Source organism: Cottoperca gobio, chromosome 23, assembly GCF_900634415.1.
Source record: "Cottoperca gobio chromosome 23, fCotGob3.1, whole genome shotgun sequence".
Lineage (NCBI taxonomy): Eukaryota > Metazoa > Chordata > Actinopteri > Perciformes > Bovichtidae > Cottoperca > Cottoperca gobio.
This window is the reverse complement of record NC_041377.1, coordinates 13,033,740-13,105,828: the sequence shown is the minus strand read 5'-3', so window position 1 is coordinate 13,105,828 and position 72,089 is coordinate 13,033,740. Positions and strand designations below refer to the sequence as shown.

The following is a 72,089-nucleotide window of genomic DNA, read 5'->3' as shown; positions in this document are numbered from 1 at the left end:
CAGAATCAGACATTTGTGTGTGTGTGTGTGTGTGTGTGTGTGTGTGTGTGGAGGAGTCCGTGTTAAGGTAGTTTGATCGTGGTTTTCATGCTGCATTTTTATGAAGGTGGTGCCTCAGTCGTTGTCAAGGTTGAGGCCAAAGGGTATAAAGGTCGGACACGGAGACAAAGGCTGGCAACATGGCTGCCAGCTCTCCCATCATTTGTCATTACATGTGATCATCGTCTTTCTGATGGAACATGTGGTAGGAAAAGCAACAGGATCAGAACAAAATAATCCACTGCACGTCTGCAGCAAGTCATCAGCAAACTATACGAATATTTCTCAATAACTTTATTGAATGATATGGGAAAATAATCTAATTTAGTCTTTTAGACCAACATTGTGATTCAGTATGTCGTATTTATTCATAGACAAACTGAAACGTGCTCTGTACAATTACTACCTTTACATTTTCTCTCTCTTCTCTCTCTCTGTCTCTCTCTTCTCTGTCTCTCTCTCTCTCTCTCTCTCTGTCTCTCTCTCTTCTCTCTCTTCTCTGTCTCTGTCTCTCTCTCTCTGTCCTCTGTCTCTCTCTCTCTGTCTCTCTCTCTCTCTCTCTCTGTCTCTGTCTCTCTGTCTCTGTCTCTGTGCTCTCTCTCTCTCTCTCTGTCTCTCTCTCTCTCTCTCTCCTCTCTCTCTCTCTCTCTCTCTCTCTCTCTCTCTCTCTCTCTCTCTCTCTCATTTTAGTTCTATTATCATTTCACAATGTTGATTTTAATGAGATACATTTTTCAGCCCTATTACATCCTTTCCCTCAGTGTACCTTTACTGTAAATGTGCATATCTACCGTTGGTAAAGAAGTGCAATATGTACAGTGTTAAGTCACACCAATATAGACATTTGAATTTGTTTTTACTGTTGGTCACGTGACTCGCTGTTAACGGTAAACAACGTTCGACCTGGTGCTGCATTTTTTTTGCCTGGATTACAGTTCAGAAAGTCAGTATTTCAACTCTTTGGATGTCTTCTTGACCTCTTTCCACAGCACTTACAGGTAGTCAACGCACAGTCTCTCTTCATAGCACAGCGGGTCAAAAGACTCCACAGAGACCATTATAAAAACTACATATTATATCGGAGGACGCAGTGAGAAGCAGACGGAGAGCTTACAAGAGTTGAGAGGGAGTACCTTGTTCACCTCACACATGTAAAATCCTTCATTAGTGAGTGATTGTCTCATCCTGCGCCAGCATCTGACAGCAACGTGGGCTTGATCCCCTATAATTACCCTTCCCATGGAAATGATTGCATCTTGAGTTTCCAAACTGACAACTCTATTTGGACACAAGTAATCCGCTTTCTTGGCTGCGGCTGATACCTGAGCATAATCTGCCCAGTCAAGCGGCAAAGGAATGGCAGCACGCTCTCTCGCAGCCGCGGCATGAAACACAAACGATGAAGCCTCTCCCCCTGTTGCACTCTGGTAATTTAGCCCATCCTGGGTTTGTGGCTTTTGAAGCATGCGTTTTTTTTCTTCTTCCCTTTGCTTCATAATTGTGGGAGTTTGCATGGACGGTAGGAAATGGAGATGTAAATGGGCACAGGTTGCCAGCCTGTGTCGAGTGTGATGTGATCCGCAGATTAGCGGTATGGCGCAATCCAGAATCCAGATTAAGGCATTTTCTTCCACTAAAAAGTGATGGGTATTAATTGGATTGCAGACTTTCTACAGGGGATAAATTGCACCTTATATTATTATACTAAAGCCCTCCGCCATCTCTCATAAGTGCATGATATGATGTTCACGAGCCGGTGTATCAAGTACAGATTTTTTGTTGACAATATGTATAAATCAGTGAGACTTGTCTATTCATAGCAGTCATTTAACACAGATCGCAACACATACAAAGGTGTTAAAGATGAAGCAGATTGTGGAAATAAATTGTGGCTGTGATGTATCTGTGAAGAAAAGACAAAGACCAGGGAGCAAAAAGAAAAATCAACAGAGCCTAGCAAAGAGCAAATTAATAGAAATGGCGCTTTAAAACAGACTTAACAACTTGGTGCTTTCCAATCATTAGTGTGCCCTGCCGTTAATACATCATTGTGTGAGAGGCATGAAGGACAGGCAGTGACGGGATTACACCCCCGTCTAATAGCACGTTGCTGAAATTAAAATTCACAGGGAGACAATGCATCAGGGGAAAGTGAACGGAGGCAGTTGCATTATGGAGTTGAGGAAGAAAGAAAAAAAGAGAGCTGAGGATGTTTGGGCGGGGGATAAATAACAGAGGATGAAATGACTCCCATAAATAGAGCTGGAGTCTAGAAGGCCATTAGACGCGATGCAGCCAACATGACAAGGCAATGATGCTGGGTAAATACTCGCTATTTATTCATTTAAATATCGTTCAGCTAGCTGAAATAATCATGATGAACAACCGCAGCCATGGCAGAAGATTAAGGGGCCAAATAACATGCAATGCTATGAAAAACAATTTTGTGTTGCTCATTTACAGCGGGGGAAATACCATTTGACACAGACTATTGTAGCTGCACTTGCCGACAAAAGCATAACTGATTACATTTCCGTCTGCCGATTCCTCGAAATCAGGAGGGACTAACACGATCAGCCTTTCACAGCCTGTTTATGTATTTATGTATTTATCTATTTACATTACCAAGGGAGTTGTGGTGAATGTGTAGTTGTCATGTTTGCAGAATCCACACTTGCTAATAAGGCTAAGCCTCTTCTTATGAGCCTGGAGCCACAGAACTAAGCTCTCCCACTCTGGTTGAATATCTGGAGTCAAAAGGAAATCAATTGACTAAAAAGAGAAGGCGTCACAGTGTCAATAACGGCTTTTTTTTTGCGGATGAAAACAGGTTGTTGCGGCGAGGTGAATGTGCTTGAAAAGCCATAAGTCAACACAAAGTATGACGCCGATCATCGCCATCCATTGGAGTCCATCGGCATTCGACAAACCACAATTCACGAGGTGAAAGGTGAAAGATAACGCTGATATGAGATCAGGTTGTGCAGCTGTTCACAGAGAGACACGACAAGAGGGTCTAAGCCCCTTCAGCTCGGCTCTCAGAGGGACGAGTCCCCAGAAGTTCTTGTGCTGAGGCCAGGGCTGGAAGAAAAACAGAGGAGCTGATTCCATGTGCAGCTGTGGCTTTGTGTACACTGATGTGTTGAGCAGAGAGAGAAGAGAGAGACACACACACAGACAACGTCTGGTGAGAGTTGTGCGTTCTTACTTTATGATTTGATGTCTCAGGGCATCTGAGGTCACTAATAAGAATGTGTTTATGCAGAGAGTGCGAGTATCTTTGACTTTATCCCTCCACCCTCTTCTCTCTGTTTTTAATTATTTACAGTTTCTGAGGAAAAAGAGAGAAATAAGTAGTCAAGCTTTTGGACATTCCTGATGCTGTGCTGCACTTTCCCTCAGAAACTTCATGCATATTTAAAGTTAATAAAGCATATTCCTTACCTTTTATCCAGGGCTTTTTAATGCAGGCCATAATGCGAGTGGAAAGTGTGTGTGTGTGTGTGTGTGTGTGTGTGTGTGTGTGTGTGTGTGTGTGTGTGTCCAATCAGTTATCTACTCTCCTCAGTAAGCCAACTCTTAGAAAGACAAATCATATCCATGATCAGCGCCGCCACAAATTACAGAGAATTCCTCAATCCTTTCATGACCTCGGAGCTAAACTCTTGGACAGTTACTTCACGTAATGCTGCAAAATACCGACAAGAGTCAAGTGTCAAGAGTCAAAGTAATGATCCAGTGAAGATTCATGAATAAATGAAGCAGTGGGGCAGTTGTGCCATGGGGCGGCATTGTGATTAACATCTGGATGGTGTATTTAATGGCAGCTATGAGAAACTAAAAATAACTTTTCTCATTATGTTTCATTGTTTTTGAAGGCCTGGTGTAAGACTATATAATTTATTTATTTAATTATTATCTTACAGGGACAGTGCACATTAATAAACAAAGCCATAAACGCGCCAGAGGTAGCCAAGAAGCTATTTTTCATCCGTAGTCCCTGGACAGATGTTACAAAAGTCACCCTAAAAACAGAATGTAAGACTATAAGATAAAAACGTTATCGAGATCATTAAAAGCATGTAGAGCAATAATAAAAAAGAGGAGTAGAAGACACTGTAGGTAACACATGCAACACAGACGCACATAATAAAAGACATGCAAAGCAATGAAATGGGGGAATATTGATGTCAATAGAAATATGACACTGATTGAAACACGGCAAGTAGAAGCACAAATCATGTGCAGCTGCGAACGTAGATCGGACACAATAATCCATAAGCCGATTAGTAGGAGTGTCAGAAAAATATCAATACACTTGAGTATCACAATATTGTGTTTGTGATGCGTTTCGATTTTTATATAAATGGTTTACATGTAAGATTTGTGGCTCGGATTGCACAAAAAGTAGTGCTGTGATGTTGGACGTTACAGGGACTGGGTTAAATGAAAACTCTTTCTGACTCAGATTCTATGTTTACATGTTCACGATTAGTCAATCTACAGAAAATGAATTGCCATCAAGTTTGATAATTCATTATTTCTTTAACTCAGTTATGTGTCCAGCTTCTTAAATATGAGGATTTGCTTACAACTGGTTGAACAAACAAGCAATTTGAATATGTTAATAATCAAATAATTTACATAAATATGTTGCATGTCGAACTGCTCACGTTTTCAGAGTTCTTCGCGCAGCCTGACCGATGCGGGCATGACCAATATTATCAGTTCAACACAATTTCCCAATAACCAAACTTAAGCGAAAGACAATTGGTCGGTACATTTTAAGATTTTTTTTTTATTCTCAAAAGATCGATATCAGTCTATGATCAAAAAAGCCCCAGTATCAGTCCGACTCTGGAGCTTTGTGTGCGTGTGAGTGCGTGAGCAGGTACACGTGCATGTCTGAGTGCTCTGGTCAAAGCGAGGTGTGTGTGTGCACGTGTAGGAGGGGACGTCTCTGCTGTGAACAAAAGGCTGCCGGATGGAGGATTTGGAGGGAAGTCTTGACTGGGGATCCTCATAAATCACTGGACTAGCTGCTGGATCCTGACAAGCCTGTACAGCTTTATCTGCTGCTGCTGTTCACACTCGTGCCCGCCTGCCTGTTCATCTCCTGTTTATGCATATCCAGTGGATATCCCACCTCTTCTCTCCTCTCCTCTCCTCACTTTGGATAGCCCTCCTCCCTCTTCCTCTCTCTCCTCCCTCCCTGCTCTCCACGTATTTGTATACCCTTCTCTGATTCCCCTCCAGTAGGCCTGGTCTTCTCAAGGCCTGGCCAAGCCAACAGCTAAAAGACCCTCTTTTCCTACTCTGCCCGCTTAATTGATTCTGCTGGGGCAAAAAGAAGAAGAAGAAGAAGAAGAAGAGATATATACCTCATAACTTATTTATGCTGCCCTTTGATATGTGTGATATTTAAGAAGGGTTAATATGTATAGGGTTTAATCCTTGAGGAGTGAGATGTGTGAAATTTTCATGAAGAACTGACCGATACGATGAGATAAAATGAAATAAAATGAAAGTTGGAAGTTGCGGCACAAGCCTCTCTCTGTGGGGCGTCGCTACGTTCGCATACCAAAAAAGAAATCGGGGAATGAAATCAACTTTTGAAGAATTTAGTTTCGCTTTAAAAAATCTTAAATCCAACTTTCCACAGACCACCTGGGAGAGCACATTTATCTGCTGTTAAAAAAAAAAGGAAAATAGAAACTTAGGCAAAAGTAGTGTTGGTAAGGTTTCCAATTATGGCAATTCTAAAACCAAAAATGCATTTCATATACATATGCCATTTACCTTCTGGTGCATGTGGAGGCACTATATGTGTGCTAACGCCCACGCACATGTATGTATAGTCTGTGGGTGCTGACAGAGGAGCGGAGAGCATGCTCAGAGGCTGGTGAGCGCGGACGCTTGTGGGGCTGCGGCCCCAGCATATTCATAAATCAGGCCTTTCAGGGAGCTGTCAGAGGCTCCATAATGAGGGTCATTACTCAGGCAGGGTGTCAAAGCTACTATCACAGGGACCCGTCCCTGGAAATCACACTCACTCTGCTCCTTGTTAAATAAACAGTGCAGTATACAAAATGGCAAACAAGCTGAGGGTCAATCTGATGCAGTGCGGGGCCAGGCAGGCCTCCAGAGTAATTTACCCTCAGGGAATACCTCTCGGCTGGGGAGATGGATTATAGAAGGCCCTCGAAAAAGATTAATGGAAATAAAAACACAGAAAAGAAACAAGAGGAAAAGAAAAATGAAAGAAAGTGAGAGGAAGGAGAGACGAGGAATTCGGAGAGCGAAGACAAAGATGGAGGAAACAAATTCTGCTGTCGAGAAATGAGTTAACAAAATGTTCCCATTATCTGCATGTGATCTTACATGCACGCCATGCTTCTTCACACAAAGAAGAAATCTGACTATAATTCAAGTTTGAACAAAAATCCAATATTGTCAGAGCCTGTTTTTGCTGACATGAGGAAGTGGCACCTATCGCTGGTCTGAGCTCACAGGGCTGATGTAATGGCCTAGTAATAACAGCGTCTGAATCTCTGTTATCAAATATTAATCCTTTTATTGCCTTGCTAATATCTAACACACAGCTTTATTAATTTGGGGTGGTGGAGGTGGTGTGGCTGGGCGGGTAATGGCAGATCAGAGAGTTAAGATAAAGAAGACGGACGTCTGAATTGTCTCCATAGTGTGGAAGTCGACTCCCTGTGGAACACAACTACTCCTGTATCATCTTTCAAACCTCGTCTCTTTTTTTAAGTTAATTATTGTTAATTATTCACATTTTACTCCAGATGTCATGTTGGCACCGATCTTCTTACTCAGAGTAACCATTATGCTTAATACACCAGCTAAATAGCAGGCGTTAATATTTATATCTTTAATCTTGGTTGTAATATACTATATGATATCTCTGTGTGAGAGGGCATGCCCTGCGCACACACACACACACACACACACACACACACACACACACACACACAATGGGGGCTGTCAATGAATATTCTTAATTCAAATATATATTAATATGTAAAAATAGATATTCAAATAGTTCAAAACTGTGTTTTATTGTAATTAATATATTCAAACACGCACTGTGCGGCGCAATATTCAAGTATGCAATATTTAAACCCGGTTTTATCTGATATTACCATTTACAGACTAAACTTCCTTAATCTTCTTCACTCAAGAAGATGTGAATTATCGATAATGTTTAATATTCTAGCCACTTCCTTGTTCCGCTTTATAAAAACAGTGCAACCGTCACATGGGGTCTGTTCAAGGACAAAATATTGAATGCTTCCTACAGTAGCGCGGGCGGATGTGCCCTCTTCTCTGTTCTCCCCGCTAACCAAACAGCCAGCAGTGCTTTTTTTTTTTTCACCCACTGATTTTCAGCTCACCTACCTGAAGGCAAAAAGATTAATCTTTTACATCTGTGAGTTTTAGACAGGCGCTCATGCTGTGCGAGACACTGCTAAAGCAGCCAGCCCTTACGCAATGCCAATTAATGATTTTGTCATTTCGGTGACGGGGGTTGCTGCTGTGAGTTTGTCAGTGTACTTTTAAAAGGCACAACTGCCATTGTAATTTGCGGCCATCTGTTTCAGTGCTGGAGTTGAGAGAGGGGGGGGGGGGGAGAAAGAGAAGAGAGAGAGGGAAGTGAAGCTGTGAGGAAGACAGTAGCCGTGTGATGATGCGTTTGTGCGACTAGCTAGCGTAGAGTGCACGCTGGCTGCCATGTCTTGGGGACATGCAGGGAACATATGTTGTCTTGGAGCCCCAGGGCTGACATTGAAGATGAGGAAAGACGGTACTTCAAGGCAATGGCTTTCCCTGAAGAGAGGCTGCCACAGCCTATACAGCTAACGGAGTATTGACAAGTCTCCCGTAGACCACCAAATATTGAGATTTAAACACAAACGTAAAAAAGGACAACAAACAAAGTGCTCGCGACCGACTGAGATTCCCCAGACTGTGAGCAGAACGGGACATTCTCCTCCTCCCCGCGAAAAAAAACTGGATAATTTCATCAGATTAGCCTGGAGGAGATGCATAATCACACACAGCACTCTACACGCACCTGCGGCTGCGCTCGTAGCCCTAAGTGTACTCTGTGGTACCACAGCTGAGCTGAGGCGAGGGAACACTAAACACTATACATTTCAGTGCAAATAACACGCTGCGATCGCTGCACTTGCTACTGTGTAATTACTGCAAAGGAAACCTGGATAATCCGAGATAATGTTGTGCAGCACATATGCACTTCTACCATTTAAAACACTTCTTCTTCACTGTCTTCCACTTTCCTAACAGCCGTAAATGTACCCCATAATGACCCTATCTTGAGAATAAATCTGCTGGCCACATGGCTCATTATGTTTAATAAAACTTAGTATCCATGTTTTATATACTACTTTGAGTGCATATGCTGTGCACTTCAATGGAACTAATCAAAGCTACTACCCTGTACTGTAAGAGCAACGTGAGTATGCACAATTAGTAAGCACAATTTGAGACCAAATCTAGCTAATCTTTAGATATAACCTGATGCAATGTACGGCTGAATGCAACGGAAAAGTTTCAGCGCTGACTTTTAAAAAGCACTGGAGGAACTTATTCAAAGCAGCCAGTGTTTAAGTTCCGTCTAATGCGTATCCTATTCCTCGGTGAGACTTAAAACACTTCACACTCAAATGTAGGGCCCGCACCTTGATGGCTGGCTGAGGGCGACACCATAATTGACCCAGCTTAATATCGCTGAGGTGTTTGTATGAGAGCAGAGCGAGGGCCTTCATTAGGGCCTCGGTAGCGGAGGGCCTAAGTGTCTCGCTCCTTTCTCCCTCTCAGCTGCATTCAGGCCCATGATGAATGGCTGTAGAGATGGACTGCTGCCGAGGGAGAGTGCCTGACGGGCCCGGGCAAAGCCTTGGATGATGAATAATGACTCTGTAGCCATTTCCCCACAGGAAGCCCTCCGAATCCAGTCTGCTCTTCTACAAAGGAATTCCTCGTTGACACGCTCCCCTTAACCAGCGACCGAACCCTATCACGGCTAGGTGTGGCTGGGGAGTGCTCGGAGAAAGCCTGAGACATCACCTGCTTGAGACAGGATTCATCATCTCATCAAAGCTTGTGAACCGGGCACCTTCGCTTTGTCGACGGAAGCTGTAAAAAAAAGTCCTTTCTTTGTGAATGAGGAAGAAGAAGAACTCTCAGCAATAAAAGGCAAACGCTCTGTGAGGACTTCTGAGAAGTGGAAAGGCAGAAGAAGAAGAAGAAGAAGAAGAAGAAGAAGAAGAAGAAGAAGAAGAAGAAGAAGAAGGAGGGGGGGAAAGAAGAAGAAAAAGGGGGGAAAGAAGAAGAGGCAGAGGAAGACACAGACAAAAGGAGGAAGGAAATCAAAGAGCACGTTTGTAAATTAACTTTGACTGCTCAACAAGGAGCGCGTGTTGACAGGGGAGAGAGATGATCTGATTTACTGACACAGGCGAAGGATAGAAAGAGAGCAAGCGGAGAGGCACGTGAGACAAAACAAATTCAATCATCTTTCCCATCAAGAAGAAAACCTTAGCCTTTCCTGCGCAAAAAGACCCCCCCCCCCCCCTGGCTTAAATCAATTGCAAACAAACCTGATTCTGCGACGAGACACAGGGGGAATAAACAGTAGCTTTCAATTTAATTCAGCCCCGCGCCCTGGGAGAGGAAAACTTTCATCCATCACTTTCATGTGCCTCACAAGGCAGTCGTAAGTCTGAGTGCGTGGTGGAATTGGTGACAGCGACAAACGGTAAATATGTCTCAACAAGCCTCTCCGCTGACACAGTCAACGTGTTTACAGCTGGTTACTCTTGACAGACAGCGGCGCCGAATGGCAACGCATACACGTTATGATCAAGCCTCTCTCTGCTTCTTTGTCAAGGTAGAGCGGAGAGGTGCCCTGTAGGAGGTTAAGGATGTACAGCAACCCTCTTTTAAGTCTTTCACATTGTTGTGTAAGGAAGCCGCGCACTGTATTTCTGACACTGTAGGTAAAGTGAGCATGACGGTGCATATTTACTGATGATGTTTACGGATGCTGCAGGGCTTTAATGGTGCATGAAAACACAAGCATAAACAGCAATAAGTGCTTCTGTGATGCATGCTTGTGTGTTTGATCACATAAATTACATGTTTGAATGACTGCAGCATGTGCTATTAGAATTTCAACGATTAATTTTTTAGCATCCCAAAAACTTTTGCCAGCTTGTATATATAATCAATGCTTTCTTCTCATGTCTTTTCCTCTGTCCAACTTTTTAGCTGCTATCTCTGCGGTCTTAAAACTTTTAGCTTTCCCCTTTGTTAAAAAAATCAATAAATATTTGTTTTTTACCCTCCCTGTCTAGAGTAAACCATGTGACAAACTCTAGGGGTTGTTGTGGATTTCACTCCCACTCTCTCCACCTGCCCTGCTGTTCCTGGATAGAACTTAAAACTATTTTGTGAAAGCTCCTGAGCTGGAGAGGCACCTCTGCAGCCGCACATCCAGACTCCTGTCTCCATGCATTGTGTCTGAAAGGGTCGGTGGTCTATGTAGCTGCCTAGAATGCATTAAAAAAAAATAGTGTGTGTAAGTGCTGCATGTGTGTGTGAGAGAAAAAGGTAAAAGTGAGTGTGTTGAAGTGCAAGTTTGCGTGCGGACGTTTGCACAGGCAAGTTGTGTCTGTGTGTGCATGCCACTTCCCCTCTACTTCCTGTCATTAAGACACACTCTTCCCTTCCTTCCTTCAAAAATATTCTCAGCAGTTTTTTGTCAATCCAGTAATAATTCAATTGAGCAGGACTGGCCGGGTTGGGACTGCCATTAGTTTGGAGGAGGTGATTTAAGATTGATGACTTGTGTCCCTTGGGAGTCGATTCCACATCTTTTTGGGGGAAGGGGGGGCTGGCGGAGGGAGGGGGGGAGTTTGAGAGCCCACCGGTGGCCGCGGCTCTTTGGCTGCACCGGGCGTGGGAGTCGTCGAGCGAATTAAGGTTCCGAATTGATTTCCTCCAAATTTGAGCTGACTAATGTGACAAGTGGCAGCTGTGAGCGCCTCACCGCCGCGGCCTCGGCTGTCTCCTCCGGGCTCCTCACTGTGACACTCTGCCGATGCAGGCAACGGAGGGAAAGAGCTGCACCGCTGTTCATGCAGGTACACACACACACACACACACACACACACACACACACACACACACACACACACACACACACACACACACACACACACACACACACACACACACACACACACTGTAACATGTTCACATGGCCACATCTCAGGATGGAGACAGACAAAGACATGCAGAGGCACACACACACAGAGCAAGTGCGGTACACATTTACACACTGACACACACCGCCGTCACTCCGCCCCTGTGACACAGTGTTGTGCGGCGCTGCTCACCCATCAAACTCACGTCAGTGACACAAATTACAGCCGAGGACTGGATGAGGAGAGCGTTGCTTGGCCTTGACACAGACACACACAGATGCACCCACACAGCTGCAGCGCTGACGTACGTACACACACACACACACACACACACACACACACACACACACACACACACACACACACACACACACACACACACAGCTACAGCACTGACAAGGAACAGGTCAACATGACGACACTGGTGAATAATTCAAGAGTGATAGAGAGAGCGGAGTGAACAGAAAGAATTGAGAGAGAAGGTTGATATATACAGTAAATAAAAAGAGTGGAGGGAAGGTATGACTGAATGCATACTGTACATACTATATTCCTTTATAAATCATACTCCTTGTGGCAGCCCTGTATACCATCATGAGGATGTTTTATTCAGAAGGTTGCTAAAGAAGGTAAAGAGCCATTAATCCGTGACTGTAGTTATTTTCCCGCTGCATTAGGACAACCTTTGTATTACAAATGTGCCTTCTTCAAAAAGCTCGGAGAAATTTACTCGAGGCAAACCGCATTCTCTTCCCCCGCGACAAACTAACGGACAGCTGACGTATTTGTTTTCAACAGCTCCTCGTCTCACCGCTCCGAAAGTCACCACCTCGGCCCGTGTGACAGGTTATAGACGGCTTCGAGGAACAGTAAGCAAACACTGTCTTTTTTTTTTTAAGAAACAAAAAAATGTGCAGCCCTTGAAGAGTCAACGTTGGAATTGGTTTCACGCATGAATGCAGCCTTTAAGACAAAAGCACCTCAGGAGATAATTACAGTGTCAAGCATACCCTGCCAAGTGCCTGACGATTGCCCAATATTTAGCTTTAATTAAATCAAAGCAGAAATGTAATTTCTCCTGAGTGAACTCCACACAGAGTGGATTGCCAGAAACACACAACATGGCTGAGTAATGCATTTTCTTTGTCCCTGTCACATTGCCTATCGCTTGTTATGGCCCCAAACCCTCCGTGTCCTGGAGGGAAACGTACTCACTGCTTCCTCACAGGAAGAAAGAGGAGGGGGAAAAAAAAGAAGCTTCTTTGCCGTGGTGGCATACCGCCTAGTGTGTTTACATGTGTGGGAAAACAGCCGCAAATGAGCAGTAAACAATTGGAAATTGTGTCCGGGAGCCTTTCAGCGTGATTCTGAGGGGAATCGTGTCGAGAGGCCGCGCACTGGGATGTGTCTGTTGCTTGTTTTTCAAGCAAAGTAATTTGCTTTGTTCAAAGTCTTAAAGCTTCCAACACCTGCTTTGTAAAGTGTGCTTCAACATATTTGAGCAATTTTCTTTGAACTTATCATAACAGTAGCTGCTTTGTTACTTTCAACGCCAGTACAAAGTGCCTTCACGCGGAAGTAGGGACAATTATCACTTAATATCTGTTAATAACACTTTATACAAAGTATAGTTTTTTTTATGCACTCATGTCATATATGCTTAATGAAGTGAGAGTGTATGTCAGTTGTTATGATCAATGTTAGCCATAAAGTTAAGGAGCTAGAGAGAAAACAAATGTTTTGATCGCGTTTGAATTGTGCAACACGTAAGATGTTTGTACATTTTTAAGATAATCTTGCAAGTCAGGTCAAGGAAGTCGCAGTTTGTTGTTAAAACTGTTGAAGACATTTGAAAATACATAATTACAAAGATTGCACAGCCAAAAGTAGCACAAGTGACGTCGTAACTTTCTCCATCGCTGAAGCTACAACGCCTGTGTTTGTTAGTACCGGGTTGTATTCACGAGCGAATGGACTTTCTTGTTCTTCTGCTTCCTGGTCGAAAAGAAAGTCGCTGAATAAAACACATCGGGTTACATACATAACGTTACATTTGTGCGCGGAACTTAGCTAAGGTACTTAGCTAGCTAAAGTTGGTGACGTACCAAGACGAGAGATGTAGTTCACTGAGCGGTTTCACACAAATCCAAAATTGCACTGCGACAAACTGCGACTTTCTTGACTTGCAAATGTATCTTTTGGATTGACAATCATCATTCGTGTACTTCGTGGCACAATTCAGACTGGATCCTAGCAGGGCTTGTCTCTCGCAGCTAACTATTATTAAATACCTCTGACTTGTGTTTTTATAATATTTCAATAATGTGTGCGTAGAAGAGTATGTGTTTCTCTCCCCTACACCTGGGAATTAAAAATGGCTTCCGCCTGTTTGGACTGCGGTGTGCAGCCCGTGGATGGCAAAAGGTCAACACAAAATTATTATGGGCATTAATATTCCTAATGCAAACTCACAGCGCTCTGTGTGTCAAAGTTTCGACTGAGGTCTGCACAAAGTTTAATAAGACTTCTCTGTGTGTGATCTGTGCTCAGCACCTGGCAAAGTTCAATACACAAATGCACGACACGCGCCGGTGTAAGGGTGAGCATACAAACAGTGACACACATGCGCACACACACACACACACACACACACACGTACACATTGTGAAATATGCTGTATAAGTGAATATTATGAATATCTCTGAAGCTACTGATCAGCACAGAGTGTAGCAGTGCAGAGGGGGCTGTGGGGGTCTAATTGATTGTAAAACAGTTTAAAAAGTGCCTGAAGTGCAAAAAGACTGAAAGGTTGTGTCGAGTGCTATGGGATGTAATTACTGTTATGATGTGAGGAGGGATTTGACTGTCGAACACTGTATGTAAACACTGCGGCACTGCAGCCGAAATACCGAAAGCAAAGAGAGTCGAGTAAAAGTGGTACAGCAAAAGACAATAATTTCAGATGTCAGAGGAGCTATAGAACAGAAAGGATTTAATTCAACAGCATTAAGTGCCAGAAAGAATAGAAAGACAGAATTTTAGGTTACAAGAAGAGAGGGAGAAGGATAGACTTCTTCTATGGCTGAAAAGAAAGCCACTTTGCGATGAACCTACGCAGGAGGCTTGACTATTCCCCATCTGTTGGGCTCTACCTGGTGTTATTCATGCGGGTCCTGGTTTAAGAATGCACAGCCACATGTGCCTAATTAATCCAGCCGACAATTAGATGTTGTTTCAATTGCAGCTGAGCGCAATTAGCACATGGCGGTCTGCATATGCCAGCGACGGCACAGATTAGGCAGAGATGCAGGCGCTTGTTAAAATCTTGTACCTAAGGCCAATTGTGCAGAACTCCTTCCTAATGATCCTCTAAATGTTGTTGATGGAGAAATAATACATTTTATGTTTGTTAAGCAGTGACTTTGGAGTTTGGAAACCTGGTTGACTCGATAATAAACCACTTCATTAGCATTCCCTGATTACCTGGTGCACTAAAAAACAGACATAAAAATCAAATGGCTTCTAAATTGAAGATTTAGACTTTACTTTTTTCCCCGCAATATTCAAAGTTACACTTGCAGCGTTTGTGTGATCTAAAAAAATAAAGAAAGTCGTATGCTTCTCATGATATTCTATGAGCAAAAAAAGAAAAAGAAATCCCATTATTTTCTCCTCACTAAGAGGTTTCTAGTATTGTCCTGTGACACATGTTGGAGGCCCCATTTGTGAGGCCTCAAGAAGAAATAGAGAAAAAGTAAAGCAAGAAATGAGAAAAAAAAGGAAAGAGCTAAGCAGCGAAGCCTCACGCCCTGATCAGGCTTCGCTGGACTGTGTTTTTTTTTTTGCCACAGCAGTTGCCTGGGTGACGCTTCACAGACCGCGCTGACCTTCCACAATTTCCAACCGTCAATCTAAATGGGAGCCCCTTATCTCATCTTCTCCCCCACTCACACCCCCTTCTTTGTAGATGTGCACATCTTTTTATTCTAAATCCAGTCATTATTGTTCCTCTCCACTGGCCAGCAGGAAAAGCCCTGCTGAAGTTGGAGAGTTAATTGAGCATGTCTCTCTCACTGCTGGCTCTGAGGGCTGTAGCGACTGGCTCCACTGTCTGGCTGCTTGGCTTGGCCGGCAAGCCTCTTTCTGCTCGATGTATTTGCCTAGATTGCCAATGCAGGGCCTGGCCGAGGATGTCTTGTCTACCGGACTTCACTTGAGCATTCATGTCTCGGCTGCGGCAGCATCCGCTCATTACGGAGAGAGAAGTGTCAGAACCGGAGAAACCAGACGGCTAAGACTCCTCTAATGTAATCTGGACATAGAACTTTTCCCTCCTTAATGATATGATAGCCTGACTTTATTTCAACTGGTGCCTTGTCAGGCCTAACAGCTTGAAGTTACAGGACCACGGAGCTCCCAGTGTCTCAGGGTGGAAGACAGAACTTAGCCTAAACTGCTTTACTATGCAAGTCTTTTGTACTTTTTATGCTATAAATATACTTTTATCTCATAATCTAAGTACAGACTATTTTAGAAGTGGTACAATGTTACCAAGGCAACAATTAAACACACACTGAACAGAGTGATACGTATCGCAGAAAGATTTGAAGCCTAATCTGAAATGTTTTTCCCTCCTTCGGGGAACTAAAGGTGAAGTCAGTTATCTTCCATTATTTGGTTTAAAACATTCCCAGCAGTATCCAACATCTCAGCCTATTTGATTCACTTTGAGCATGTCTCTCTCCTGGATGCATTCATCCTCCCTAAACTCCTGAGTTGGAGTGGTTCGCCTCAGGCAGAGGAAGCAATAATGTGAACCCTGGAGAGCTATTCAGAGTGAAGAGGAGAGTGGAGAGGAGCCTCCTCCACTGTTCTCCTCCAGCGGGCCGTTTGGGAGGCTAAACGGCGCCGATATCCCTTATTAAACCATCTGGCTGATGCTAATTAGATTATCAGAGATAAAGAGAAGGAGTTTTCTTTGTACATTTTAATGAGATAATGTGTCAGGCCATTGCGAGGAGAAGCGTTATTTTCAGAGTGCAAAGACTTTTCAGGTGAAAGTGTATAAGAATGAACAGATGCAGGGGGATGATTAATAGTGCTTATCCAGAAACATCTTGCCTACATAAGAGGGAGAAAAAAAGATTAGGGGAGTAAAAGTGTAGGTCTTTAGTGTAAGAAGAAAAAAAAAAAAAAAGTGCCTCCCTTGGCTTCAAAGAACATTTGGACAATTACAAAACTTGCTCTTTGGAAGTTGCTTGATGGCATTTGACCAAAAGAAATCAGAAATAATTATTTGCGAATTCTTACAGTGCGTTGCTGAAGTCGACCACCAAAGTGGTCCTGGGGTTGTCCAGGCACATGGGCAGATAGACTTCCAGGCTAACGATAGTCTTGCCCCTAATGAGAGTGAAGAGGCGGACTATGGATTAGACTTGTCACTAGAGAAGAACATAAAAGTACACATTCAATAAAAGGACTTCATATCCCGTTCGGCTAGTGTAAAGGTTAAGTGCTGGAGAATATCGCCAGGATCAATAATTGTCCTCAACTTCACGTATGGTCCACTATCACTGCCCTGCTGCTGTTCAGCCTTCACAACACTAACTGAAGTCACATAGGAGATGACACGGGAGGCTTATGGGACTTTGTAGCTTCTGTTTGACGGACCTATTTAAAAAAAAAAAAAAAAAAAAAAAAAAGAAACACACAAATTCTGCCTGCTATAGTCTCCTTACTGTATGTGACTAACACTCTGAGAAACTGGAATTAAGACAACGTCGTTGCAAGTCATCAACACACTTTAACAGCCGAAATTGGAGCTTATTAAGATTTAATAGCCTACGTACATAACTGCTGCTTATTCTCCTCGTACAATAAATAACAAACTCAATTTCCCTATGGTAATGGAAAGAGAGAAGCTCCTTAAGCAAGACAAATGAAGGGTTTGCAGCACCGAGTAACAACATTAGCTGGCTAATTAAACAACAATAGAGGATGCCGCTGACTCCCGCCATAATTATGCAATGTGGTTTAATGAAAAAGGTTAACTGCGCAGAAGAAAAAAGAACCTCAGAGTCTCCTTGTGCCAGGCGAGGGATGGCTCCCAACAAACACAATTCCTCCTATTTGTCTCCCTCTTATCAAGGCAGAGTGATATGCATTTCTGCAACTGCATTGTCTCTTCCTGATGGCAACTCTATCCACTTCACAGATGAATGCACGGTGAAATGGAGAGAGCAGCAGTATTATGTGGCCCACAGTATCGCTGGGGTGACTGCAGTGCTCACAGAGGCACAGCTAACTGTCAGTCTGAAAGAGCAGAGGAGAGAAAACGTACATATACAAGGAACTTGTTCAGCGATCGAGATCAGTGTTCAGTGAGTATGTGATGTGTTTTGCGGCAGACGCCAATAGCATCGCGTTGCAGAGCTCCGGGCTCGTGCCCACCATCTCCATCGCCAGGACCCATGGTGGAAAATCACACTTCATTGTCAGCTAATGGCGTTGACATGCCACTGTATTACATTCCACAGAGTATTGTCTTACACTGCTTATCGTTGATAAATAAAGTAGTCTATTGAGCAGTTAACGTTAGTTTGCATAAGGTTAGTTATTTGCTGCGTAAAGGTTCAATGTGTAAGATGTGCCAGAATTTAAACCTAAAACATTAAAACAATTAAGTAACATCATCAACAGAATGTGAAGAGGTAACAGTGTTGACGTTATGTCAAAGACGTCTGTGTGTTGTGTTGCAGAGATATCTCCTGACGAGTTCCGCTCCGTCCAGTCTTGTAATATCACTTGTTCCTCTAGAGGCGATAGTGAGTCACTGTAGCTCCAGTCTGCCCTCAGTACAGAGGGAGAAGAAGCACAGCGGCCTGACTCGCTTGTAAATATTACAGCCATGTTTCGTGTCAGTATAGGGTTCGATGGAGGAGGTGGGTTGGAGCCTGGAGCTCTGCAGCTCGACTCTTCTCGCAGACGATGCGTGTTCTTTCTTTTAAATGTGTTTTTTTTAGGGACTGTAAAAGATTGGCTGGGAAAGTGGAAAAGGAACAATCCAAAACTACAGCCTATTAGTCATCTCCACCAATCTCACCTTAACAGAATGTTTTTCAATATGATTTCAAATGTCATTTCAAGCAGATGTGATCTGACTGTTTGCGGTAATAGGATGTGAAGGGCATAGTTTGTTCGAAGCAGAGGCCTCTCCTGCTTCCTCTCAAAATGCAATTAATTGTGGTTCCATGCTGTGAGGTGTTCATGGCTATTCCATGTGGACTCATTTTCATGCAGACACTTAAATATTCTATTAATTGGTAATGTAAATACCCTTTGGGTTTAGGAGATCTCTGATGCGTTGCCACAGAGCAATGCTGGAGACTCCTGCATGTGGTGGTATATACAGAAACACTGTTAGAGGCCCCTAAACAAAAAACACCTGCTTTACTCCTCTTTTCTGAACCCCGTGACCTCCAGAAATGTGGGTGTGAGCTTATTTTAGATCATACGAAGACTGTTTTCTACATTGCGGGCCATGTGCCCATTAGACATGCTTGTGAATGTGTTTTTATTGCGATAGAGGTTGCACTTCCAACTGTTGGGTTATGTGCTCACCGTGAAACCTTTCCCCAATAAAAGCTGGGGAATGTTGGGAACGAGACGCAGGTGGGCGCAGCGATGGACGGAAAAACAGAGAGAGGGGTAAGAGAAGTGATGCGGAGATGTCGGACGCTTCAGTAAGAAGAGCTGACCATGTACTATCACCGTCTGCTAACACGTGTTTATCCTCTGTGATAAATAAGAAACTAATGACTGCAATATGTCCACAAGAAATCATGCTTCGATTTTCTGATCCGTTTATCACAACTCTAATAAATGCATTAATTACTCCTCGGTTGTTTATCATCACTTAGTGAAAGCATTAATGAGGTTATCGCTCCCACAGTTTGTACTTCCTTTAAAGATCATTTGTTAAACTGACATTGAATTCACTTTAAGAAACCACAACAGTTGCCAAAATCCACAGGAGACATCTAAATGTTTTCAAAGGTGCTTGTGAAAACGATGACTTGCTCACAGACGATCCCTTTTATACATTAGAGCACATTCTCTGAGCAACGTCTGACCTTCAAGCTCCAAAAAGTGACATTGATTACATCAACAACCGTCTTGCATGTGCACACAGTTCTATGGATTATGTCTCGCTGGCCTTCTTTCTTTCTTTTTTTGTATTTAATTCACACCGAGCGCAAAACATTTGAACAAATGTACAAAAACAAGAACAGGAAGATACTCTATGGGGACAACAACAAGGCCAGGGCTGTGTATTATTGCTATTTTCATTAAAGAATTACTTAGTTTGACATGGGAACAATAAGTGTTTGGCTTTGTTTTTTTGTTGGATCACATGCTTAAAAGCAAATAGTCATCTCATGCATCAGATGAAGTAAGTAGTTGCTTATTGTGAGCGTCGGCAGCTCTAAAAGCACTCGCTAAACAGAGCCAGCGTACTGCATGCAATCTCATGCCCAGGCAGCGCGTTATTTATTCACAGCAAGCCGAGGAAGACTAGAAAAACAACTGTAATGATCAATTATACACTTCTGCGATTGTACATATTGTATAAGTGTTAATTATTCACTAAACAAAGTGACATTAAAGTCCATTAGCGTTGCTCTTCCACAAAAACAAGAAATCACTCCCAGCAAAAGCCCAATCTTAGGAATTATGTTTTATTGGTGTGGTGTTTAAAAAATGCATGATACAAAATATTTATATTTATTTTTCAAAGGCTCGGGATGCAAATCTCTGATGATGAGCTCTAAATGGATGCTGTCTTTTCAAAAATGTATGCACTGCACAAAGCCCCCTCCCAGCATGCAGTGAGAGAGGCCTTTTTCATGAATTTGTTATGAAATGTGGGTTGACAAATACGAAAACATGAATATTGAAAGCATTTACAGGCATTTCACTTTATGAGTTGACACATTTAATATGCTGATTAAAAGCCTACAGTTCCAAATTACTGTGCGCGACTGCGTGTGTGTGTGTGTGTGTGTGCATGTGTTTGTGTGTACGCGTTTGTATGTCTTAGGCACTTAAAATGCATTCTGCGGAGAGGAGCTCACTTAGAAAACATTCTTGTACCTCAAGGCTTCATAAACACACTTGCATTACATAGATAAGATGCTGCTGTGCATATTGTACAACTTCAAAATATGCACTCATTGCATTCATCAAAACCCCCATGTCTTATTAGAATGGAAGTGCATTAAGCTTTAATACAGACGCCTGAGAAGCCTAAACACAAGCGAACAGCTACCGCACACATCAGCAACGCGGACACAAAAGGCAGTCAAATATTACCATTTAAGTGCTTTAATAAAAACTACGCACATTTGATTCTTTAAAATTATAACAAAGCAATGAGAGAGATGTTGAAAGAACACATTGATAAGCAAATTTGCAATGATGTTCTTTAGTATTTTTGGTAGAATGATCCACAGTGCAAGCTGCGGTTTGACAGAAGAATCCAGAACAAAAGATGCTAACGGATGTAGTGAGCTGCAGGTGACATTTCAGGTTCAAAAATAAATATATAACTGAATTATTTTTAATAGAGCACATCTACAGTTTTGAATTCTCAACTCCCCCTCATTCTTTTGCGGGTAACACACCTCACTGCAGGGAATTCCACTTCTTACTCTTTTAATATTCAGTGTTTGACAAAAAAATAAATAAAAGAAAGCCCACTGCTTTTGCTCAGAAAGAAAAGTGGTAGATTGTCAGAGAAGAAAAACGCTAAATAGCAGTACAACTAGTGTGATTGAACCTTGTTGTGTGAAGATCAGAGTCCCAAAATCACACCTGACAATTCAAACACCAAAAGTTATACACACACACACACACACACACACTCACACTCACACACTTTACGTGTCCCCTGTCTCGCTCTCCGGGGTGCTGCTTTATTAATGAGTTCGACACATAAAAAGCATCCGGAGGACGGGAAGTGTCACTCATCAAAAAGGGCTGTTTTTGAACAGTCTTGGCGCATGTTAAAGAATTATTCTCTTTCATAAGGACAAGAGACAATCAGTGATTGCCAGGGAGTTTTCAGATGACCAGACTGTGAATCCTCTTTCTCAGACATGGCATGAATATTGTATGTAAAGTGTGCAAAGTTGGGCTGCCTGGTGGGAGAGAGGGAGGACTGAAGGCTGTAGACATTTGGTGCTGTTCATTATGACTGTTTGCAATGGGAAAGAGTGTGTGTGTGTGTGTGTGTGTGTGTGTGTGTGTGTGTGTGTGTGAGGAAGAGACAACATGAGCAAGTGATTAATTTCATTGATTCAATGCAATGTTTTGGGTAAATACAGTTGGTGTAAACCACAAATGAGTTGAACAGATCAATGGAATTGATTTTTTTTTTTTTTTTTGTGAATAAACTTTTAGTCTGGCTCAATAAAAAAAGCTGCTTTCTGAAGACTGACCTGCCAAGGCCAATAATAACAAACCAAGATATGACAGGTGAGTGCAAGCCTTAACACACACAATCAACCTGCAATCATTTGGCCCTTCACTTACCTAAACACACACACACACACACACACACACACAAAATAACACACCACAGATGTGTGCCAGCTCATGCAAAAAGCGCACATCTCATACACATATGTGCATCACACAGTACAAATTCCAAGCAATGACACACACTCAAGCGCACCCACACACACACCCACACACACACACTTGGAGCTCTATTCCTGTGTGATCTTGCCTGTGCCTTCCCGGACTGGAACAAATAATGGGGGGGAAGTCAACTGTGGGATTTTGAAGCTCTCCCTGTCAGTGACACTGTGTCATCCCTGCATCTCCCTATACCAAACACACACCTTTGCTCCCCCCCTTACTAAAACAGCATAGGGAACAAGGCCTTTGAATAATAAATACTCCCAAGTTTCCACACAACTCCGGCCAGAGATGCCCGTCCGCAAACAATGTTGATGTCTGGAGGAGGAGAACCATGGAAGGAGCCTGGATGAATACAAGATACATGTTCAGTCGGACTGAACAGGGGCTTCTAGTAGCCTGAAACTTCAAAATCCCTGTGTACACACAGACAACTGACATCTCTGCAGAAGGTGGTACAAGTGCCACATAAGCAAAAAAAAGTTGAGAATATGTTTCTTGTGAATTTTAAGGGGAAATTGCAGGAAGGGGATATTCGTCATGAAAGAAATAATGCAGGAAGAGTTATGAAAATCTTCACATTTTTTAAGGATATGTGTATATGGAGTGAGAATAGAGCACAACTTCGCCACGTGATGCTACGTTTTCACAACTCTTCTCTTTTGGCAGTAAAAGTAGAGTTGTTCCAAAAAGCCTTTCGAAACAGCCTAAAGTGTCGGATCGGTAGGAGAGTCTGTGCACCGATCCGACATCACGTTATCATTTATGAGCTCATTTGCGCTCCACATGAACAACAATACCTCGCGTAACTCGCTACACGATCCGGACATCCTGCCCGATCGGCCTCAGCAGAGACGGCAAAGAAGCCAGAACGCTGGCCGTCATCGGCTACGGAAAAAACAATCACCGCGTCTGAAATCGATGATGGAAGTAGCTACGAGTTAGCCATCTGAGCCAGGCCATCCAACAGTGATAGCAATCACATCTAACATACATTGGTGTTTTTAACGCACCGGTATCGGATCTGTACTTGGTATTGGCCGAAGTTCAGGTATCAGAATCGGTATTGTGAAGGAGAAACATCTATAAGAGAAAGTTTCTTGCCAGTTTCTCAATCAACATTAAGATCCTTGAGAACGTCCCAAAGGCCACGAGGCATACAGTACTAGCAGCTTACCCCAGACAGAAGGGTGATAACGAATCCGGCCCCCTCCACGTGCGGCACAAGGTGGCCCCATACTTCACTTTCCTTCAGGGGTGTAACAGGGGAGGGTGAGGCTCGGCTGATGAACAGCGGCCATTGTAGTAGTTGATGTGTCCATCGTCAGCCGATATTTAATCCTCCGGTTCCGCAGCGTGGCCTGAACATGACAGAAAATCATTAGCCACCGTGGGCCGTTAACTGTCACATGAGTGATTGAATAGGCAGTGAGCCATGGAGTTTTGTATGGCACTTAAACGTCTGTCCTGAAGACTCGTGGTGGCGGTCCATTGAGGTCAATGATGAGGCAGATTTGGCGGACAGCCACTCCTACTCTCTGAGGGATGGACTTCCTTGATGTCTAACATCTGAGGAGGGAGCAAGCAGGGGTCAAGCCAGCCTGTTCTACAGTGGTGGAAAGTACCTCGGAAAATGAAAAGTACATTTACTCAAATACTGTACGTAAGTACGGTTTTGAGATACTTTGTACTTGTTTAATTCCATTTTTTAATATTGTGGCAAATATTGTACTTTTCACAAAACTATATTTATAACTTTAGTTGCATTTATATAATACAAAATATAATTAACAAATGATGTATTATTAGAGGTTAAGATACAAAAATGGGCCATTCTCCATTATAAGTACTTTTCCTTTTGGTACTTTAAGAACATTTTGATTGTATTACTTTAAATGCAGGACTTTTACCTGTAACTAAGTGTTTCAACACTGTAGTATTGCTGGTCAAGCTGATCTACCTAATGTTTTTATATACCAGACTGCAGCAGTTAAAATCATAAGTTATTTTCATGTTGAAGCTCATATAAACATCATTAAAAAAAGGGATTTATTACAGAACCTGTACATTTTGTGCAATATGCTTTGGAATGACAGCCTTTGACATGAAACATATCCAAGTGGGTAACAATATTGTCTCAGTCAGTCATATAAAAGATATTTTCTATAAAACATTTTTCATCTAACACCTTACCTCTCGCCACATACTCGCTACACCTCCTCTCCTCTCTTTTCTTTAGCCGAGCCTTGACATCCAGACCTAGCTGGTCTCTGTAACCTATACATAAGCTTGGCTGTGTTATCCACCAGGGCCGAATCTCCATACCGTTCCCTTGTGGCCTCTGTCTGTGTCTTGGAGAGAGCAGGAGGCCGTGCTTCACTCACACTCCCTCCCTCCCTCACTGGGTGGGGTGGGGTGGGGTGGGGTGGGGTGTGTGTGTGTGTGTGTGTGTGTGTGTGTGGACACAGTCCAGTTTAAGAGGACGGATCACAGATGCCATTAATGTGAGATAATTCTGCCTCTCCTTTTCACCACATTCATTAAAGCCACTGCTGTTAAATGTTTCTCTCCATTCCCTCCTTTTTTTATTTTTTTTATTAAAGGAACACATGAAAGAGGGAGGAGAAAAAAAAGAGGTAGCAAATTGTCAAATTATAAATTAAGCTGCTGCTTCAATTATTTGCTTGGTTTGATAATAACGTGGTTAATTTTTGAACGAGGTTAATTACAAGAGGGTTAATGATATTCTAATAAAAACCAAGAACTCATCACATTTTCCCGCCTAAATTACACTGACATATATCAGCCAAATATTTTCTTCAATTAATTCATAATTGTTAATAAATATCTTACAATTCAAGGGCCGCGCGGGCTCAGGCCATGTTTTGGAATGACATATTTGAACAGATTCTCGACACATTCTGAAACAATAATTGCAATAACCGACTTCTCACCGGAGGTAATCTGACTCTTGCTGTCTTTGGTAGGTGGCCAATTTATTTCATGAAGTGGGGCAGACATTGCACTTGCTCCACATGGTGTTATTGAGTGTGTGTGTGTGTGTGTGTATGTGTGTGTGTGAGTGTGAGAGAAAGAAAGGGAGAGCGAGAGAGGGACAAACAGGGGGCAGGTAGGTGCGATCGCTCATTCACACGAGAGCTGCTTGACGTTGAGCCCTACGGGGCATGATTACTAGGCCCTGGGTGATCCTTCAGCTCTCCGCCTGACACTTGCTGCCTGTCCTTTTCCCTCTCTCTCCTCACATCTCACCCCCCTTCATCCCTCTCTCCTCATCCATCTCTCTACATCTTCTTTCTTTACCACTGCCTCCCTAAGTTTCTTTTTTATGTTCTCGCAGTGTTTTATTTACTCCCGTAGACCCGCGTCTGTCTTGATAATGTGCTTCTGCCAGTCTGATAAATAAAGCTGTTTGTCTTTTTACAGTGCCCAGGACACTTACAGTTAATGTCTCTTCATCCACCTCTGCTATTTATCAGGCTTCAGACATGCGTTTACTGTGTATGTGAGTCCCCCTCGGCACACTTCAACAAGGCTATTAGATTTCATGTGCAGAGGAATAAGTGCTATCTACACTGCAGACTTCAGGGGTAAACATTTATTTATTTTTTTAACAGTAAGATCAGCATTTCTACGATCACATGCTGAGTGTTTAATAGGAGCTTTCATCCAGAACAACTTATCTTGGAGTAAACAGCTTCTTTTTGTTTTACTTAAAACCACTACACTGTAAAGAAATGAGCTGGCTGTCCATGTTGATTGTTGCCTCTGTGATTTATTTCTGTTTTTTACAGATGGTGTTGTTTGTGTTGTAAGAACTAACACAGGCCGAGGTTTGAGTCTTACAGGGTGATGATTTCTATCTGACACCTTTATGAGTTCAATATCACCACGAGGAGAAATCAGGGAGCAACACTCTGGTAAACCAAACGCCATGTGACCTAAAAAAACCATAAGAGATATCTATCAACACAGCGTCACCTTTAATAAAAAGCCGGATACCTGAACATCATCGTTATTGAAAGAGGAAGTATTGCAAGCATTTCCACATCACGTTTGCACCGCCGCTAGATCGGACCCTCTTGAGCGAGACGCTCACCATCTCTCAGTTCACACACAGAGCGGTGTGTGTTCCACTGGTTATTGGACTGACGGCGGTGGTGTGAACAGAACTTGTGGAGGAGAGAAGAAAATTATCATAAAGGTGTCAGACAGTTGATGATCAGCCCGTAAGGCTCAAGCGTGGGCCTATTTGAGTTTTAACAACACAATCAAAAGTAAAGAGCATCGTGTGATGGGATCACACGGTGCGTAAAGTGCACCCTTGCTTGAACCGCACCTATTTTGATCTCAACTACACACCTGTAGAGTCCTCACTCCAGTTCTGAGGTCTTTACACTGGCTTCCTGTCTGCCAAAGAACTGCTTTCTGAAAACTACTCCTGCTTTATAAAGCACTGAATGGTTTAGGGCCGAAATACACGTATGATCTTGTGCGATATTATGAACCATCCAGACCCGTCAGGTCCTCCGGGGACAGACGGCAGACTTGTCCCCGGAGGACCTGACGGGTCTGGATGGTTCATAATATCGCAAAACTAAACATGGAGAAGCAGCATTCTGTTTTCTTCTGGAACAAACACACAGAAAACTGCAGGTCCGCTGCATTTCTCACTTCTTTTAAATCAAGGCTGAAGACACCTCTGTTGTCGCTGCCTTTTATTCAATCAAATAATCATTTATTTCTTTATTTCTTACTGTAACTTGTATTATTTTGTATTTTTAGCTTGTTTTAATTTCATATTGTCTTGACTATTTTTAATTGCATCTAAATGGTCCTTTGAAATGTTTTTCTTTTGCACTTTGTCCTGTTGCTTTTGTTGTTTTAGTGCAGAGCACCTTGAATTTGCCTTGTTGTTGAAATGTGCTATTTATATAAACTTGCCTTGTCTAGAATTTGAGCTCATAGTCTAAGGTTTAATCTGCTCTTGTGAGAAAAGACACAAGGGACTTGTGGTGACTTCTTGAGGGGGCTAAAATATGAGTATGGTGGGCTAGCAGCGTCCTTTCATGCTCTATCCAACAGAGTTCATATAGACATGCTTGGCTTGAAACCACCTTGTTAACAAAAAAGAGAGTGAACAAAAAGAAATTGCACTCTGTACAAATCCTGACACTTCTGCAATGTGCGTACTTGAATTTTTCAAACACTTGTCTTTTCTTTACCATAATAGATGTCAGTTTCCTCTGATGTAGCTCAAGTAGGGGGAGCAGCACGTAGGGTCTCACTCTTTCTGCATTTGAAGCTATCACTCAATAGCGGATCTGTGTTGTTCCACATCAAACGCGGGAGACATTCGCGGCATCACCTGCAGAGTGCTCCAAAGGGATGAAGCAAAATATCTTCAAATCACTTGTCCAAGACATTTCCCCCTATTAAGGCTGCCTCCACACAGGCTTTAAGGCGGAGACAGGCCCTTTAGATAAGCTAACCAAACCCGAGTGTTACAGCTGGGAGATCAGACACACAGTCTGTGTTCTATTACAGAACTTCCTTACAGTGGCAGGCCATTAAAAAGCGGGGAAAAACAGGTTCAGCGTTTAACACTGTTAAATGAGTAGAATCACCTATTTTCTATTGACGCCAACAGCAGAATATGAAAAACATAATGTTCAAAAATCATCACACAGAAATTCTACAAAGTGAGAAGAACAGAAACTATAGACTTCTTTCAATCTGACTATTGTACATAGTACACGTTGTAATTGCAGTTCCTGCATGTCTCATAATAAGCTGATTGACAGCTGACAGCTACTGACAACAAATACAAAAAGGTCATTTTGTTCTAGTTTCTTCTCTCATATGTTTTGACAGTATTGAAATTATGACACTTCTGGTCACAAATGCTTCATTTGTGGTCAAATATTGTCATTTTGAGAAGAACATAAAAAAACATTTCAACCCTTCACTGCATGTGTGTGCGAGCCTATCTTATCTGTATGAATGTGTATGACTCCCAACAGTGAATATGTGGTACCAGCACTACACAGTGCTAGATGCATTTTGGGTGTGTGTGTGTGTGTGTGTGTGTGTGTGTGTGTGTGTGTGTGTGTGTGTGTGTGTGTGTGTGTGTGTTGTAATCTCAGCAGCAGATCATGTTTTCCAGGCCTCAGATGAGGCAAAGCAGCTTTGGCAGCAGGCCGTTTCATCTCAGGCACTGGGGCCCAAAACAAAGAGAAAATGATTGATTGGATGATGAATTATTTAGAGGTAGAGGGCTGAGGAACGAACCAGCCATGCTGGAGAGAGAGTGGGAGAAAGAGAGTAAGGAAACAAGAGAGAGAGAGAGAGAGAGAGAGAGAGAGAGAGAGAGAGAGAGAGAGAGAGAGAGAGAGAGAGAGAGAGAGAGTTCAGCTTCCCCTTTATCACTTCTCTCCTTGTAGAAGATGGGAATCCGAGTAAAAACTTGCCCCTAATTGTACTAATGCGTGTCACCGCAAATTTGCCAAAATAAAATATTGATGTGGACGCAGTGACAGGGCTGCACAGTGCTGCGAGCTGATTGGAGAGGAGAGGTGTTTGCTCAGGGATCTATAGGACGTTTGAACCTACATGTAACACTACACCGAAGACAGAGGGGGAACAACCCTCCCCAGCACCAGACATCCACCCTTTCACCGCACTCTGTCTGCATCTCCACACTTTCAGGGAAGATAACCACTAGCGCTGAATGTTTACCTGTAAAGCTTACCTGTAGATAAGCTAATATTATTTGAATGGCAGCATGAAAACAATCCTAAAATGTCAGCGACAGAGCCGTGTGAGTGAACACAACTGCAGACCCTTATGCGATGCCCAGTTGGACCACAGGGGGCACTGATGTGATATGTGAGAAAGAAACAGACAAGAGTGGAGAGAGAGAGAGAGAGAGAGAGAGAGTGTGAGAGACAGAGGAAGAGAGAGACGGAGAAAGGGAGAGAAGGAGAGGAAGAGAGATGCAATGAGGCAAGGCTACAGGGATGAACGCAAAGCGTCTCTCTCCAATTCAATATCCCCTCCTCATGAAATTTCATTTGGATTGTAAATGTTCAGTAATTTACCATCATAAATGTGTAATGGGCCCCTGAATCCAATGACATTGTGCTGGCTAATCAACTCATTTGAAAATGAATATAGATCTATTAAATGGAACTCAGCATTTCCCCTTTGTTAAGACTGGCATGCTGTCAAACATGGGAACACTTCCTAAAAGGGGTTTTTCTTTTGGGAAAAGGGATCCTCTTCAGGGAAACGGGAAAAATAATCTACTCATCAGATGTTTTGATCTTAAATAGGAGATGATGAATGAGATTAAGTGCTCGTGCTAAATTCTGATTTGTTTTGTCATTAGAAATCTGACATGTAATCGACTTAAAGAGAAAAGGGGCTCGTTTAAAAAAAACCTCATTCAAAAAATAAAAGCGGGGACAGGAAGTTAATGACACTTCATTTTCTGCTGGGAAAATACAGCAAAATTAAAATTCTTGAATTTTAAAGCTTTTCTCAGTCCCACGCCAGACAGCCACAGAGTCCTCCAGAAAAACACACAATAACACACACACACACACACACACACACACACACACACACACACACACACACCAGGATTACTGCTTCTTATCTATGAGAGACGAGGCCCGAGGCGCTACCTACAAACACTTAATCAAAAACCAAGTTCAACTCGTGGCACCAGTGACTCTTAGAAATAGAGAGTGATGGAGAGAGTGCGGAATGCAAATTGCTAATGTTGGGAGTCTGTCAACGTGTGTGTGCAATGTGTGTGTACAGTATGCTCGACTCTCAAAGCGAGTAAATCAGCCCCTGGTAAAAACCAATAAGTTACAGTGCATGTGAATGAAATTCACAGAGGTTTAACGGAGCGTCAGTTGGGCACTTTAGGATCCGCTTACAGACCTTCTATTGGAACAGAAGACACCTCAATGCAATCGCAGTACGCTGAATTTACATACAATTCTCGTCAGGTCCAAACTATGCAACTTTACAGGAAGTGATTCTTACTGTAGCTTGACAATCATGTCGTTTTTAAGCTAACTGATGGGATTTGTCATAAAAAAAAACAGTACACTAAAACATACTAAATATATACTTCAGTCGGGGCCTGTTGCCAGGTGGAGTTTTGGCACCAACGTCTATCACTACTGTTCTCCACTTCCCGTTCACTTCCTCCCCCTTCCTTCACACTCTTTCCTTCCTCTCTGCCCGTTTCCTGCTCTCGGCTCTGATGCAGCAATCAAGGAAAAGAACTCATTTATCAGGTCTGATGGCGGCGGGGGGTGTATTGTGCACTGGTGGGGGGTGCGCTTGGTTAGCCTCGATGCGTGGCTTTAGGCTATTGCCCTGTTGTAAGGTCATTGTAATTAAGTCTTGGCTCACAGAGGTTTGACTGTGCCTTTGAGGTTCAAATGTCTTTCCCCTCCATCCTCAAATGTCCTCTCCAGCACCATTTGCTTATGAGATCATACAGAAAAAAAAGACTTATCCCACACCAAATATTAGGCTCTGTCTGTGAATATTGATTTATCTGTGGACTCAGATGGGCAGGAATGAGTTAGATTCCCCTAACTTCCTCAGTGATTACTTTGTGGAAATAGAATATTAGAGTTTCAGTGATTGCTGCAGATGGGAAGCGCAGGGCTCGAACGAACATTTAAGATTGCTAATCTCAGATCCTAAACTTGCTCTAACTTCAATTACAGGATTGTGGAGTGAGGAAGAAAAGAAAGGAGATGACCTATTGAGAAATGCGCAGTATATCTATGCCACCCCTCTCCTGCTCTTCATTTCTTTCTTCGCTGACTCTTGCGTCTTTGTTTTTCAACTGAGAAAAAGTAGAGAATAGATGCCGTAAACAGCCTTGACCAATCCAGTCGCACACCACATCAAGTCAAGTCCAATCCAGTGAGAGCAGTCGGCTCAATCAAGCCCCTCCGTGATGGCAAACCGCTCCAGATGTGGCTGCCGTTTGCCAGTCCCCACAGCCAGTGTTCCTTTGTGTGCGTCATTGCGCTGAGTGGCCCCAGGTGTTATGGACAATTTTACATCTAGACCCTGCCATGCTCCCTTTTGCACTCTCTCTGCCCTTTCCCCCCTGTCCTTTTCCTAGTTAGCAAACTGTTTTTCTCCTTTAACACGGGAGAGACCTTGTCGACCAGCAATGCTCATTATGAGAGCTGGAATTCACAATTTCTGGTTACAGAATGCATGGAGCTGGTTGTTCTTGCTGATGCAGTTTCCACATAATCCTGATTCAATTCTGCCAAATGCTGTAAGTGACCTACAAATGCCCCAAGGAAGCAAAGAAGCCCAAATATTGAGACGGGTGTGCGATATATAATACGGTCAGCTCAATGAATGTAAGCAGTTAATCTTATTTTAGAGACTAGATTTATTGAGGGGAAAAGTTTCTCGACCAAAAAAATGAAACATCAATAACTTTCGTTCAGGGGTCAACAAAGAACACAACCTGTGGGAAACGCTCTTACTGTATCTCCAACTATGTATATGAAACAGTGTGACAAAAACCATAGAACCACAGGAGACCTATTGGATTACAGAACAAATTAAATACCACAGTAGAGGATTCATATAGTTTTTCCAGGACAAATCACATCTTAGGAAAAAGCCACATTGTTACATAATACTAGAGGCCACTGACTGGTGAAGCTCCGCTATAGGGTATGGAGCTTTTTTTTCTACTTTCCAGGACACATGCATGTCAAGGCAGACACACACACACACACACACACTCACACAGACGGGAATTCAGTCCATATATAGTGGATTCTTCCATGACATAGTCATCACAGTGACTGGGAAGGTACTGTTCCCTCAGGGGGGACAAAGACTGCCAGATAATGCAGAGGTCCAGTTCCAATACTCTAACAGATCTTTCTCTAAGGATCTCTAAGTATTGGAACTGGGCCTCTGTATCATCTCTTCTTTCTTCTATGGTGGTCACTGATAAAAGTAGGAAAAAAACATTAAATGCTGCCTAAAGAAATGATGGATTCAATATCCACAGACACCCTTTCGCACACCTTTTCCAGAGCGAAAAGTAAAAGCTTCTGAAATCTGCTCATTTGTACCGATGCTAAAAAATTCACAAATTAAAACACAGTTTAGTACTGTATTAACATAAATAATAAATCCCACAAAAACTGAATTGGACGAACGTTTGCATAGACCATTCAGTCATTTTTTTGCCTTTTAAAAGCAGCTTGTGTGGCAAACAATAGAGGAAGTCTCTAAAGAAATGATTTCTTAGCATTTATAGCATATCAAAAATAAGTTTTGCGACCGTTTCTGTGATGTTTTGATCCTTGTGACATGATGAACACAGGCATCCGACAACATACAAGGCTCTTCTTCCACTTACATAACATAGTGGGATTAAAACTTTTTTTCTTTGCCTCAAAATGCTCCTCACACGTCTGACAGTGGGCTGAGCTGCATTTCAACTAGCGGTGTACTGTGGCGTATCTTTGAACAACCAAACAACTCAAGTGCAGTGCCTGCAGTCCTTTAAGCACTTTATCCTCAGAGCTTCATTGGGCAACAGACACGCAAAAAAAAAAAGAAAAAACAAGACAAAAAATGCAAATGAACTCCTCAACGCTTCTGTATGCCATTCAAAACCACCACAAAAAAAGGCAGAGTACATTTAAAATGTTTTAGAATGCCAGACTCATAACAGCACTTTACAACAATGTGGAGGGAAAAATAGATGTGGGAAGTGATAGAAGGAGAGAGAGAGAGAGAGAGAGAGAGAGAGAGAGAGAGAGAGGGAGAGAGAGGAGAGAGAGGGAGAGAGAGAGAGAGAGAGAGAGAGAGAGATGTGTTCTTTTCTGAGGCGTCGCGTTGGGGATTCCATGTGTCTCATCATCTTGTTTAGAGTGCATTAGCAGCCAGTGACACAGCCTCCCTCCCTCCACATCGCTCTAGTTTTCTTGTTGTCGGGCAGAGTGTCCTGAGGCAATAACAGCAACCATCAGCACTCATCCTCCTTCTACACCTCCTCTTCATGCAGAGATACGCCAGGGCCTAATTTTCCATCAGCAAAGCATGAAATCAAGAGAGAATGCCACACAACAAGCACTCTTAAGAGCGGACACTTGGCCAGTTTGCCCACCCATACACACACACACACACACACACACACTCTCGCGTGTTCGCTCCGACACGCGTGCAGGGACGCGTCCTAACTTCTGAATAAATTATGAAATCAAGTGGATGCTAAGCTAAAGTGACAATCAGAGGCTTGTTGATGAGTGCACGAAAGTGACTTTGGGAGATGGTTTTACAATTTCATGAAATTAGCAGCCAGTTGTTATTTTTCAGACTTTGTTTTTCAAAGATGACGCAAAGTATTGTTTGATCATTTTAGTGGGTTACTGCTTTAACATGCTATAACATGTTGCAACATAGATGGAAAAGTTCCATCTCAAAAAGGTAATAAGCTACAAAAATTCACGTAAAAAAAAACCACACTACAGAAATGACGTTGGATGCATTTGTTAGATTAAATGATTCAAGGATTTATTTTTTTATCGTGCATTTAAAAGCCTTTACTGCATTTCCATACGATGAAGAACCTTGGCTTCTCTCCAGTCAACATGTACACAGAATAAACAGTATGCCATACATTTACATACATTATGTTAAAATGTACCGAGGGTTGAAGTGGCCCCTTTTTAATGCTCATTTTGTGACTCAACCCACTTCAAATCTGACACTAAAATGTCCGAACTTCATGCGAACTTCGGTTCTGTGATCAGAGCTCAGATCGTTCCCTCACAGTAAAAAAAATACCCCGAGTGTGTGAGCAAAATCCCTTAATGTTTGTATTTGTTCACACTTGAGAATGAAGAAGACGGGAGCTCCTTTTGTTTGTTGTTTTTTTGTCTCCGTGCAACAGCAGACCGGTTCTTCCCCTGTGCGGTACCAAAAAGTGACGGAGCGTCCACAATCTCACAGTACTGCTCACTGTAGAGCACCCGACTGTATGGACTGTTTATCCTGTAGAGAATAATGTATGAGTGAGTGAGAGAGCGATTTCAGACGCAGCTTGAGTCTCTGTCAGACTTGTGTATGTCAACAGCGGGGGCACGATAGATGGACACATTCATGTCCACACATAACTGCGATGTGATCAGGAATACCAATCAGGTCACACATCAGTGCAGGGATACTGAGATCACATGATGTTTCTAACATGACATTGAGTTAATGCACGCTTCTGTGACTGGGTGCATTAGGTCGCAGGTGTGACCACGGCCGACGGACTAATTATCTGTCTGAACTGGACCAGAAAGAAAATGAAGATAATGAGAGAAGAGCAGAAAAATAAGCTTCTTTGAGGAGGTTCTTCGTGACTCAAGAGGGCCAGCATTGCGTTTTCACAGCGAAGACACTGAGCATACGTTATCATAGACCAAATTTGAGTTTTCCATCAACTAAAAAACAAGGCAGCTAGTTATTAGGACACTGACAAACACTACAGAGAGTGGAAAACTCTTTCTCTACTACACACACACACACACACACACAAACACAGAGAGAAGAAAAAGATCTCACAGTGCTGACTGACAAAGATGCCCTGCAATATAGATGACGAGAACAAAGCCCCCCATAACAAACTCCAGTCATATTGAGACGATTTCCTTTTCAATAATGAATCGCCATCAGCATCAGGCGTCAATACTGCCTGTGTGTGTTGTGTGTGCCAGCATGAGTGTGTGTGTGCGCGAGTGGAGGGGGGAAAAAACATCTATCCTCAACAAGAACAAAACTTCTATATTTAATCTGCACTGAGAACAAGCAGGCATGCAAAGTCAAAAACAAAACGGGGATAGCAAGCTGAGGCTTTGTGTGGCATGCAAATCACACCCGGACCAACCAACTGCTGTGAGCTTATCCCCCACATCTTTGTGATTGACAGGATTTTTTAAATGTGTAGATTATAAATATTTATAATTGACTTAATATTGACTGGATTCTCTCTGTTTGGTTGAACTTGTATGGGGAAAAGAAAAAAAAATAAGGCACAAAAAAAAAAAAAGAAGCACAATAGCACAAATCCAGTTCATCTGTGGCTCCATCTTCACATAAATTACCCCCCCTGTGCGCCCCATAGTGTGTGTGTGTGTGTGAATGTTCAGTAGGCTGATTTCCTCACTGAGGATAATGAGCGTTACTTTGAATTTTCAGTAGTTGTCAGGTCTCCTTGAGAGTTGCACTGTTCTCAGAGAGGTCAGAGTGGTCACTCTAAAGTCACGCTCGCCTCGTAAACAAGGTGACAGCTGGAAACATGGGCCGGATCTCTGAAAATTACACAATTACACAACGAGCGAGCCCGAACGTAGCTGGGACGGGAGCCCAGTCTGGGGAAAGGGCAAATATTTAGAGTGGTGCAGCATGGGCAGAGCTTGCTCCGCTTATCCACTACAATCCTTTAGACGGGACGCTGTGTTCCAGAAAACAGTGTAATTGCAATCTGAAGCTCATCTCAGTAGCTTCTATATTTTTGTTTTGGTTCTAAAAGAAAGGACATTTTTAGGCTTTCTGCTTAAGACTCCACTTGCTACTAATTTCCAAATCAAAAGGTCAGATTCCATTGAAGACAACTGAAAATCAAGAGCGCCAAGGTGTCATCACACAGTCCAGATCCAGAAGAAAGGCTATGGTTGGGTGGAGGAAACCCTGAGCCAGTGTAGAACGGGGATGGGCCCAAAACCTCTAAGAAATTGAAATAGCCTTTTTTGGCCTTTGATTGAATTGCGCTATGTGAGCTCACTACACTGTATAAGCCCTCTCTGTGTCTCCGTCTGTCTAACTCTCTTTCAGCTCCACATCAAAAAGGCCATCTGCAGTAAAAAGGCCAGCCAACACACCATGCGCTCCCATCTCATCCACAAGTTTCCTCTGCCCAGCATCCAGACACGGCACTGCCCATCGTCTCATCAATTTTCCTCTTTGATTTAATCACTGAGTGAAACTAAAGTGGCAGTCCAAAGTTTTTACAACTTAAAAACTCTCTGAAAACCAGAAACCCTGAGTTATGATCACACAATAAAAGTGGCTTATTAGAAAAAAATGCGATACCAAACAAACACACAAGGACTTATTTTTACAGGCTCAATAATGCAAACTGCTTTCAATCCCACAGAGCATTAGGATTTAAAGTGAGCATGAAACACAAACCCTTCAAGCAGATTAAATTTCAAATCAAGCAGGCCATGTAAATGATGTGGTGACAGGGGGCCCAGTGCAATTAGCATGCCAGGCTAGTGTTAAAGCAATTAGGCAAAACAGACGGCTAGAGCACCAGGGCTAAGCATGGGAAGGGAGGAAGGACGAATATTTCCATATTGTTCTTCGGGACATGAGTGCGTGTGTGTGTGTGTGTGCACGATGTGTCTCTGCATGTACAGTTTGTTTGAGGTCGATCAGCACTCGACTTGTTTGTGGATTTCTCCGAGGGAATCAGAGGTTAATGGGAACTAGACTTTGTTTACTGACAGCCTATCCAGCCATTTTGGAGAGCAAGCGAGGGGGTGGAGGGAAACTAAATAACAAATGCTGCGTTCCTTGTAACAAAAAGAAGAAGAAAAAAAAGGAAACAGAAAACACCGACTCACACGTTGCTTAGGGGAATCACAAAAAAACATTTACTGGTAAACAAGCCCAGAGCGGAAACACTGGGTTCCACTTTGGGGAAAAAGCAAGACACATTTGGGCAAATCTCTCAGGTGGAGCCATCAAAAGCGGTGTCGGCTTGTACACAGAGACGTGGCAGAAAGGACCACCTGGAGACGAGGAATGACATTCGTTTGAGCGTAAATTACTCAAACAAGCATGCCGGGGAATGGCATTTAACACTTGATGTTTCCCCGGTGGGAACGGTGGAGGGTGCCTCTAACTCAAACAAGGAGTTATGATATAGAAACACGACTGAAAACAAACATGGCACACATTGCACGGTGAGTTGTGTATGATGCGACGCGGGCCTTTTGGGATGCAAAGTGGGACAGCGACTCATCTCCGTCTTCAGCGACGTGGGAAGAAGAACAGCAGCAAGGAGTCGGGCGGCAAGCAATAGGATTTTACTGTTGTAGCGTATTTGTTATGTTTTCTTCCAGTGCACAGTCCAGTACAACACAAGTATGGTACAGCATGAATGATCTTTGGTACTAGAAGGTTATGTACATGTCCTGCCTGCACAATCCACAATGTCACACCTGGCAAGTATCTCAAGAAGAAACTACAATGGCACTCCGAGCTTTCCGCTATGGCTTCACGTGCACCTCGGATGGTCCCGTTTTCCAAGTTGGGAAGTTGTTCTTCTGACTTTGGTGCGTTCATCAGCTATTAATGTGGAAACAACATGGACGCTACAAAGAAAATGTGTTTTATTTTATTGCTCAGAACTTTCAAACAATATCTGTTTCCGAGTTCTTGTTGTTGTGGCGGGCGTTAATGTGAATTATCCCAGTCCGGAACAAATTTAGCAGATTATTCCGACACCACCTGAACGCAGCACGAATGACGTAACAATACAAGGACATTATATTAAGAGGTGTGTCTTATATTCTGGGTCCTTCATGAATGTAAATGAAAAGACATTGTGTTAACTATCAGTTTAACTGATGGTATGGTAAATGTATTAAGAATGAAATACTACAATCAAATCAATTACAACATAACATTTAAATTGAATTTATGCACCTTAAGTAATTATATGACCTAGACTTGCAATAGTTTAGACACAGGCAGCAGAAAGCAACAATATGCACTAATCTGAATCTTTTTCAAAGTCATAACTTTTCTGTACACATGATGGAGCAGGGGAAGGGCAAATGACAAGATTCAAAAGAAGGTGACTCATGCTGGCATACTAATATTTGCTGACTCAGAGTTTTGCTCTGTGTCTAGTGGCAGTCACAATGTTTTTTGAAGAAGTTTAGACAAAAAGTGTGTGTGTGTTATTTCCTGTCACATTTTCCTGCCATTAAAGTGTGCGACCTGAAAGAACAGCTAATCAAGAATAACATGAACCAGGGTGTGTGTGTGTGTGTGTGTGTGTGTGTGTGTGTGTGTGTGTGTGTGTGTGTGTGTGTGTGTGTGTGTGTGTGTGCGTGTGTGTCAGGGGTTGCTTAGATACCACTTCCATACAGTGAATTAAGGTGAAACCTAATTACAGGACTAAATGCGTATTAAGGTAAATAATAAACTTCTACTCAAGTGAACTTAATGACAGCAGCAGCAGAAGAAAACCAGACAAAAAAAAATACAAATTTGATTCTTTCAACATTTTAAATCCTTTTTTTCCACCATGTAACCATAAAATATGGTAATACATTTTTTGTAATATCCTCCTTTTGCCATCACATATTTTAACACTGCTACCAATGATTAATGTGCTCCAAAGAACCCCAGCTCATGATGTACACATTTCCTTAAAAGCAGTCTAAATCTTCACAACTCAATTGCCTGAAATTCTAATTAAATGGAGTTTTCATAGACCGTACTAATGAGTTACTGTTCATGTCACCGTCATGAATGTATGCTATGTAGCGCCATATGGTCGACATGCCCTATGGGCTTTGAGAGAAGTACTTCATGGAGAGAGTCCAAGCCGAGCAGGTGAAGCAGTGTTGTGGTTGCAGCGTAGCAGCAGCAGGCTTTACAGGAAGCGAGCAAGAGGAAGAGTGTAATTTTATAGGAGTTGAAAAATGTGTGGAGAAAAGTTTTAAAGACCTCACGACACGAGAAGATGATCAACAAACAACATCAAACCCAAATAAGCCGAGAGAGGAAAGTGCTCTGACGCTGAAAACTGAGTTACACAATGAAGTCTGGCTCGCGGCCCAGTGAAACAAATGGCATAATGTAGCCGACTACTGTATCCAGGTAACACGAAGCCCAAACAAAAAGAAAACAATGGATGACGACAGATCCTTGCCAGACTAGGTCATTTATTTTCTCCACAGCAGGAAAGACGACAGTGGTGAAGGAAATTTTTCACACCACATGGTAATATGTTCAATGCTAACTTGTTAGCTTTACAACTAAATTGTTACATAAATGTATTAAAGATTCTGGATTGTGGACTTTTTTGTCCATCATTTTATTTATTTTTTAACCAGAAGTGACGCAAGAGGGTCGTGCAAAGTACAACCGAACAAAACATTGTAGAAGTACGGTCATTTTCTCATAGACTTCTATACAATTGAACTTCTTTTTGTAACCAGTGGAGTCGCCTCCATTTCATTATCAGAATAATACATCATAATAAACATTTCCCATTATTGCCGCTTAATTTATCCTGATATATATTTTGCATCCCGACAAAAAATAGTAAATGCTAAATAACAACTAAAACTGATTATACGGTACGTCGTGTAGAATAGAGGCTATAAGTTGACCCTCTCTGAAGAACAGTACACAAGGCAGAATCCTCCTGTAAATAAGTTAACAATGCCCAGCTGTCTTCTTGTTTTTGTAGAAGTAGCAACACTCTTCGAATTACAGTACAGTTTATGAGGCATAAAAGAAGCATATTTGAATCCTACTCTCTCTCTCAATAAATATAAAATTGCAGGGTACTGTACACACAAATGCTCTAGAGTCTAACAAATCACTGTGATTGCACATCCTGAAATGTATGTCTATTTACACACGTAACCCTCCAACAATGTCCAAAACCATCGAGTCATTACTGTGGATTACATCGAGCAATTTGTCAGCCCGACTGAATATACGTTTAAAACTGCATTTGTGGGCAACGATGTTGTGATGGCCTCCACCGAGACGTTCCGTCGGACTTATTGCCGGAGTCCCAGATGAGTATGAAAGCGGTATACCTTGAGGATGGAAAACTGCATAGTTGAGTGTAAACCGATGATCAACCGAGAGCTTGGCTGGATTATGTTGTGGCTCCCGTGACTGTTTTATGACATGAGCTCCCCATTTAAGAGGAGCGTACAGTCCCACGGTGGAGGCAGAGCAGTGGACTCCAATCTCTGCTCTCCCAACCCAGAACACGACGCGCTTTGATTATACAGTTCTAACAGGAAAAGTATCATGTTTTACACTACAAACTGCAAAAACACACTCTGAAGGGAGAGACTGGCACAATTCGTGGAACACAGTTTGGTAAAATGACACAAGAAGCAATCCCAGGTACAGTCAGAGAGGGGAAGAGAGTGAATGTTTGCTTTCACCTGTCACATTCAGCCATTTCCTAATTTCCAGACTATCATGAACAAGGCTCGAGCTTAGAAACAAAGGGCCCACTAACAAAGCTTCCCATGGAGAATTGACTGCGGCCTTGGTTGCTATTTACATACAGATGCACTGGCAAGCATTTGCATAATGTTTTTTTGTAGCTGGGTGCTCAGGGGAGCAGCATTGTAACATATTGGTGCCTAATGAACTCTGAAAAAATTGATTTTCCACAGAGTAAATTAAGAAATGCATTATAGCTGTTAAAGCAATCTTGGGGGAAATCGGAGCCTTCCTCTGCTAAACTACGCTTGATAAGTAATAAATTACATGTTACACTTATTTGCTTTAATTCATGCTAATTTTGCCCAATTAATGTATCACTGTAGTTCTGTGGGCAGTCACTGGAGATTTAATTATTTATTGGATTTTGGTGTGTATGTGCTTGCGTTGAATTGTTGGGATATGATGCGTGCATGAACATAGTAAAAGGATTGTTTGTGGATATTGTGTTGAACGACAGATAATTGTATTTGTATTTGTAGGTTTAATTGTAAATGCTTGTATGTGTGTGTCTATCAGCAGTTGAATCCTGTGTCTGCCGGGACTTTCCTGACAGAGGCCTGATTGTCTGTGACTCTTGAGGCTCTCGCACACACACTTGGACTACTTTTGGCTTCCTTCCTTCCCCTTCCCCTCCCCTGCTAGCTAGCAGGGTGAGTCATTGTTTACAGGCCTTTCACTCTGCTGTCCTTTCACCCTGTCCTGACGCTACTTTTCCATTTGATCACAGCCCCCGCATGTGGTGACATGACACCAGGCCTGGCATTGCGTTTCCTCCTCGAGTCGTCTCCTTGTGTTCACATGATAATCTCACTGCGACTGGCTGCAGCTTTTCATCACTGATCGTGACGGTTTACTTTTAGCATTCGGCCGAGTGACTTGTAATAAACAGGGTTAGGGTTAGATATGCATGTCAGCAGGTAGGGGAGCAGGGTGTTGTTCAGACAGGATTAAACCTGTGAACATCCCCACCCTCACTGGCTATTAAGATAATCTAATACAGCCAAATTAAAAATAAATAAATAATTGAAAAAAGTTGTTTTTCGGGAAGTAAAAAGGGAAAACTGTGACACTTTGCCTCTGTCTGAATATCAACTGTCGGAAGATGTAAGTACAAACACACATATGTATACACACACACCTTATTGGAAGAGTGAGTGGAATGTCAAGCCGCTGCTGAATGTTCCTTCGCGAGCATTTGGCCAAGCTGCTGGAAAAAGTTACTGTTGAATTAGCCTTTTGTTTCAGGAGGCTGTAGCGGAGAATAGGCCTCTGTTTCCGTCCTCATAACCTGCTTACTGAAGACTTCCCCCCCCCCCCCCCGAAACGGTAATGCACGGCACTGCTGATGTAAAGTAAGTTCAACGGGAGAACTTTATACAACTGTGTGCAATCAGAAACTTTTATGCAAATTCCAGTTTCTAAGGCGATCTGCAAAGCACACCTGTACAAAACACAAATGCAAACAAGAATGGCACGATGGCCCAGTTAGCTATCAGCCTGCTGTCAAACCTAACAGGAATTAGAAAGGAGTTAACGCTACTTTGTTTCTCTCCCCTTCAAGTACTCTCTCTACCCCTGCACTCACTTCTGAGGCATCCACTAAGTATCCACCCTCATCACGCCAATATTAAAAAGCTTAGCTGCCAATGGTTTTTCAAGTAAATTAGAGAAAACAAAATCTCCCAGATTAGTCAATTAAGTGGCACATTAGCCCGAGACTTAATTAAAAGATAGCAGGGCATACAGTCTTTAAGGATATTGAGAGGCGACGGGAGTGTTTAAACAGCAGATTGAACAAATGGCACTTATTAAAAACTTGACTGTGAGTCACTTGACACCTCACATATCCCCTGCACCTTGAGCTACATAAACAGAGTGTCAGCTCCCTGGGTTCCTGCTATGCAAATCTCCGGGACGAGGCAAAGAGAGGAAGTGCACTCGTCATACAGCATCCCCGCCTGGAACGTCAAGATGCCCTCCTACAATCAGCGGCTTAGCAACCACAGCAACCAGAGCGGAAACATAGCGTTCACTATCTCGTACTTTCCCTTCCCGACGACACCACTTGTGAATTAAAGGCGAAAATAGAAGCTAATGTCACGTTTAAGATGCATCTTGTAACACAGAAAGTGTGTTAGTAGGTTTGGCTCCGAAGTAAATGTATTCCCACGAACACAAACCCCCTTTCTGAGATAATGTGTGTGTGCATGCTTAGTGTCAACCTCTCCTTGAAAGGCATCCTTAATTAAACCTTTTGTTCTTCCAAAATGACAAAAAAAAAAAAAAAGCAGAGCCAGGCGAGCAAAAGGCAGTTATTGTGTCAGAGTGCCGAAAGTGAAGAGCAAGGTACACTGGAACATCACAGTTCACTGCTCATGTTGCCATCTCAGCGTCACTTTCTATCCGGAACAATGCGACAGCTGACAGCTCACACCCAAGAATTATCACGCTAAACTGAATTATTTCTGCCACATGTTAATTTATTAACAACCTGTGCATGCTCTAATGTAGCCTGCATTTGCATATACATTTTTAACCTGCGAGCTCATTCGTTTTGAATATTCTTCCGGGAGATGAGAAATATTTCAAACTGCCTTTTGTTGCACCGCGATTGAATTTTGAAGATTGGGATGCGGGGGGAGAAAAGGAAGAAAGACACATAAATCTCACACATGTCCGCAGGGCACATATTCTTTAAGGGCAGATATCTGCACTTCATCACCTTGAAACATATGAGCTGTGGCATCTCCGATCTGAAGCCTCCTCCTCCTCCTCCTCCTCACTCTCTCTCTCTCTCTATCTCAAAGAGGCACCTATGACTGCTTTCAGATGGCTTCAAATACTGCGAGCTGCCTTGTTTAGATGGCTCCCCAGGACTTTTCTGTTTAAGAAGAGCAAACATACAGTATTAATAAGCGCCAATGAACTATTCATATCTGGCTTCAATACACTAGATGGAATATGTAACATGTGCATACTCTCAGATACATCCCAATCTGTGAGCCAATGTTAGATTAAAATGTTTGTGTTTATAAAAGTTATATTAAACAGCATACATATGACAGATAAGATATTACACAACAGCCAAGTTCTTACAAAGTACGTTAACAATGTTTATTATCATCTGGCAGACAACAACGCTTAAGAAAACAGGAATCCGAGGGGGGGGGGGGGGGAATCACACTGACACCTTCCACTTTATGAATCCCCATCGCTCGCAACAGATGCACCATTGATGCCAAGATAATCACGTTTCTCACTCCCATCCACCTTTATAAATCACAGATGTGTCTTTAAAAAGTATAATTATAGAATTCTAAAAACAGTAATGCTTATTATATTCATATCCATGCCAAAGCTGTATTTTTCTTCGTTTTTCATTTATATATTTTAATTTATTCGTCAAGATCAGTAAGGCTAAGACTCGGTACAGCCTAACAATTTCCGCAGGCACCCTTTTGTTTGTAGTTCTCATAACTGTTTTAATCTTCTTCTTTTTTTATAAAACAATATTCAACAGCAGCTCGTCTTTCCATAACCAATGTCCTAGTTACTATACATAAAACTGGAACTACTTTCCACCAAAGAAATAGTCCTCATGAGCCCTTTTTAAGTAAGACATGAGGATACAGTTTCTGGAAAGAGATGTTTTTTTATGTAATGTTTCAGTTCTGGTGGATACAGAAATTACAGATAAAAAACAAATCTGGGGAAAATACAACCAAATGTATATGCATGGTAAGAAAGCACTCGAGGTAGCTTTTATTAGCACTAATTAAAACTATAACATCACATTTATTTGATAATGGCATGCATGAAACAGTGCCACATAGCAGGTGTACCCTGACAATGCATTGCACACATGTTCATTTACACTTTGTGAGGATGTGAGCAGGTGTTGCCGATGCACACCTGTAAACTTTGCAATTCCCAGCGGCGTGTGTACGAAACACCCTGCCGATGCCTCATCCCCTTCTTTTAATGTGCACATCAACACAAACAAACTGTCACCGCAGCAGTTTGTTGCTGAGCGTGTAAACAAAGATGTGTTTATTTGTAGCAGATGAAACAATTAAGGACGCTTGACAGATAAATAAACACATTGGAGGCAAAGCATCTGGTAGTATGTGGGGGGGGGTTACCACAAACGCTGTGTTATTGTTTGTTGTAGCATCACTGTAGACGCACTGTGTAGCAGGAAAACAATTTACCAGATCTGAGAAACAATAAAGTGATTATTTACCCGTTTAAGGAAAAAGGAGACGCAAAGCTTTGACTTTGCAGAATATGAAAAAACCCTCGTGTTTGTGTGATGTCGGGGGGTTTTTTGCCTGTTGTTACCAAAGCATGTTACAGACGGCCTATTTGTGTGTCTACGCATGTGTGTGTGTGTGCGAGAGGCTTGTCAGTCATGTTAACTCAATGTGAAGAGGCTGCTCCAAGCGGAAAGTTGAGTCCTATATATTTGCCACAATGGCTGGTGTTATTAAGACCTTGATCCGTGTTTTCTTTCTGCATGGAGGGAGGTAAGCTACTAGATGCTCTCTCTGTGTGTGTGTCTCGGCGGGGTGGCTTGTTTGAGTCGGGTTAGGAGGAAACATGCACACACACAAACACGCATCCCGGCTCTGTAAACATTTTAAAAACCACCGTGAGGGATGTTTTCCGTTTGTTTCACGTTTATGCCCAATTTAAAGCATTTTTAGTGGATGCTATGAAAAACAAATATGGTTTGTGACCAGCCTTCTCTGACACTGAGTTTGTATCATGAACTGTTTCACTTGGCAGTACTGGAAAAACCAAGAACATTTCAAAAGAAAAACAAAGAAAAACATCTTTAGTTCAAAAGATTTGAAGATTTTTCATTTGGGTGTTTTTGTAGATCTGCAAAAGATGAATGGAGCAACTGATCTGATCATAAACATAACTCCGCTCTGTGCGTGGCTGTATATGCACAGATAAACTATTACAGAACAAGCATGATTGCTAAACAACCTGCCAATCATCCACCAGATCCAGATGACTGGAGGCCAGTGGAGACCGCGTTCATTTAAGTGATGTTAAGAACAAACAATCAAAAGTGCTGCTTGGGAGACCGCAACACGTCCACATCAGCAAATGACATGTAACAATGGTGACATCTAATTTATAGCTCAAGGAGCATGTACAAGCAAATAAACAGGCATCCCTGGTCCGCACGTCCCTCTCAATTTGCCTCTCCCACTGGTCTATTGACTTGCAGATGCAGGGGCGGGAGGAAAATAGAAAAAGTTGAAAGTGTGCAACTTTAAGCTGATGTCTTATTTAAAAGGTCAAAGACCCCTGCTTTGTTACTTTCTCTGTGCAGGCATCCGTAAAGCACAAACAAAAATATTCCACTTCCAAAACATCTGAACTGGGGGGGGGGGGAGGAAGGAGGGGGATGTTTTCAGCACTGTGGAGGAAGAAAGGAAATGATTTGAAGACATGTCGGCGTCTCTTCTCTCCTTTCATTCCTGTCGGATTCCTGCGTTCTCTCAGGCACATGTTGTCAGCGCCGTCTGCACGGGGCACGGCGGGGTTGCAGAAACTTTGAACCTCACCGTGCCCCATCCACGGGGTTTTTCAAGCTCGAGTCTCGTGATCTCGCTAACTGCCGCGTTATCTGTGCACCGCCTCCAGGTAACAAGGAGATTAGAAGCAGTCAGAAGCCCATGTACCACAGCAAAGCTTTAGCAAAAGGGGGTCTTTAAATATTTAAGGTATGAGTACGATCACACATTGTTACTCTATGAAGCGGGGGGAACAAAGAATACAAATGTTTCACTTGGAAATCATTTACATTTCATTGCCGAGACTCTGTTCTGAGACTGATGCAATTTCTGAGTGTTGGATTGAGTTTTTTTGAATAAAGAAAAACAAGATTTAACAGACTTGCCACACTTCCTGCTGGCTGAACATGCACTACGAGTTCTGTCACTGCTAATGCAATTTTGATGCATTTTTTCCTGTCGGCAACCACAACAATAATTTGTGCGGGAGAAATAACAAGCAAACAAATAACATGTGGCGTAAGAAGGCAGGCTTCTCCGGCCTCTTGTCAAAGTCAATTAGAGTCCTCAGGTAATGACCCTATTTGCATTGTAAACCAGGCCCTTGTGTGAGAGTGCTAATGGGGCCACTACCTGAGGAGATTAATTGAAAGTGACATTAGTTGAACTCTCCTCTTTTCTTTTTTCCCTCCTTGCACAGCCCTCTGAAAGATCGTCTCATCTTATTTTAATGTAGCGCCACAAATCTAAACAGCGGGGTCAAGTCTTCTCAAACTTTGACACAAGTGAGGAAGGGGGCGGTGGGGAGGGGCAGAGTGATGCGTTAAAGTAGCTACACATGTCCGTGTTCGGAGAGGGTACTGTGTGCTTTAAGTACTTCACTGCTTTACTACATAACTGTCACAAACAGTATTATGTTTACGATCCATTATGACACATGCATGTATTTGTGTCATTGCACATCAATGCTGACAGTTATCTGGATGATTATCTTTAATGACTCACAACACAATATCATAAATATATCTAAATTAATCACCTCAATGCTGGCTGTCAGGTAATGATGGCTATAATGGATCCTATGGATTAATGGTGTGTGTGTGTGTGGGGGGTTCGTTTTCTGCTGTTTGACAAAAACAAGCATTGATGTTCCATGCGGAAAAAAACACTGTGAATAAAGAGAAGTGTCGCACATTGCCACCCCCTCTTGTCCTGTCTAATTAGTCATATTATATTTAATTATAATATGATTATAATTTTATCAGAATACAACTCTCAGGTCTACGTGAAAATGAAGGAGACAAGACACGGTTAATGTACCCATCTGCTTTTTTTCTTCTTCTTCATATAAAGCAACAGCAAAAGCAGTAATTTGTTCTCATAGCCGAGGGCAGGAGACTTTCATTTTCCTCGTGAAAGAGTTGTATCCCGACCAATTGAGCAGGAAGAGGGGATGGATGGATGAATGGAAGGATTAATACGCAGCGAATCAGAGGAGGTGGCCACCGTCACACTCTAATTTATTTAATATTGTAAGAGAAATGACCTTGAGATCAAAAGAAGTGCTGAATTTCTCCCCAGACGGCAAACAGAAACAATGGAGCCGTCCTAATTGTGACATTACAATCCAGCACACAGTGAGCGATCAGAGGGGGATTGATTAGAGGAGTGGAAAGGTGGACGACTTTGTGAAAAGGTCATTGCACACTCTACCTGGAGTTTTTAATACACCCGACCCTCTGTCTCCACTGTGAACACGGAAGAAAGTGAAAGAAAGAAAGAAAAAGTAGAACTCCCGTGTGATTACAGACTTCCTGGACAGTGATATTTGCTTCAACGCATTAGAGAAATAAGATGGTAATTTTCCTGGGGGCCAGGGTGTATCCAGGCAGAAAATGATAAAAGGAAATAAAGATAGGATGGAAGGCAGGGGTCTCTCTCCCTTTCTGCTCTTCCAAGCAGGGGGGCTGACGTGGAGGTTAATTGAGGGGTTAACAGGGGGTGGTGTCGGCTGAAGGTCAGACTGCTGTTCCAGCCAGCAGGAGGTCTCTGCTCCCAGATGAACTCATTGAGTGTTGTTGGTCATGTTTTCATGTTAGTGCTAACGCTGCTGCCGCCGCCAGGTGAGCAGCCTCTCTAATAGAGGAAGGACCAGAGGAGGGGGACTGTGCTGCACAGAGCTGTGAAGGAGCACAGGTTACACATGTGCATCAAGGAAACACAATTCAGAACACACAAGTCTCCCATAAAAGATATGCAAGTGTGGCATAATGATAAAATGCAAAGTTGCAACCGGTTGCTCCCATTTTAAATGCATGTTGAGTAATGTGGAAAAGGACGAGAGACAGTATTAACATGAAGGAGACCATTTAGGGTGGGAAACAAATTGACACAAAATCATAAGCAGCAGAGCTATATTTTACGAGACAAATACGCAAAAAGAAGGGAAATGGCATCAGCTCCTGAACTAAACTTTTGTTAAATTCCATTTAATATCAGGGCTGCAACTATAAAAGATCTGCAAATGTTTGGCAGATTTGCTTAGAAATTATACAAAATAGTTGATGGAGCTCCATTTGATATAATTAATAAATATTTCCAGATGTTATTGCATGCGTGACAACTGTTTGAAGTTGATACCTTAGAATTTGAAAAGTACACGCCTGCTGTAAGTCTCCGTTCAGCGGAATGAGCATGCAGGCAGCATCAGGGGGAAAAATGTCATGAGTCTTTTGTAGGAGTTCAACACTAATCTTTCAGAGTTCAGAATACAAACTGTAATATACAACATGTATGTCAAGAAGCAAGATATGCAAAACTCCATATATTCAAAGAGAGGAGAGGCGTGTTCGTCACATGTTGCTCCAGGGCATTACCCGAGAGGCTTGAGAAGAGTTTGCTTGGTCCATCAACTGGAACATAATGAAGAGATGATGGACACAAAAATGTGTGCAAAACAAACATAATACATTTTTTGGAAATGGTTTATTTTTTTAAAACGGTTCTCTTTGAGATTTAAGAAAAACTAAGAAAAATGATGCATCAAGATAAAAAGTGAGAAGGATCAAGTGTAAAGGCACAGAAGGAAGAACAAATATACAACAGTATAGTATAAGAGGACAACTACTGTAGCTACATGTATACATTTGTCGTTTTAGATGAATTCTTCACATTATCTAAAGTGTTTTCTTGACACTCTTGGCACGAGTTAATCATGAACATGAAAATGAGGTTTACTTTCCGCACATTATCTGCTGCAGAGGTGCCTATCCAACCTCCTTATACGCAATAACAGTGCGCCATTAAGACGAGCTGTACATGACAGCACATCATCTCTGTTGGCGTGAGGAAGGAACTTGTTTTTGTAACCAGTTAGCAAGCGGTGCTAATGAAGGCCAGCATTAAGTAGCACCACTTAAACAACATCAAAGCGGATCTCCAAGACAAGAAAATGACTCCACTGGTGATTCACCACAAACTCATCTCGAGATACACAGAATTAGAGAACAGAAATAAAAAAAAGGAGAAGAAAACTGCCTTTACCCTGCATTAGTTTACCATTTCAACATGACACTTCATGATTCCTTTTTTGTATTGTTATTCACTGGGTTTGATACCCGAAAGCCGCTTATATAGCAACCAGGTCACCATTTTTTAATTCCATATCACACCCCTCATGAACGGAGTGCAGTTCAACAAGTCATACTTACACATTATGTATGTAAAATAGCATCAGAGGAAGACCTGTACCATATGCAGCTGAAAAAGCCAAATCATTAGAAGGCTGACATTACATTGTTTATCTTCACGTTGTAGTGAGCTGGTCAGAACCCCTTCTTTTCATTAAAGACACGTCTATCTGTGCGGTATTTCCAGTAAACCCAAAGCTTCAAATACTTCCAAATCAAGAGAGAGAGATGAGATTCTTTAGTAAAGCATGTTTTCATAAACCTTCCAGCATGATTTAGCAAAACAACTATGTGCTTATCAGCAATTGTGTGCAGTTTTATTCTGTAATAACAGGCCACTTCAATTAAAAGAAACGCTTGAAATAGAAAAATAAAAACATCCTAAAACAGGGACACTTTTGGGTTGAGAAAGTAGCATTTGTGATATCCTGATTCCCCTTTGATATTTCATCAGTTTCAGCTGTTCTACAGTGCTACAGTAGATAACTGTAAATGAAAGTTGTTGTTGCAAAACTACAGTATGCAACTAAGAATGTATGAACTGTCACATAAACCTTTTACAGTGTTGTACAGTACTAAGACCGCAAGAGAGTAAAAAACAGCAACACATCTATTGAAAATGAAATCTGAGTAAATAAATCATTGTGTTGGTGTACGCAACACGTTGGTCATCAAAATGACGGAAAAAGATGAGATACAATTAGACAGCATTCCTGATGTAACGATAAAATCTTTAAGGCAGTATGTGATAATACTTCTTACGCAAAGGATAGAATACTTAATATACACGGACGATTTAACTGACATGTTCATATATCTGGAGTTACTTCTAGCTCCTGCTGAGCTGGTTTTGATGAAGAAACCCAGTGTTGTTCACAAACACATGTCGATCATCACACACTCACACACACACACACACACACGCACACGCACGCACGCACGCACGCACGCACGCACTCACTCACTCACAAATATTTGCTCTCTCTGCTGCTGAATTCAAAGTGACAGCAGCAGCAGTTTCCTTCCATTCTTCCATCCAGGGTCCAGTTATCCCCCGCAGAGACACAGGCCTATGTGGGGAAGCAGATGCCGCAGCACTCCATACAGATTTCCAGGCAATCCGAGGACTCGCAGCAGGCATCCATGATGCCACAGTCCATGTCACAGGGGCAGTTGCAGTCATCGCCTAGGTCGTCGCCGCAGCAGCAGCAGCAGCAAGCCTCTGATGTGCACGCGCCGCACGAGGCCTGCGTCACCACCATGTTGCAAAGTGTCAGGAACTCGCAGAACAGGCAGGCCAAGATGCAGTGGACGCAGCAGTCTGGGTATAACCAGCCACGGTGACGAGTTGTAAAGTAAAATAAACACGTGAATAAAATAAATCCATAAACACAGACAAGAAACACTACTAAATACTAAATAATAAAATTAGTGGCCATGAATGAAAACAGTGCAGAGCAGAATGAGGACTTGCATGCTCGGCAGGCTGACAGGTGGAACAGAGTGGGTATGCGGTGAAAGGGTGAGGGCTAGGCGGGAGGGGGGGCTGAAGGAAATAAGAGAAATTCAAATAAATGAATTCCTCTCCTGCAGTTTTGATTAACGGACTGCTGAATAATTGTGGCATTATCATGCAAACTGCCAGGTTGATCACACAAAAATTATTAGCAAAGTCTAAGAGTCTCTCCCGGTAAATAGGCGGATTAATGCTGGCAATGCTCACACCTCTGATTAACATTTAACCTCCTCACAGACTGCCTTTAAAATAGCTGGTGGCAAGTTTCAAGCTTGTTGCTGCAAAGCAATAAAGAGTTCCCCTTTAAATTACCAATATACCCATTAACCATCACAAATCTGTTTCTGAATTAGATTCATTAAAATGTTTCTGTGCTGAATAGGTAATGAAGAAGAACAAATTACATCTTTTACTTCCACTGACACAGTATGTTAGTAATAAGTGCAGGATGCAGAGGACATGATTTTTCTTCCGGAATTCTTTAACTCCCGTCAGAAAATGTCATGCGATGAAACGCATACATTTTTCTTCAATATTATGTACGGTAATTGAATCAAATGACCATAATTTACCTGTTGTGCTGTTTAAAGAAATGAACACAATCATGAGTTATCAGTCACTTGTTAATTTATCAGTTGATTTATCCAGATAGTTAAATTTGGAATAAAACTCGGAAATGTAGGATACAATAAAGCAAAAAAAAAAAGTGTTTAGCACACATCATTAGATGTAATATAGAAGGATTGTTTACAAATGACATCACAATATACTGTGTGTTATCAATAATGAAGCCGCTCCACACCAGAACTTCTGTAGTTGTATCTAAGGCACTAAATCATACTAAATATCATTCAGTAAGTGTGTCTGGCATATACTCCTTGCAGCTGTCTCCTTTTTGAACCAAGGCCAGTGCAGCGCCACTGCTTTGGAGTGTTAAAAAGACATGATGTGGATGGATGCAGAAAAATAGCATTACAAACAGGGCACATTTGCATAACTTTCATCACCCCATCTTGAGCTGTCAGAAGGGGCTGTTACTGATTGGGTTAGAGGGAGAGCGAAAGGAGGAGAGTGTGGAGGACGGCATGGGAAGGCAAGCTGAGGACCGCTGGATGCTCATGTTTGATTAATCAAAATAGAGGGGATTTTTTTTTTTTCATCCTATTTTTGCGGCGCTCAGGGCTCCAGAGCTGACCAGAAGCACTAGCTGACTATGATACAAACAAGATAGAGAAGGGAACATGAAACGAGCAAGTGTGTGCCTACGTGAGAGGGTGCCTGAAGTTTGAATGCATCTTATTATCCTTATCTGAGGCCATAACACTGGCAGTGATGGTAGATGCCTGAGAATAAATTCCCTTCTGAGTATTTGGTGTGGACATGCAGAAAAAAATAGCTGTTGGGCAGATCGTGGATTTGTTTCATGCTGGCATAACAAAAACTCATAGTGGCATCCGCCGTCGTGCACTGCCATCTGAGTGCTACAAAATGCCAATGAGAACAATAAACGCTGCCCGGTCAAAGCTCCATGCACAAAACCTCAAAGTTCAGCCAAACAAACTTTGAAGGGCCCAGAGGGTGTAGCCATGCCAGCGCTCAGAATGTAACAGTAGACTGTGAATAGGGTATAAACACAGGCATTAAACAGCGGCCGGCCATCTCAGATATTCACTTGGATGTATAATTCAACACCAGCGATTAGTCTGGATCTTAGAGAAGCCAGTAAGGAGGGTAACAGGGGGGGGGGGTTGTATACAGTACACAAGAGAGATTGATGCAAGGCACATCTACACAAAAACAGAGAGAGACAGACAGGCAGACAGAGACACAGAGTGAAACCAACCAACAGACAGACAGAACAGCACACACTGACACTGCTCCTGTTTAATGTCAGTGAGCGGCGATGAAGCCCAGAGTTTGCAGGTGCCAAAAACAGCGTCCGGCGCCTCTGAGGAAATAGTTTGAGACATCTGGAAAGCTAACATCAAAAAAAAGGGAGCGGCATGACACAAAACAAGCTGGATGGGCCTTAGAGCGGCAAGCTGTGCAAAACATTCAAACTCACAAAAAGAGAGAGAGAGAGCGATGGAGAGGCAGAGAGATTGATCAGACAAAGCCTTGGTGGCCATGGAAATGCACAGATGGGTAAAGAGGGCAGAGGATGCGGGCTGGATACTGAAGGTCCGCAACATGCACTTTAAAGCAGGCTTGTTTATAATGCATGACTGAGGGAAAAGTCAAAGCTAGAGGACTAGAGCTCACACACACACACACACACACACACACACACACACACACACACACACACACACACACACACACACACACACACACACACACACACACACACACACACACACACACACACACACACACACACACACACACACACACACACACACCAAGGTTTATGGCTTATAGGCAAACACTATGCTTGCGGCCTTGGACTTAAATCTCTAAATGAGGCTAAAGCAGCTTGGAGACCTTAACTGATTACACACAATTAACAAAAACACAAACTGGATGACAAGAGTTGAGACAACCCACCCTGCTGAACAAAAGGAGTGTGGTAAATGACTCCTCAAAAGCTGCGTTGTTATCACAGATTGGCTACGGTGCCAACGGCACGTGCCAAGAAACACAGGGAGCAGCAGAATCCCCAGAGCTAGCTCCTGCTAGTTTACGTCTTTTATTTCCTGTGTTCAGGGGGCTGTTTAGGAGGCTAATTTCACAGGCAAACAGATTATGTTAATCCATGTAAACATTCAAACACCACAGCTTGGCTGTTTTCCGGGGGGAAATAAATAGTTGAGAGCGAACATATTGATTCTGAGAGCTCTCGCCTCTGTAAATAAGCAACACAAAAGCCATAATGAGACAGACTTGTTAAGCTCCTGTTGTTGTATTTTCTATTTTTTCTTCCGTTCTTTACCAATTAAGACGTTGAAAACATGATGGGTGTGGAATATCTCTGGTGGATGCAACCCACCTTTACTTAAGAGATGTGTGAATGTGCCTTCTTGTTTTGTTCCCCTGTAACTCTATCTGATGCAGATTTCAAGTGAAGCATCATCAAATAAAGATCAGACTTCCTTTTTATTATTTTTATTATGTCTAAACCTGACTGTTGGGAATCACATTGTTTTCAACCGTCACCTTGAAGTAAAAGCCCACATAAACAGAGAAAACAGCAACGGCCATGAGTTGGATGAATAGGAAGGGATTTGCCCATTGTCCATGCTACAGAACACAGAGGGAACACATCCATGTCCACACACGCACAGCCACATAGTACAATAGTTGGAGGACGGATGCGACGATAATGAGGGCCAGGGTGGTGCTGACGGGATGTAGGGAGAGCCAGAAAGGGCCCAGAGAGGTGTGAGGGGCCGTGAGGGGCCCAAAGACGGCTGGTCACGACTTTTAATAGGCACCCCGTGCTCTCAGGCCTCGTTAGACGGTCACACCTATCTCCCCAATGGAAAAAGGACCAGCCAACCGCCTTCATTACTGGACTCACCTCGGCCTTGCACCTGACAAAGTGACGGCTTCCCTGCATGGCAAACGCACTCTCTGACTTGTTGTTCAAGAAAATAAAAGCCACAGCAGCGGGATGGGATGTCATTTGCTTGACGGGAGTGATAGATGTGAGAGGTCATGCACTCTCATTAATAAAAAGGTGAGAGAAGGTAAGAATTTATTATCAATATCTTATAAGGTATTATTTTTAGCAGACTCCCAAGAATGCAGAGAAATCACTTCGATGATGATGATGATGATGATGATGATGATGATGATGATGATGGTTTGAATAGGGATGACTTGATCAATTAACTACTCAAATTATTTACTTTTTTATCTACTTAAATCTACCAGTTTATGTTTTTTTAATGACATGAAATAATATTTTTATTTGAGAAAAATAAGTATATAACAAAAATTAAGAATATATCACAATAAATCATCAATAGTTTGTCTAGTAGTCTTACAGGAGAGGTATTTTTGAACGCAGATGCATCAAGAGCACAATTTGCTTTGATACACTGGATCTGCATTTTTATACACACAATACAAATCCTTTTAAAATATACATATATATATTCCTGAGACATCCCTACAGCCGATGGAATGAATTCATGACCAACAGAAGATGGGATGCAGTAAGAGAAGCATGCAAGCAAACAGGCGTTAGAGAAGTTAGTATCAATGTGTATATGGGTTTGTGCCCTCTTTTCCTCGGTCATAATTACCTCGTGTGTGGATACTCACCCTCTGGTAAAGGAGGTTTCTGTGAGCCTGTGGAACTGCCTTTACTACGCCGGCTGCTGTCACTGTTGACCGACAAGCTGGACCTTAATTTCCTCTGCATCCTCTGCGACACAGGCGTGGACGGCTGCTTCCTGGGCTGCTCCGTCGTTGTCTCGGTCGCCTCTGCTCTTGTGCCAGGACCTGACCCACCCATGGCGCCTGTTCTGATGTTGGCACCACAGGAACATGTGGTGTTGCTCGTGCCAGTGCTGTTGTGGTGAAAGCCATTTTGGTCCTTGTGGGCGTCTCCCTCGGCAGGCTGTGGCTGAGACTGGGCTTGAGCTGGACACATAAAGAAAGAAGAATTTAATTAACACATTTAGTAAAGAGTTAGGTGTGTAGTTTCAGTCCAATTATTTAAATCAGTATTTAGGAACCGTTAAGTGATTACATTTCCTTGGAGCATTTCACCTTTCTTGCTGAAACAGCTGCAAGCTCAGCGTCTTAATACAAGACAATCAAATAAAACTTAATATAGAAACCAAAAATCTGCTTGTTTATTTATACAATTTTAACAGAAATGTAAAAGACAAAACACTTAAATATAAGAGCATCAAAAGGAGCTACTCCTTTACTTTCATAACTTACTTTGTAGTGTCTATTTTTATGAACGAAGAGTTAAAGATTCCTTTTACCCTTATGGGGGTAAACGCGCGATAACCCTGTAACTTTATTTTAACTGGAGAGAACTTTGTCTGCATTCTCTGCACCTTGTACTTCATACCTTTTACTCACATATAAAGTCGCTGTAGCTTGTGATGTTCAAACGGAACACAGTAATGGAGACGCACCACTCTCAGCTAAATCACTCTCAGCAAATCTTGCCACCACTTCCTAGCATGATCATATCGATCACATGGCAAACATTTCAACCCGGAATGAAGGAAAGAAGCGGAGAGATATGGGAACCTCATATGTGACAGGTTCACAAAAGCCACTGCTGTAGGCAGACAGACGTTTGTGGGAGCAGTACCCAGGCGAGTTAAGACACTGTGCGAGAAACAGAGATTAATGCAGTAAAAAGAGAAAAAGAGCCTGTGATACTGTGCATATACAAAAAAGCTGCTGTCTGCAACAGTAATGATCTCCTTTCCTCTGAAAGCTCAGAGATGGCCTTTCTAAGTGTGTGTGTGACAGCCACAGAAAGTCAGGAGACAGCGACCTGTCTGATAAGAAAGAAGGCGAAGGATGTGAGTGAGCAAAGGAGGTGGCATTTTACTGAGAGGAACACCTGCACATTCAGCTCTACTGGGAGTTACTCCTACATTACCTTCCCTCCACATCAGAGCCAGTGTTGCATGTGCACGCGCCACCAGTGCACGGTTAACTTGAGATTTTGTGAATAATTCATCTCTTTTTAAGTCTGCCTGTGTGAACCATACTTCAAGTCGGGGTTTTTTTCTATACTTTCTGTATATACATTGAATATATGCTATCTTCAGCATCATATTCCGCCTCACTGTGTAGCACAAGCTGAAGCGTGTTTAAGTGCTTTGCAGCTGTCCAAAAATCAACAAACTTTGTGGACACAAACTGAAATTTTAAATGATGCCGGTCATTTCTTTCCATCTCTATTTTCTTTCTGTCGGCTCACCAACAAGTGCAATTACGGTTAACAAGAGAGAGTGTGGGAATCGGGCCTCACGCTTTTTAACAACACATCACCCTGGGAGAGGCCGGACGTGAATGTGGATGTAAAACAAAGCAATTAAATACACACACTGGGTTTTGCCTTCTCCCTCATTCAGGCTTCTGCATACTGCCTCCATAAACAAATATAGACTTTAGGGATCAGGATTCCATGCAATTTGAATTAGACAACTGGGTAGCACACGATAGAATTCATTATGCAGTAATTTAAGACCAGGTTGATGGATTTTCTTCTCCAAAAGACAAAAGCCTGCCCATGACAATGTGGGGGGAGACGTAAAGCTTGCTAACAAGGAGACCCGGAGTAGGATACATATGTTGTTGTTCTTCACTTTTGAAAGCTGCAACTTGCCATGTTTTTCACCTATTTTTAATATATGCACCCTTTTTTTCAACAGTCTGTTGTTTTACTGCTTGGCAAAACAAAGGAAAATTGTATCAAACACACACACACACATCATAGAAGGGCCTTCTACATATCTACGCAGTGGGCACAATTTGGGCCGGCCAAGGATGATTTCCGGTTTACCAGGGAGATGCTTTATTCAAATTAATCCTCTTGTCGATGTGTTATCAAATTATAGGGAATCGTTACTGATCTGATACTTCAGGGTGCACACATCAGCACTACATCTTTTTTTTTTTTCTAAATCAGCTCGCTCAGTGTTATAATAAACAAGAATCACATACTTAGCCGAATTTAGAGATTTGTTTTCCAGCTACATTTGACTTAATTCCACTTCATGTTTCAACATTGGCAGAATCCAAAAATGAAAATCAGAAAGCCAACTCTTCTCATCACAGTGCTGCTGTTTTCTCGCATTACTTCATCCCTCAGATGTAGCCACAGATTTTAATGTGACAAGATAAGAAGCACTGGAAGACATTAATGGGACTGACTGGGGGAAATCCCTTTCTATAGCTAATGATTAACTTGTCCAAACTCATTTTCAAAGACCCCACACAAACCCACAAATATAACACAAGTCACAGCTAACACTGTGCAGCAAAGATAAGTCACCCCTTTATCAAGTCAATACAGGACAGCAAAACTTCCATGTAGAGGATGACAGTTCCTTAACAAGTCAATCACTCATAGTATCTTGTATAGAAACACAGTTCTTTTTCCCCATTGAGGTTAAATGAACTAGCCACACGAGCTCGCATGCATAAACATACGTTCATGCACAAAAAGGCCAAAGGAGACTGGGAGGCATAATTACCTTTCCATTTGAGGAAGTCAAGCTTTCAATTTACCAAAGTATAAATAGTTATTAAGAAACCACCACGTAAAACCAACAGTATATAAGCGCCGACTCAAGTTTCTGACACACTGCAAAGTCCTAAAAAGTGGTTCAAGTCGGCAGGTTCAAGAAGTGTGCCTCAGTGGCAGGTTCCTGGATAGTCTTTACACAGCCGCAGTCTTTATTTTTATCCTGATGAACACGGTGACTGAGATGAATGGACACAATGGAGTAATATTCATAATCATTGATCATGGTAATGATGATACTGTCAAAGATGGCAATGACAGACTTGTACAGTCAGCGCGAGACAAATGAAGACATAATGAGAGAAAGCAGAAATACAGTAAGAACTGTTGGAATTGTGCTACGCTGGTAAGTTTCCGCACCAAAAACTTTCACTGTACCTGCATTGGGGTAAAAGAAAAATATGTAGCCTACTGTACGTTCAGAATAATTTAGTGTTTACTGTAAAACTAGATATATATTATATTATATATATTTTAGAAGATTGTATACAACTTCTCTGAGCGTTTACTACGGGTTTAAACCAGATTAGGCGTCATAATTTCAAGATACTATAATGCGTTAATGGCATTTTTGTACATAAAGTTTAATTCCGCATCTGAGGAATCAGCTGATAAATGCAAATATGAGCGGTGTCTGTTAATATATCCTGAAGGAGCAACACAGACGCACTGCTACTGCATCCTACTTTAAAACACGGCCGGAGACACAAACGGCATCAAAATTTGATATGAACAACTCCCGGCAAGTTTTGAAAAAAATCATACGAGCTGTGCAGTTGCCACAAGCTTGGAGAGATGGGTAGGTGTCCTGCGATAACTGAATGTACACAACCTGACAGGTTGCATTAAAACACCATGTTTTGGAGAAAGAAGTGGACACACATATTCACACACACACACACACACACACACACACTTCAAATTGGACTTGTAACCGCCCTATTTCGAGCACATCAACAACTGTTGAGAGTGTACATTTGTAGTTGAATAAAACATGGTATTCCCCTACACACGCTGTCACACACATCACAGGGGAAACTAGGGGGTGAGTGGTTCTTGACTGTCTAAGCAGCATCCCAATTTGGTCCCAGCTACTAGTAGCTGACAGGCTCAAATATCTGGGGAGCATTTTTAAAAGGCCAGTGTTTGATGGATTCATGAAGAACACACAAATATAATTGCCATTTGTCACTGAGTCTTCAGTGGCTGCGCCACACAGGGACCGAGTACCAGAGTGCCTGGAGAGCGCCGGAGCTGCGCCAGAGCTGCGCGCTCTGTATGTAAAACTGAGTATATAAACACCTCCGTTTTTTGTCACAGAAAATAGGTCCTACAGGAGGGAGCTGAAAATTGTCCCCAAAAGACAGAAGAAGATGAGGAGTACATAGTAGCTTGTGACATACTGTATAAATATAAATATATATATACACACACACACTGTATACACAGATACAGTATATCTACTAGCTCTCACATACACTCTCTCTCACTCACACACATACACTCACACACATACACTCACACACACACACACACACACACACACACACACACACACAGACACACAGACACAGAGGCAGACCTACCAGGAAGGAGTTTGCATGCATGCATGTCAACTGAAACCAATCTGTATAAACAAGAATTCTAAAATAGTCAAGAACATGAAAATATAACACAGAGGTCAAACAGGGCAGTATGGAGATTCAAATTTGCACACTGCAGTCGCAGGTAAGGCAGGGAGCGGATTGAACAACCACACAAGCTCGGTCTTTCTAAAGCTCAGTCCTTTTTAATATTAATGCCCCTGAGACAGAGAGAAAGAGGGAGAAGAGAGACGGAAGGTGTTTGCCTAGGCTTATTAGAATGCCCATCATAGAGAGAGCATACAGTTATTCAAATGTCACATCATGTCAGCCAAATAAACACCACAATCCAAATCTTGTATGTATCTCCTAATAGCTGTTATTACACAATTCTAGGAGTTTGTGAGTTAACGCTGAATGGAATAATTGAGAGCAGATGAGGAGGCACCTTTATTTTTAGTTATGAGTCCCAAACAACGTACAGAATGCAGTGCACACTGACAGTTAGCTCTGAAATGCTAATTCTACGAACACGGCCAGTGTTTTGTTTATCTTTTTGTACCTTGTATTAGAAAAACATGTATATTTTCTGGTCGGCTGGCCATGTACCTGCATGATTGAAATGCTAATTTGTAAATGTGCAATGACCTAGCCAGACTCCTCTTACCACCACCACCCCCTCCTCTCTCTGCCAAAACAGCCTGAGGTATCATCTCTCCTCCTAACAAACAGCAGCGTGTGGAACAGCCCCTGCCTTTCAATCCAAAGGGATATATTTTCTCATTAGAAATTATACATCTTCCCTGTCCATATTTATAGACGCAAAACCAGGGGAATTATAGTGCAGAGAGAGTGAGAGGGACAGAGAGAGAGAGGAAAATAGTACAATGAATGTTATTACAAAGGGCTCTGATTGAAATTTTCCTTGGGCATATCAAAGCCTCGTTTACCGTTTGACCTTCCAAACTCCGGGACAAGGACTTTCTTTATTGTCTAGAAGGACGCATTGGAAGGAACAGACAAGCGACTCCAGGATCATCATTCAAGTGTCCCAGCACAACAAAACCCACCAACTGTGATTAGCATCAACATAATGCAGGTATCAGCGGATTGAAATGAGAGCAAATTGGTGATGTAAACTGGCAACTAAGAACTAGCATTTTATAAGAAAATGTGACTCCTGTAGTGTAAAAAGGTGGGTGCCATGAAAACTCTGTGGCCTTGTCTTGATCTGTTTACACAGAGTGGATGGCGACCTGACGCAGGCTAACAGAAATGTCACTCGTTTCAACAGATATGAGAAAAAAATTTGACTCCGGACATCGCACAGCAATCCTGGCCCTGTCAGTTCAAACACACGCACACAATGTTTTGTATTTATCCAAGATAAAATGACGATGCGGCGGCATGGATGATGATGATGACTGCTGAGGATAGCTAAATTACCTGCTCTGATATTGGATCCTCATCAGTAAAAGTGACAAGCTCTGCATGTGTGTGTGGGTGTGTTATGGTAACCTGCAAAATAACTCTATTAGCTGTCTTCACCTGTCAAGGCTGATCACATTGTGTTGCATCTCATTTAAGCAGGAAACATCACATTTTCTTTCTGGTTTTTCCATCCCATTCCAGGGCAATCAGTCAATATTGCTCAGCTCGTTTACTGTGGTGACACACTTATTTCCCCTCCCTGTTTTAATTCTCTGTGACAGTCATTTAAATTTGGCTCCTCCAACCTGCTGAAGGGGAAGTGACACGTGAAGACAGAGCTTAATATTATCCCCCCCACCTCCTTTACCAGCAACACTACCACCGCCTCCACCCAACAAGAGAGAACCAGGGTGTCAGGGATTTACTAATTTCTAATTTTGCTGCTGATTGAGTGGAAAAAATAACCCCCTCGGACCTTGTTCTGCTTAATTACATTTTACAGTAGCAAAGGCAACTTGAAAGACAAGAGCTTGATTTGACGACATGAAACTCTCAGCGTACTCCGTGCATAAGGTGTGTGTGCTGGTGTGTGTGTGCTGGGAAGAGAGGTGGTGGGGGAGAAGGGGGTCATCAATTATCCTTTGATTTTAAAACGTAACATTTTCACAGATTAATATGTCTGACTGCTATCTAAATCATTGAAAGTCCAATGAGATGCTATTTTCTCTTAAATTAATCATGTTGAGGAGACGTCATTCACACTCTGTCCAGCCCCACACCCCCCAGCCCTGACCACAGAAGTCTCCGGTCTCTCCACTGTTATGTGGAATTTGGCATGGTGTTAATTTGAGTTCTACTAATGTAGCAGAACGTAAGACATTAAGGTGCGTTCAAAGCCTTACAACCTGGCTGCTGTGAGAGACACTAAATGGTGCCTTATTCTCTCTTCCTCTCTTCATTTCTGAGATGAATTTGTACAACCCTGTATCAGCATTAAGCTTTGTCAAACGCCTTTTATTCTCACTCATCTGTTTCTTACCATCCGAGTGGGGAGAAAGAGTGTAGTAGAAAGTCAGCCGAATGCGTGAGTGCAGTATCTTTAAAAAGCTGCACATCTTGCACGGATTTAGGCTTTACACGGCTAGCTACCACAATTTCAAGAAAGATCAATTATGACGTGACTCAGAGCAGGCCTGAGGGAGCTGCCAGGCTCCATACTCCAAAAACGTGCTCCACCCTCTCCTCGGTGACGACTCAAAACAAAAACGGAGCAACAGAGCAGGAAAGAACGGGAGGGGGGAGACGGGGGAGGAAAGGAGGGGAATGGGGTGTTTTCAGTTTCAGTTACATCGATGACTCAAATATTCCACCAGCTTCAAAATCTCCTCGCTGAAGTAGAAGTTACACAGGAAACTCACTTGTTTGAAATTCAACGGCAGGCGCGCAGACGTGCACATGCGCACACTCGTGCTTGTACATATATACACAGAGGCCTACACATGCAAAACGGCAGACATACGGACAAACACCAAATAACTACAGCGTGCATCAGCGGCAGATCCACGAACGCAGCCACTACTGTGGAGTCACAGATGAGGATCTGGCAGTAGCGCTACCACTCCCTAAAAGCCAAAATACAACCGAGGTCTCTCTCTGGGTCAGAGAGGGGATAGGCAGTCTATCAAAATACCCCCACACGTAGTTCCTTTATTTGCTCAGTATCAATCTCAGCATTAACCCTCTGCTAATGGGACAGCTGTGGGTCAGCGCCTCGCATCTTCGGGATGCCAATCAAGGCCTTAAGCTGAGAGATCAGCCTTTGGGACAGAGGTGCTCGTCTGCCTCTGAGTGGCTTTTTAAACACGGAGACGCCCGTATCGATTTTAGCTCTAGCCTGAAAGAGAGGAGGGAGGAGGAGCATTGCACTAGCCAGGGCCAGTATCGGCTGCTGCTGTCTGTGTGTCTGGACGGGAGCCATTCCCGGGTCCCCGGTCACCCTTCACTGATCAGGGGGGCCTGACAGAATGACCTAGCAGAGAGGCACTGAACCTGCAAACATGAAGGGGGCAAGGAGCTGGAAGCTCGAGGGGGTCGGGGCTGGCGGGGGCAACATCAGCAGAGATCTGGTAATAGAAAAGGGTTTTAACCTTAATGTTGGAGCCAAAACCCTGTTAGAGGCCAAGTAATCCCCCCTGTGCTGCTCTCATTTGAAATGGCTGATTTTTTTTCTCTCCCTCTCTGTGAGTGGCTTGTGAAAGCCACCGACACTTGTGTATAACTGAATTATACAATTTCATGCATTATTAGAGATTCAACTAACCAACAATACAGAAAGTAGGGCCGGGCGACATGGAGAAAATCAAATATCACAATATGTTTGACCAAATGCCTCGCTATGGAAATTGTAACGATATTGTAGGGTTTGACTATATTGGTGGTTTCACAAAATATTTACACAGTAAGATTTTTGATAAATAGTCATCAGTAATGTGGATATAATGACTTAGTGGGTAAAGGCAAATAATAGAACAGCTAGAACAGACTGGTAAGTTCAGAAAATGACATTACTTTACTGAAATTAAGCTTTTAATCAGCAAAAGACAACACTGCCATATGACGATCTAAGACGAGATCTAGTCTCATATCACAATATCGATATAGTATTTATGTATTGCCCAGCCCTAATAGAAAGTAGTTCAAAGTTGCACCACCTCCACCAACCACAATATTAAATTGCTGCATCCAAAATATATATATGTTTGTACTTTGTATAGCTTATACAGATATATGCAGGACTTTTCTTGAGTAGTATTAAACTGCTGTATTGCTACTTCATTTTTTCAAGTAAATGATCTGAATTTTTCTTCCACCACTGCAGATACCTGCTGCACAAAAACCAGTTAGACACAAAGGTCAAATGGTGTTAACACGAATTTGAAAGATTACTCTTAATATTCAGATTCTCTGAAATAATGAATTAATAAATACAGTCTGCCTCCACAATCCAAATCCATATATGTTGCCTTGTATCTAACAGAAGTAATTAAAAGAATGCAGTCCATGAGTTGAGGAATGCATATATAATGATTTGGCTCAAGCATTTTGAATATCTTAAAAAAAATAAAAATTAACAGTGAATAGGCTCGGGCACTTCGGGTAAAATATGCTAATTAACACACTTGAAATTTCCCATATGAAATCTATGTGCACCAAGACAATGAGAAAATAATTACAACAGAGGTAGAATTACAATGGCCATTTTAATCAACCCCGGCACTAGCATTTCACCCTATTTATACAGTTTTTGATTCCATGACCCACTGGTAAGTAATCACTTGAAAATTACGGTTCCGTTTATAATAGGTCTATGCTTTAGACACATTATTTCTGCAGAGACAGGGCTCTGAGGATTATAATAAAGATATGAATCTTGCATAACAACAATCACCATGCACTTCCTATAGCTGAAAAAAACATTCTGGAAAAAAGAAAACTGGCAGGAGGTTAAAAAGTCTTTTAAGTACTTAAGTAACTTTGGAATATACATGAGGCAAAGTGTGACAGTCTGAGAATGTTGATTCAACACTTATATTTCAGCACTGATAATGGAAATGATGATGAAGAGGCACTTGCCCTTTGTTTTATCTTAGTCCAACTCTGCCAACTGTCTAGTATCATAACACTTTATAGTTTTGTATATAAATCTTAATTGTTGCACTGTCAAGGAATCTTTTCTTGCAAGAAAGGTGCAAGTATGAGACACTCCCCAGTTAAACAATCCCTTTTACTGCATTTATTAGAGGTCACAAATTCACTTCCAAAAGGTCAATTTTGCACACAGGTAATAACCTTGGAGGTGTGCCACTAAAGAGTCCAATCAGGGATTCACACAAAGGCCAGACTAATGTCTTTCTTTTTTCTTTCTTCTATTTTTTTTTTTAAAGAGAGTCATGTTATTTGACCTTCCTTTCTCACTACAGACTTTTCCTGAGATAAAAAAAACAGACTTGTTCTTAGGAAGCTAGTAAGGTCATCTTTATCAACCACAGAAGCATTTAAAAAAATAAAAAAAAGAAAGTATTTGACAATCCGGTGAATAATGTGACGATTAAACTCCTAAAACTGGTACTGGGTGGTAGCAATTTATTCTGAGGCAGGAGCAGGAGAGCCGAGGCCCTGTTTGCAGGAGATATCAGCTGCTTGAAAACCCAGAACGGTCTCTTGAGGAATGTCTGTCTCCCCCACAAGATTCTCCCTCCTCCCCCAGGATGGCAGAGCCACAGAGGAACTGTTCACTGACAACGGCCTAACAGGAAGGGCAGAATTCTACTTCTTTTTCGTCTAACAAGCCGCAGTGGTTGGCAATCCTGGGAACCACCAAACTTCAATTTCTTTTTTTAACCATGTGAATATATGGTACTCCGTTCATTAACATTTCAGCTATTAAGGTCAAACTACATGATTAATTGGGTTCAGTTACTCAGTGTTTAATGTACTCTCCTGAAAATGCATACTGTGCTTCATGCAGAACCGTTTTATGGAACCGCTGCCATGTTTACGTTCCTGTTTTAAGGGGACCCGGTTAAAAAGACAGCTTGTCAAAACAACGTTATCATAACTGAAATAGGATATGTGCCGTTATTACAACATTACAATAGGCTTACTCTTGTTGTGAAAAGTCATCGTCCACATACTGTACACAAGCTTTCAACCGGACAGCAAAGGGGGGGGAAACAGCGAGGGCCAGGATGTAGGCAGGCAGATGATTTCTTATTGATTTCCTGTTTCTGCTGTGAAGAGGGCTCTCAATTACTGCCAGCGAGCAATCTGATTGGTCACCTCAACCAACGAAAGCGCTGTGAGACTATGACACAAATAGGTTAACTTGAGCTCCCCGAAATGTAAGAATTTCCAGCTTTGATTTAAGCAAAGACAGACACGGATACATAAAACTTTAACAAAAATTATAGCACATTTGGGGGGTTTGCCTATATTTGACATGACTATTTATGTTCTTGTAACTCTTTCAAAAGAGAAGTAGCATATTTTCCTCCTTCTAAAATTCCCTTACCAGACAGTTTGTGTGTGTGTTTGGGAGATAGTATGTGTGGCTGTTGGGGGGGGGGGGAGGGAGGGCGACATCAATTACAACGCAAAACTGTTGTCGCAGGGGCTTATCTGCTGAGATGAAAGAAAAGCATGCCTCCCTCCAGAAGTGCAATACTCCACACACCTGCCAAGCTAGAAAGACCTCTTGACAGAAAGTCTTTTCTTCTTTTGCAACTGAATCTCTTCTTCTCACCGATTTAGAAAACAAGCCACTGGCAAGTCATTAAGCTTTCCAAAAAAAGGCGTCCTGGAAAAGTTAACAACCCAGAAACAAAAGAACTGTTGTGTCAAATGCAAACACAATCCTTATTATAGCTCGGCACTTACATGGATGGAAGCAATCAGTTGCTATTAGCCTTTGCTGACACAACTCACTCCTCCTAAGAACAATAAAACACACACACAAAGCTTTTAGCCGCTTTCCTTTTGTGACCTGCAATCTATAGCTCAGTATCAAGTAATTTAACTGAACAAGAGTGCATCTAGACTTAATTAGACCTGCTGCTAACTGAAGCAGTTCAATGCCAAATAATTGTTTTGTTAAACCTTGTGTCAGTACATTTGCATAAAATAATGTGATTATTTCAGAGCTACATTACAGCTTGCCAAAGTTTCCCATGTTATAAAATCTGATTTTAAGATGCTGAAAAAAGCCAACTATCCTTTTACAATCTAAAACCAACATAACAATAATAACTGCCATAGATTATAGGAACAATATAGCCCTGTAATTCTAAGTCTGAAAAGCTGAATGAAAACTCAAGCCTCTAGCAGCAGCTGGAACAATTCTTCCTCAATAGGTAAATGTTTGGTACGAGGGAAAAAACATTGTGGCTAAGATGCAATCAGTGCGTTAAAAAGGTCAATGCCAGAACCACAAACAGGATTTCCCCACTTCCAAAACACTAAGCTGCTGGTTGGAAGGAGAAGCAAAAATGGAGAAACGAGTCAGGTCATTATGACAGATTGGGAGAGCATGCATGCTACCACTCACTCTGCCAAGACACATTGGTGCTATCTCAATATTCTAATTGGAAACACTGAAGCTAATATTTTAGTATGGCAAACTGACCCTGCCTCGTGCATGTACACTGTGCAACTGTCAAAACAACTACTATTCTTGACAGTTGGAGGATGAAATTAGAATCATTTAAATGTTAAATAAAACATTGTTATAAACACCCACTGCAGTTAACCACCTGACTATGCAAAAGCAAAATATATTAATCATTTTCACTCTCTCCTATTAAACGGCTCATTGTTGTTTATCATTAAAAATAACACCAAGATATCATACTGTCCGCCCACAGCTTTCCCAGGTCGTTAAAACTTACTTCTTACAGGCTCGTAATAACTCGGCTTCTCCTCGGTCACGTGACTTTGTCCTTCAGTGGCTGGTTTCCTGGGAGATGGTGTTCTTCCTGACGATTCACTGTCACAAGCATCTAGGGTCAAAAGAATTTAATGTTATACACGGTCAAAGAAAGAAAACCTGTTGCATGCAAAAGTTAAGCAGCACGATATTATCCTGCGAACAGAGAGGTCTTCGGTTGTTTAATTTAATGTTATCCTATTTCAAGCTCAACTGTTCGAAATGAAGGTACATTACAGCCATTCCTACAAAACAGATGTAAACTTTTAATGCAGGGTCAGCCACAGTGGACAAAATGTCAGAGACAGCTGGACGAGCCAGAGGTACAGAGGCCGCTCTGATTATTTTTGCCAGAAAAAACACAGGCCGCTGGCAAATTGTTGCACAACATGGTGGGGCGGTTCAGGTAAAGGCCTTGCCAGAGCTCTGGATCTCATTTTCTCTCCTTCTGTTCCCGGGTGTGCTCTACCTGCCAAGCTTCTTTTTTACTGCCATAAAGGCTGCATTCATCTAAATTGGAAAAAGTATGTGGGCAAAGAGTCTAGGCCTGATAGCTGTGCAAAAACACAAGAGACAGTTTCACTCATCTCTCTAAGCCGCGTCTTCTGGCTTCTTGACTTCAAGACTCGCTGACGCTTTGCTCATTGCACACTGCTGCTTTGTTCAGGAAATAAACCTTCCACAATGACTTTATTCACTGGTTTGGTGCCAGATGCCTTCTCATAGCCCACAGTTTTTCTCACAGCTTGCAAGTTTCTCAGTAACATACCGTCTTCTTGAGCCACTTTTGCTGTGAGTTTAAAGGAAAAATGGTGAAGAATGATTCAGCAAAACTAGCAATCTCGTTTACCAAAGCTTGATGCATTTGTTACAATGCTACAACACTCTCTGTTTGTAAGCAGTGATGGATGGGGGAGTGGAACGGATGGGTGCAGGCCAGCAGCCCTAGATAGATATGGCACATATCTCAGCTTGGAGCTGATGTATGGCAGCGGAGTTGTGTTAGCAGCAGTACTGTGTGATGCATCATAGTATTTAGTGATCACAGTTAGAAATAAATTGGTCTATTCTCAGTACATCCACAGTCCCCTGAGAGGGGAAATCCAGTCTTAACTGCAAGCGCCTTTGAAGGTCCAGCGAAAATCCATTCGCAATCCAGCAGCCCCAGTGATTGCTTACTTTGTCCTACTTTGCTATTTTTTGACAGTGCCATAATGATGCTTGGTATAAATAGGATGGTTAATGGTTCATTGCTTGTTTGAAGAAAAATGAAAAGGGGGTGTGGGGGTAAGCTTATTTTACATGTGATAATCTTAGGGGCAACTAGAAAGTTAATTAAAAACTATAATTGGCTGTGGTTGCTGTTAATAGTCACCAGGGCGTTTCTTCAGACTTTATTGAGGAAAAAAGCAAAAACATTATCAAGGCTTAACACTGGAGCACAGATACTGATGTATACTAAAAAGCACATGCATATAATTTAAAAAGACAAGGCTGATATTGTCCCAAGCAGGCCGATAAATGCTCATATGCACCAGTAATCTGTTAATGCGGTCACTGACTAATTTTCTATATGTGGTTTTTCTCCTGTTTTCACCAATGTTTGGCCGTACAAGCAACACGAGTTGTTGACGGAATATGTCACTGATATTTATAGCTCAGCTTTACAGCTAGTGCAGTGGCACCATGGAGAGAAAAACCCTCCAAGAACATTCACAAGAGAAAACTTCATGTACACATGAGCCGTGCATTATATAGGAGAGATTCTGAAATGTTTGAAAGTCACAAAAACTTAAAAACAGACACATTTTTGGCTTGTGGCTCAAAAGAATTTGAGTGACAGGCCCAATGAGAGCAGAAATATGTTGTTTGGTGTGAACCAGTGCAGATCCCGGTATACTTACACTTTGGAAGGTTTATATCTCACTCTCCTACCACTTAATGAAATATTAGTTTAATTACATCTAGCACAAAGGAGTTCTGGGACCCTCTCAAGGCCCCAGACCTCACTTTGGTCCCCTCAATTAACTTTATTCCCATGATAGTGATTGCTGGCCTGTCCTGTGTGCCCTTACCTTGTGAGGCTGACAGAAGGGGACTTGTCTCTTGCTGAGGGCCCTTCCCTGGCCCTCCCGGCCCATCCGGAGTAAGGACAGTCTCCTTGGACATGAGACAGTCGTCTTTTTGGGACACACACAGCAGAAGAAGAAGTTCCTCCCTTCCCTCAGCCCTCAACGCTGTGAAAACCAATGTCTCATCATCAGCGGAGTCTTGAAGACACAAAGCAACACCGTGTCATTACTCAACTTGAGACAGTCGTCTGCTTATTCACACATTGAGCAAGTGACGTCGAGCAGCAGTAAAACTTAGTGGAAAGTTCCCTTCTCTCGCTTTTTACATAAACCTGCTGAAAGACTCCATATGCAGCCCATTTGTTCACACACTCCCCTTTTCGTTATCAAAAAAGCGACGGACGCTAGCTAAGTGCTGTTTATAGCTAAAGCGGACATATTGTTTATAAAGAATTACTTACCTTTCAAACATGACAACTCCCTTGCTTCAAATCTGACTTATTCCCATCCTTCCTTCCTCCGACTCTTTCCCCGAGACGTTGGGAAGAAAAGACGAAAGTGGGTGAAAGAGTAACGTCCAAAAACTTTTTCCCGGTAACTTTAGCAGACAGCGCGTGTCCCAGTCCCACTTTTTCCAGTTAACAATAATAATCCTCGCGCGACGCTTTCGACGTTCAGTGGCGGTAGTTTTCTGAGTTAGATAGTTGCTTCTCAAACATTTTCATCATATCCGGATTCCTGCAGTACAGCCAGCTTCTCTCCCTTTGCTTCCCTTGGCGGCAGCGAAGTGAACAAAGCCCTCCCTTAACATGTGTCCAGAAAAATAAAGTTAGGTAAAACAAAAAAATTCTAAAATACATTGGAATTTCTTTCATTGTATATTCTACATTAAAATACAGTAAATGAAACACGTATGTCAAATATATTATTTAGTGGAGCCTCCTTATGGATTTAACACATTAAAAAGCACTTGTTCTCACACACAAATCTCAAATTTACTTTGTTTTTTTAAGTTTTTAACATCTTTCCACCTCAGCACGTATTTGTTCAGTTGTCATGGAGATGGTGTAATGCTATCATGTGACCTTTGAAACTCGTCAAATGACTTTATTCACTGAGGAAGGTCATGATATGTGGGTTTCTTTTCGTTTTTTATTTATTGATTTGTCACACTGCTATTTTAAAAGTCAAGAATTAATCTTAATGCCTCAAGATGTAGAACCTACACAATGATTTAAAAGTATTGCTGGATTTTGTTTACTTTATTCAGTCGTCTAAAGAGAGAATATCATATGACTTCTGTTTCTGGTTTCAGATACCCCAGCTGTAAAACATGGATTTGCATCTGCATTTGACATGCATCATGTCTGTGGTTGCGTTTACAGAACTTTTTGAGCAGCACTACCCCTCCCATATCCCAAATACAGTAAATCTATAGGATTTATTGTACTGGAGTTTAATAACAATTTGTTTATAAGAAGTTTAAGGTAGGCAAGAAGTGGGGAGTTAAACCTCTCCGGTGTCTAATTGACCCAAAATATAAGTAAGGTTACTCTGTAGGATACTGTATATTTCTTTGTCTGAGTCTACTGTGCTTCATCGAAACTTACAGTATCTGGAGTCGTGTTGGCCAACCCTATTTCTATCTCTATGAAGAATAAGAAAAATAAATACTGCTGGAAGTGGGTTGAAAAGTTCTTCAACATGAGTTAAAAGTTTAAACAACTATAAATATAGGCCAGAATAATAATCTCAAAGAACCTCTTTAGTGCCAACATCATCTTTTACTTTTCCCAATTTCAATTCATATATAATTCACTTTAAATAAATGGCGACGGTGCCCCATGCTGTGTCCTCTATATGTAGTCAGTATGGTATTGTTAGTGCAGTGTCTTGCTGATTGCCATCATAGCCATTGAACCCTATTGGTAACACTATAAGTGAGATTTAAGCCTGGGTAACATGAGAGTGTGGAGGTGATTGATGTGAAATATGCCCTCCCTCATTGACTGGCTGAACTCCATTTTCTGCTCCTAATGCAGAAATCACTCCGGGTCCCCAGCATAATGATTTACGATGAATCTGTGTCAATGTTGAACTCGGCAAACCCCACGTAATCCATCTTGCAGATATACCTACCTACCCCGCCCCACCTTGCCTGCTCTCGCCCGCCGTCCCCTGCTTTCGCGATGGGAAG

The 72,089-nt window shown here is 42.2% G+C and overlaps 1 protein-coding gene across 2 annotated transcripts; it reads right to left on the bottom strand.

Moving 5' to 3' along the window:
* Positions 1-48,855: 48,855 nt before the first annotated feature.
* Positions 48,856-70,661, bottom strand: mdfic (MyoD family inhibitor domain containing). 2 transcript variants are annotated; one of them, XM_029462386.1, is made up of 5 exons: positions 70,354-70,661; positions 69,896-70,090; positions 67,783-67,893; positions 55,364-55,684; positions 48,856-50,899 (listed from the first exon to the last, which is right to left on the bottom strand). In XM_029462386.1, exons 2-5 carry the CDS (start codon positions 69,987-69,989, stop codon positions 50,649-50,651), a joined length of 777 nt encoding a protein of 258 aa, XP_029318246.1. In that variant the 5' UTR covers positions 69,990-70,090; positions 70,354-70,661; the 3' UTR covers positions 48,856-50,648. The 2 variants fall into 2 exon arrangements, with proteins under 2 accessions (XP_029318246.1, XP_029318247.1); XM_029462387.1 differs by having other exon boundaries at positions 69,896-70,057.
* Positions 70,662-72,089: the final 1,428 nt, after the last annotated feature.

Bases quoted from the DNA above. Each gene is read 5' to 3' on its own strand.
- mdfic (XM_029462386.1), bottom strand. From the start codon at position 69,989: ATGTCCAAGGAGACTGTCCTTACTCCGGATGGGCCGGGAGGGCCAGGG. The intron at 55,685-67,782 runs GTAAGTTTTAAC...TTATGTGTCCAG, and splicing joins TTATTACGAGCCTGTAAGAA to CTCAAGCCCAGTCTCAGCCA. The intron at 50,900-55,363 runs GTGAGTATCCAC...GGTTATACCCAG, and splicing joins GAAACCTCCTTTACCAGAGG to ACTGCTGCGTCCACTGCATC.